Source organism: Aquarana catesbeiana, linkage group LG09 (genome assembly GCF_042186555.1).
Source record: "Aquarana catesbeiana isolate 2022-GZ linkage group LG09, ASM4218655v1, whole genome shotgun sequence".
Classification (NCBI taxonomy): domain Eukaryota; kingdom Metazoa; phylum Chordata; class Amphibia; order Anura; family Ranidae; genus Aquarana; species Aquarana catesbeiana.
In genome coordinates this window covers 33,774,631-33,844,109 of record NC_133332.1, presented here as the reverse complement: position 1 = coordinate 33,844,109, position 69,479 = coordinate 33,774,631, and the positions used below count along the sequence as shown (strand labels likewise).

The window sequence follows — 69,479 nt, the reverse complement described above, 5'->3', positions numbered from 1 at the left end:
TGGTATGGATTTTGGGGGGACCCCCACGCCGTTTTTTCGGCGTAGGGGTTCCCCTTAAAATCCATACCAGACCGAAGGGCTTGGTATTCCCCAGAGGGGAATTCCCTCTCGCGCTCGCCGCAGTAGGAAAATGTGTTTTTCCTATTGCAGCTAGCGCGAGATGTACAGTACCCTGCCGCCGAGAACCACGCGATTGGCACGCTGGAAACATTCTTGCGGCTGCGTACTGTATTTTGTACAAAAGTCCGATGACTTTGTGTACACACGATCGGACTTTGCTCCATTGGACTTTTGTTGCAGCAAAGTTTGTCCGTTCGCACAGCCAACAAAAGTCCGATGGAAACTGAAAAAGTTTGTCCGATGGAGCGTACACACGGTCGGATGTTGCTCCAAAACAGCTCATTTGCATGTTTGTTGTCAAAAAGTCCGATCGTGTGTACGGCCCTTTACAGTATAACAAAGGTTTAAAAGCAAATGGAAAAAATGACTGTGTGGCGTTCTCAGCGCCCTCTCACTTTTCCTCCTGATGTACGTCTTGCTCCGGCCACTCCCCTTCTTCCTCCATTTAAAAGTGTGTGAAACTGACATATGTAACTGAATGCAGAGAGAGACCAGCTGTCAAAATTCAGCGTTGATGTCTGGGGTGGCGGGACCTGGGGTGGGCAGGACCCAGCAGCTATCAAACACAAGACAATGGGATGGGATCTGGGCGGACCACTACGTGTATGTGGCCCCGCTTCTTTCTTAAGCAGCCCAATTGTTGGCTTGTGTTTGATAGCTGCTGGTTCCCACCCCCAGCACGGGCCCAGCCGACATCACCGCTGAATTTTGACAGCTGGCCTCTCTCTGCATTCAGTTACATATGTCAGTTTTACACAGTTACACTATATCGGCTTAGTGTGAAACCTGCCATTGCCAATCAGTGCCAACCAGTGCCACCTGCCTGTGCCAATCAGTGCCACCTGCCAGTGCCACCTGCCATTGCCATCTCTCAGAGCCAACCAGTGCCACTTGCCAGTGCCAATCAGTGCCAACCAGTGCCAATCTGTGCCACCTGCCAGTGCCAACCAGTGTGACCTGCCAGTGCCAGTGTCAACTGACAGTGACAATCAGTGCCAACTGCCATTAGCCTGTGCCAATCAGTGAGACCTGCCAGTGCCAACCAGTGCCACCTGCCACTGCCAATCAGTGCTGCCTGCCAGTGCCAATCAGTGCCACCTGCCAGTGCCAATCAGTGCCATCCAGTGCCACCTGCCAATCAGTGCCATCTGTCAGTGCCAACCAGTGACACCTGCCAGTGCCAATCAGTGCTACCTGCCAAAAAAAGAAAAAAATCGTCCCAAAATATCAGCCACAAAAATCGGCATCATATATCAGCCTCCGGCTGCCCCGATTTCTAAATATTGGCATCGGCCAGAGAAAAACCCATATCGGTCGACCTCTACATGAGATTATATAGTGAGTCAGGAATGGGTAGCAGGTGCAATGCTCCCCGGGGGTGAGCAGCCTTTTCAGGCCCAAATACCAGTGCAAGAACGTGGTGTCAAATCTGTGAATTTATTGGTGCAATACACATTGCATATTGACTCTGTTTTGATCAGCAGGGGACCTGCCCACTGTAAATTGACTCTGCTGTCTGTTTATACCCAACTGACATTTGATATGATCTGCCTAGCTGGACGACAAATCTCCTTCCTTTTTTAAAAGACCAGATCGGATCGGAGGTAGGGGGGTGTAAACAGACATAATTCCATTAACTGCCGCTCCACAGGGCTGAATAGAACATATGATCAGGTCTGATCAAACTGACAGGCATACATGATCAGAGCCTTCATGTGAAAGGGGCTTACATGTGATGTGCTTCAGAGGAAAATAAATGACAACACAAAACAAAACCTACCCATATCTCATCTCTGGCTATAGACAAGGTAATCATAACTATAAGGCAATCCAAGCCTACCACTTGTCAGCCTCTATATACACAGTTCCCCCCAACCTTTTTCTTTAGCTCTAACAGACATGACCTGTCTATTCCCCAGGCTGTAGAGCTCCAGGTGATCCAAAATGGGCTGCAAGGGAGAGGTAAAACCCTGAGAGGACAGATTATTAGAGGTCCCAAAAGGACAGAAGCCTGGGAGATGTATAAATCCCAAACAGGACCTTTCCAGACTCCCTGTGAGACATTCAGCCACTATATATACAGTGATGGGGGAAAGTATTTGATCCTCTGCTGAATTTGTACGTTTGCCCACTGATGAAGAAATGATCAGTCTATAATTTTAATGGTAGGTTTATTTTAACAGTGAGAGACAGAATAACAAAAATATCCAGAAAAACACATTTCACAAAAGTTATAAATTGATTTGCATATTACATATATATATATATATATATATGTAATATGAGTACATTATTATCGGACAAAATAACAAAGGAACATTTCCATTGCACAGTGAGGACAGACAAGTTTTACTTTCAGTAACATCCTCTCTGTTTCCTCTGATAGAAAAGATTATATTACCGGATATTTCACAATTCTACAACACATAACCCCCCATACTCACCACAATACCCTCCTGACAACCCCAGAATGATCAGGATGAGGGGTGTCATCTCCATCCTCTAGGTTGGTATATATATATATACAAAGACTGTCCAGAACACACCATCAACTTCAGATGATATTTGAGTAATAACATTGTGAGTCAGATCTGTGTACAGCAGTGGTTCTCAACCTTTCTAGTGCCGTGACCCCTTGATAAAATTTCCCAAGTTGTGGGGACCCCTAACAGTAAAATTATTTTCGTAGTGTGGGTTGTCAGCACCCAAGGCAAGACAAGTAATTTGCGCCTCTAACCCAAAGACATTTACCGATCCCTGAGTCCATTCTACTCGTACTGTATAAAAACCCCTTATGGTACATTTTGGGATGCACCACTCTATCTTTGTTCTTCTTTCTTTCCCTTTTATCTCTCTATATCATAATATCTTGTTTTTTTCCTCATCCCTCTATCTAGCCGTCTTTCTTGTTCTTTCTATTATTCTTTCTCTCCCTTTTTCTTTGTTCCTCCCCCTCTTTTCCTCTCCCTTCCACATATTCTCTATTTTTATTCCTTCTTTTACTCCTTGGTGGGGGGGGAATGGGATGAGTGACAGTGCTGGTGGGGGGAGTTCTGATCGGCCAACTTAGGTGCTCTTGATCAAGGTCATCTGCTGCTCTGAGAACTGTAGTGGGGGCTTTTAATGGCAACTATAATCACAGGTAGAGTTACTCACTGTGACTCTGGGTTCACTGTGTCTCCAGCATTGTGGTGTCTCGCAGCAGTGACACTTATGCCGAAATCAGGAGATAGGGTCTCCTCCAGCCCCTCCCACTTCACATTCCTCACCAGTCAGTCCTCTAGTCTCTTCCCCCACCCATGCCGTGAACTGAATGGGCGGCTGCAAAGAGGATGAGTGGGCAGCCGTTGGCTCCAGGAACAGCCCTGCTGGGCGGCCGCAAAAAAGGCTGGGAGAGCGGTGCAGGCTTCAGGAACAGCCCAGGATTCAGTGACCCCTGTCAAATTGCCATTCGACCCCCAGGTTGAGAACCACTGGTGTACAGGAAGTTCTGTGCTGATTGGATGAGGTTGGCTCTCTGTCCAATAGGAAAATGAATACACAGACTGTCACTAGTTGTTAGGTAGAGGGTGACTGAACTGAAAGTGAAAGTAAAATCTTGAGGCGTTCCTCACACAATATATATGGGGTGATTGTGGCTTGATCAATGCACTACAACAAAATAACTCAGCCCTGTCCATCCATCATACTGTATTTGCACTAAGGGCTCCTTCACACATGCAACTGGTGGACAGTAAAAATAGGCAGTTGAGATGCAGTTTTACCATCACCATTAACCTAACACAGTGGCTGGAGGGGGTTGTACACATGTCACAGCTAAAATAATACCCCATGTTGCGTTTGGCGGTCCATACTATCACCAAACATGACCCATTCAAGTGAATGGGGCCACCTCAACTGCCCTGCAACCGAATTAAGGTTTCAGTATGGTGGTGCAGGCTTTCTGGGTTAAAACAGACAGTGATAAAGTGACATTGTTTTTCATGGGGCAGTAAGGGCTCCCATCAGTGTAAACAAGCCTTAGCAGCCACATTTTTAGCTTGGACCAAAAAGAAGGGAATATACCCTAAAAGCTTGTCCTGAAAATGTACCTGTTAAGCTTCATTCACATGTGTGGCCGGGGGGAAATAAAACCAGGCAGTTGTACTGGCCCACCAAACGCCCACCTAAACACATACATACAGCCACTCATCTCTGTTGCACCAGTGACGACATCCATTAGGACGAAACACGTAGGGAGGAGTTTGTATCGGTGATGTCAGCATGCTCGCTGGGGTGCTGGACAATTTTATATGCACAATGCCTGTTTATTCTTTGTGCTTGTAAGTACATTACTGTTTTTAATAGTGTGAGTGAAGTTTGTATTCGCCAAGGCACAGTAAATCCTAGTAATGAGGTCTTAACATCTGGCAAGAGACAAGATTATTTTTTTCTGGTGGAGCACAATGGGTTGATCGCCTGAAGCCCAAAGATTCTAGGAAGCACACGAGTGGAGCACTTTGTTTTTCCAATATATACCATATTATCACTTATATTGCGACTGATTTTCATTCTTCTTTTGGCTTGACATTGGTATATGGACTTTACGAATTTTGGGACTATTGCTTTGCATTATATTTTGTATTCGATATTATAATTTATTTGATATTTTTTATTCACTTATAAATTATACGGCACTTTTATGAATTATGCGATTATTTTTATATGTTTATTTCACATTTCATTTATTGGATATTTTTTATTATATTCATCTATGAATTAGAAGGCACTTATATGCACTTTAAAAGATAGAGCAACACACCTCCCCCTCCTTTATACAGCCTCTCATCTCTGTACACACGCCACGGCAAAACTTAAACAGCATGTTGCTTTCTGTGGGAGGTGCCGCCAAAACACAACTAATGCAGTTCTATGGGGCAGTGCAGTAATAAGGCAATCTTAGAGTTACATCAGACAGTGAGGAGGTGACATATTGCCACCTCAATGCCTGTCAAACCCACAGATTGCTTTTCAGAGGAGCGGCAATCCCTGCCTCACATGTGAACAAACCCTCAGTGCAAATAAAAAAGTATCACAGACAGCAATCAATTGTTTTGTCACACAATACAGAAATCAGAGACTTACACACCTGGTCAGGCTGCAGCGCTGTGCTAATATTTTAGGGCAGATTCACATCTATCCATGTCTTCTTTTGTCCATGTAGCGGGGGTCTGCTCTGCCACCTGCGGCTCCCGCGCCTCCTGTTATTCCCGCCAAGCAGAGACTGACATAAGCATGGGTGTGCCTGTCAGCCCCTGTGCAGGCTTTCTCCTTTCACGCTCTTGCTTCCCTGTGTGCAGAATGACATTCACACACAAGGCATCCGACAACTCTGCTCTTTCCCCCTGCCTCCCTATTGGCAGAGGCGGATAACCAATCATCAGGTAGCAGCAGAATAAAATGGGGAATGTGAAGTCCTAGCACAGGACTGCAATTCAAAGGCTGCACTGCAGAGAGCTAAGAGAATTGTGGGAGAGACTATAAAAGTACAGGGCAGACTAGGCCCAGCTTCCTGGACCCCCTCATGTGGACACCATCCCATCATTGTGAGAGGGGGATTGCAGCCTACCATGCAGAATACCACATTCCAACCCGGATGAGATCGGTCTAGCTCCGTTTGCTGTTCGTCTGACATCCATCCAGCACCACTCCGGTCACCTGCCAGTCAGTGTGTGGCAAGTTTCACTTCAGAGGATTGAAGTGGCAGATCCGGTGCCTGAGTGCCGCTGTATGTGTTCCTGTCTGGAAGACATCCTATTGATTTGGTTGTTGGTGAGAGGGCAAATTGCTCAGCATTTTATCTATCCATTGCCACTTATACAGAACACTGTGCACAGACATCTTTACCCCAAGAACACTTTACTGCATTGCTTGAACACTGTGCTCAGACACCTTAAATCTTCACCCCTAGGAATCTATTGCTTTATCTACAACCATTACGACCACGGATTACAGTTAATGAGCTTCAACTAGCTAGCGAAGAACATCAGATCTGCAACGTGGAACTCTTTGTCAGTACTCTGAAGGAAGCCTATATATACATTACTTTCTGTAGACCTGCACTTTAATTAGAATAGCATAGGCTGACAAGATTACATCCTTGTGAGTGGCGATATCTACAGTCAACCGAAACATCCGCTGATCTAAATATACTGATCTAAATATACTGTACATATATGTATATAATATTGTTTGCTGCTGAACCCTTGTTTGTGTCATTAGGAGGAATTGGTTTGCTGAGTTGGCGCGGTTATCCTGGCTCCCCAAATTTATTACCTCCTTTGGAAAATAACCTTCCCTTTCTTTGGTTCAAGTAAAACATTTCAGAACCTAATATTATTGAGTTGTTTGAGTTTCTTGCTACTAAAGTAAATTGAAGAAAACATTAATACTTAAACTGTGTCAGTGTGTCATTACTGTGAGGCCATTCCTGGGGTTGAAAGGCAGAGTAACGGACTGAACAAACTTAAGCAGCTCCTTCGGGGGTATCGCTACATCCATTTTTGGGCCTTTTCACACAGGTGGACCTATCAGGTCCACCTGTCAGTCTTTCAGGTGGACCCTCCAGTCTTCGCTATGGAGCGGTGGGTGTAAATGGACATGTGTCAGTTTACACCCACCAACATCCGATCCTATCCACTAAAAATAGATCCGTTCCCTATCCATCTGGCAGATTGCATCAGATGGCAGTCTGGTGTAAATGGACAGATGGTTAATTTACATCCCACTGCCCATAGATTAGAGTGGGCCTTGCCTGTGCCTGCTGTGCATAAGCAGAGCGGACATGGACCAGCCATCTGTCTGCTCAGTGGGGATCAGCGTATAGATTCCCCACTGAGCAGGCAGACTCCACTGGTGCCCGCCCCGTGTGGAAGGGGCCTTAGTGTATTTTTAAAGTGGATATTCACCCTCCATGCCTTCATCCCTCCTCTCTACCCCACCTCCAGTCCTCTACACAATTAGGGATCTTTTTCTTTTTTCTTTATTTACTTTTTTCTTTAATGAAATCTTCCAGTTGGCTCTCTTGTAATAGCATCTGGAGCATCTGTAATAGCTCAGTTGCTATTACAAGCAGCGGGAGGGAACGTCCCCCCTCCTGTGTCTCTCTCTGGCTCTCCTGTCCCACTGGGAGACTACCAGCCGACACATCCACCGGCTGGCTGGAGACCCATCTGGCCATTCCCCAGTTAATGTCCGCTAGTAACAAAACACATAGGGAGGAGCCTACGATGGTGACGTCATCATGTTTTTCCTCTCAAGAGGTGGATGGGCGAATTATGCAGGAAGTGAACAGAAGTCTCTGGAGATGCAGCGGTTCAGTTTTTAACCAACAATGCTGTATCGTTTTCAAAAGGCTTCTATTTTGTAAGTGCAAATTTATTTGCTTCTTTAAATCCATTTTTATTTAGTATTACGCTATGGGAGCGTTTCTTTTTATGTTTTTTGAGTACCATTGGCACCAGATACAGTTTCATACATACTTTTAAAGGTCCTGGGGAGACCTAACCATTCCCTAAGCTTGGTGAGATCACTGATTAGTGGTCACGGTGATTTGGTAAGCAGATTACTTTCTCACCTGGGTGTGGCGTTGGATGCACTTTTATGAAGGATTTATTCACAGCTTTTTCCACTGAAAATTACCACTTTTATATGGATGGGTGTTCATTGTTTGATATATGGACTTTAATTTCAATGGGACTTTGCCTTAGTTTTCTTTTCACTTTTTCAAATTTTTCTTCATTGGAAATTCGGTTTAGTTTTTACATCACCTGTTTAGTTGATCACTAATTTTATCAGTGCTGCATTTACTTTGTATACCAATCTCCAATGGTGCCCACCCCATGTGGAAGGGGCCTTATAGGGTTGCCACCTGTCTGGGATTCACCCAGACAGTTCGGGTTTTGAATCATGTGTCCGGGTTTCAGTCCACCTGAAACCCGGACACATTATTCAGACCTAATCTCATCGGGATTCCCCCTATAACAGCTACCCCCTCTTCATCTTCTGCTGCTCACCACCACCAGCTTTCCCCCCTTCCTCTGCACTTTCAGCCTCTCACCGCCCCCAGCTGTCCCCCTCCATCGGCCGGCACTTTCAGTTTACACCCCATACCCCTCTGCACTGTTTCCATTCTCCCTTGGCTTCTCCCTGAGCCTCTTCTGCTCCTCATCCATCCATGCTTTGGTTCACCTTCACTGTAACACAACCTAACTGCCTTTCATTCACATTACATGCTGCTTGATCTCTCACTCCCACTAGCAATGCCACATCTCACTTCAGAACTGCCGCTCTCCCATTCATTCAGCCTCTTCCTTCCCCTCATTACCGACTGGTCCTCCCCTGATCATTGCCTCCTCGCTCACTTCCATCCGCATCTCTCACCTTAACCACTTGACGACTGCCTCGCGCAGATATACATCTGCAGAATGGCACGGGCAGGCAAAATCACGTACCTGGTACATGATTGCCTTCCCGCGGGCGGGGGGTCCGATCAGACCCCCCGGTGCCTGAGGCAGTCGCCGTTGGTCTGGGAGCATTCAGTGATGAGGGGGAGGCCATCCGATCGTGGCCCCCCCCTCGCGATCGCTCCCAGCCAATGAGAATCCTCCCCTGCCTGTGTGTAGTACACACAGGCAGAGGATGTGATGTCATCTCTCCTCGGCTCGGCAGTTTCCATTCCGGCGCCGAGGAGAGAAGACATCAATGTGAGTTGCACAACACATACACTTACAGTAGAACATGCCAGGCATACTGTACACCCCCGATCCCCCCCGATCACCCCCCAATCATCCCTCCCCCCCGGGTCACACTGACACCAAGCAGTTTTTTTTTTTCTGATTACTGCATGGTGTCAGTTGGTGACAGTTATGCCCCGTACATACGGTCGGATTTTCCGATGGACAATGTCCGATCGGAGCGTGTTGTCGGAAATTCCAACCGTGTGTGGGCTCCATCGGACATTTTCCATCGGATTTTCTGACACACAAAGTTGGAGAGCAGGAGATAAAATTTTCCGACAACAAAATCCGTTGTCGGAAATTCCGATCGTGTGTACACAAATCCGACGGACAAAGTGCCACGCATGCTCAGAATAAATAAAGAGATCAAAGCTATTGACCACTGCCCCGTTTATAGTCCCGACGTACATGCTTTACGTCACCGCGTTTAGAACGATCGGATTTTCTGACAACTTTGTGTGACCGTGTGTATGCAAGACAAGTTTGAGCCAACATCCGTCGGAAAAAATCCTAGGATTTTGTTGTCGGAATGTCCGAACAAAGTCCGACCGTGTGTACGCCCTATTACTGTGTTAGGTCAGTTAGTATTAGCCCCCTGTAGGTCTAGGGTACCCCCCTAACCCCCCTAATAAAGTTTTAACCCCTTGATCACCCCCTGTCGCCAGTGTCGCTAAGCGATCATTTTTCTGATCGCTGTATTAGTGTCGCTGGTGACGATAGTTAGGGACGTACCGTAAATATCTAGGTTCGCCATCAGCGTTTAATAGCGACAGGGACCCCCATATACTATCTAATAAATGTTTTAACCCCTTGATTGCCCCCTAGTTAACCCTTTCACCACTGATCACCGTATAACCGTTACGGGTGATGCTGGTTAGTTCGTTTATTTTTTATAGTGTCAGGGCACCCGCCGTTTATTACCGAATAAAGGTTTAGCCCCCTGATCGCCCAGCGGTGATATGCGTCACCCCAGGCAGCGTCAGATTAGCGCCAGTACCGCTAACACCCACGCACGCAGCATACGCCTCCCTTAGTGGTATAGTATCTGAACGGATCAATATCTGATCCGATCAGATCTATACTAGCATCCCCAGCAGTTTAGGGTTCCCAAAAACGCAGTGTTAGCGGGATCAGCCCAGATACCTGCTAGCACCTGCGTTTTGCCTCTCCGCCCGGCCCAGCCCACCCAAGTGCAGTATCGATCGATCACTGTCACTTACAAAACACTAAACGCATAACTGCAGTGTTCGCAGAGTCAGACCTGATCCCTGCGATCGCTAACAGTTTTTTTTGGTAGCGTTTTGGTGAACTGGCAAGCACCAGCGCCCTAGTACACCCCGGTCATAGTCAAACCAGCACTGCAGTAACACTTGGTGACGTGGCGAGTCCCATAAGTGCAGTTCAAGCTGGTGAGGTGGCAAGCACAAGTAGTGTCCCACTGCCACCAAGAAGAAGACAAACACAGGCCCGTCGTGCCCATCATGCCCTTCCTGCTGCATTCGCCAATCCTAATTGGGAACCCACCGCTTCTGCAGTGCCCGTACTTTCCCCATTCACATCCCCAACCAAATGCAGTCGGCTGCATGAGAGGCATTTTCTTTATGTCCTCCCGAGTACCCCTACCCAACGAACCCCCCCAAAAAAGATGTCGTGTCTGCAGCAAGCGCAGCGGATATAGGCGTGACACCCGCGATTATTGTCCCTCCTGTCCTGACAATCCTGGTCTTTGCATTGGTGAATGTTTTGAACGCTACCATTCACTAGTTGAGTATTAGCATAGGGTACAGCATTCCACAGACTAGGCACACTTTCACAGGGTCTCCCAAGATGCCATCGCATTTTGAGAGACCCGAACCTGGAACCGGTTACAGTTATAAAAGTTAGTTACAAAAAAAGTGTAAAAAGAAAAAATATATATATATAAAATTTTAAAAAATAGTTGTCGTTTTATTGTTCTCTCTCTCTCTATTCTCTCTCTATTGTTCTGCTCTTTTTTTTACTGTTTTCTATTCTGCAATGTTTTATTGTTATTATGTTTTATCATGTTTGCTTTTCAGGTATACAATTTTTTATACTTTACTGTGCTTTATTGTTAACCATTTTTTTGTCTTCAGGTACGCCATTCACGACTTTAAGTGGTTATACCAGAATGATGCCTGCAGGTTTAGGTATCATCTTGGTATCAATCTTTTCAGCCAGCAGTCGGCTTTCATGTAAAGGCAATCCTAGCAGCTAATTAGCCTCTAGACTGCTTTTACAAGCCGTGGGAGGGAATACCCCCCCCCCACCGTCTTCCGTGCTTTTCTCTGGCTCTCCTGTCTCAACAGGGAACCTGAGATTGCAGCCGGTGATTCAGCCAGCTGACCATAGAGCTGATCAGAGACCAGAGTGGCTCCAAACATCTCTATGGCCTAAGAAACCGGAAGCTACGAGAATTTCATGACTTAGATTTCGCCGGATGTAAACAGCGCCATTGGGAAATTGGGAAAGCATTTTATCACACCGATCTTGGTGTGGTCAGATGCTTTGAGGGCAGAGAAGAGATCTAGGGTCTAAAAGACCCCAATTTTTTCAAAAAAGAGTACATGTCACTACCTATTGCTATCATAGGGGATATTTACATTCCCTGAGATAACAATAAAAATGATTAAAAAAAAAAAAAAAAAAAATGAAAGGAACAGTTTAAAAATAAGATAAAAAAGCAAAAAAATAATAAAGAAAAAAAAAAAAAAAAAGCACCCCTGTCGCCCCCTTCTCTCGTGCTAAGGCGAACGCAAGCGTCAGTCTGGCGTCAAATGTAAACAGCAATTGCACCATGCATGTGAGGTGTCACCGCGAATGTCAGATCGAGGGCAGTAATTTTAGCTGTAGACCTCCTCTGTAAATCTAAAGTGGTAACCTGTAAAGGCTTTTAAAGGCTTTTAAAAATGTATTTATTTTGTTGCCACTGCACGTTTGTGCGCAATTGTAAAGTATGTCATGTTTGGTATCCATGTACTCGGCCTAAGATCATCTTTTTTATGTCATCAAACATTTGGGCAATATAGTGTGTTTTAGTGCATTAAAAATTAAAAAAGTGTATTTTTTCCCCAAAAAATGCGTTTGAAAAATCGCTGCGCAAATACTGTGTGAAAAAAAAAAATGAAACGCCCACCATTTTAATCTGTAGGGCATTTGCTTTAAAAAATATATAATGTTTGGGGGTTCAAAGTAATTTTCTTGCAAAAAAAAAAAAAAATTTTTTCACGTAAACAAAAAGTGTCAGAATGGGCTTTGTCTTCAAGTGGTTAGAAGAGTGGGTGATGTGTGACATAAGCTTCTAAATGTTGTGCATAAAATGCCAGGACAGTGCAAAACCCCCCCAAATGACCCCATTTTGGAAAGTAGATACCCCAAGCTATTTGCTGAGAGGCCTGTCGAGTCCATGGAATATTTTATATTGTGACATAAGTTGCGGGAAAGAGACAATTTTTTTTTTTTTTTTTGCACAAAGTTGTCACTAAATGATATATTGCTCAAACATGCCATGGGAATATGTGAAATTACACCCCAAAATACATTCTGCTGCTTCTCCTGAGTATGGGGATACCACATGTGTGGGACTTTTTGGGAGCCTAGCCGCGTACGGGACCCCGAAAACCAAGCACTGCCTTCAGGCTTTCTAAGGGCGTAAATTTTTGATTTCACTCTTCACTGCCTATCACAGTTTCGGAGGCCATGGAATGCCCAGGTGGAACCCCCCCAAATGACCCCATTTTGGAAAGTAGACACCCCAAGCTATTTGCTGAGAGGTATAGTGAGTATTTTGTAGATCTCACTTTTTGTCACAAAGTTTTGAAAATTGAAAAAAGAAAAAAAAAAGTTTTTTCTTGTCTTTCTTCATTTTCAAAAACAAATGAAAGCTGCAAAATACTCACCATGCCTCTCAGCAAATAGCTTGGGGTGTCTACTTTCCAAAATGGGGTCATTTGGGGGGGGGGGGTTTGTGCCACCTGGGCATTCCATGGCCTCCGAAACTGTGATAGGCAGTGAAGAGTGAAATCAAAAATTTACACCCTTAGAAATCCTGAAGGCGGTGATTGGTTTTCGGGGTCCCGTACGCGGCTAGGCTCCCAAAAAGTCCCACACATGTGGTATCCCAATACTCAGGAGAAGCAGCTGAATGTATTTTGGGGTGCAATTCCATATATGCCCATGGCCTGTGTGAGCAATATATCATTTAGTGACAACTTTTTGTAATTTTTTTTTTGTCATTATTCAATCACTTGGGACAAAAAAATTAATATTCAATGGGTTCAACATGCCTCTCAGCAATTTCCTTGGGGTGTCTACTTTCCAAAATCAGGTCATTTCGGGGGGTGTTTGTACTGCCCTGCCATTTTAGCACCTCAAGAAATGACATAGGCAGTCATAAACTAAAAGCTGTGTAAATTACAGAAAATGTACCCTAGTTTGTAGACGCTATAACTTTTGCGCAAACCAATAAATATACGCTTATTGACATTTTTTTTACCAAAGACATGTGGCCGAATACATTTTGGCCTAAATGTATGACTAAAATTGAGTTTATTGGATTTTTTTTATAACAAAAAGTAGAAAATATCATTTTTTTTCAAAAAAAAAGAAAGCTCTATTTGTGGGAAGAAAAGGATGCAAATTTCGTTTGGGTACAGCATTGCATGACCGCGCAATTAGCAGTTTAAGCGACGCAGTGCCAAATTGTAAAAAGTGCTCTGGTCAGGAAGGGGGTAAATCCTTCCGGGGCTGAAGTGGTTAAATAAATAATAAAACCATGGCCTTATTTTTTTCTCCTGTCTACATTCTAGCTGATATAATAAGCCATGTAAACAAAAACTAAATAATTTAAATAGAAAGACAAAGACATCAATCGCATATAAATCCTGTGTAAAGGATTCTCACTGTACAAGCCTGCAATGGTTCAGACTTGCCACAAGATGGCAGCACAGCATTTAGAATACAGTGGACTGAAGCTCAAACATACAGTGGACTGAAAGGTTAATACAAGTTTAAGTTTTATATTGATAAAACTAGTAAAATAAAAAAATTGCCTGCAAATGAAATCAACAATTCCAAGGTTTTTAGTGCAAGGCCCTAGAAAGAATGTGCTTAAAACCAAAGTGTAGCTACAATAAAAAAAACAGAAAAATCAGCACAAGGGACATAACTTTAACCGCTTTAGCCCCGGAAGGATTTATCCCCTTCCTGACCAGAGCACTTTTTGAGATTCGGCATTGCATTGCATTAACTGACAATTGAGTGGTCGTGCAGCATTGCACCCAAACAAAATTGATTTTCCCACAAATAGAGCTTTCTTTTGGTGGTATTTGATCACTTCTGCGGTTTTTATTTTTTGCGCTATAAACAAAAAAAGAGCGACAATTTTGAAAAAAAAAGCTATATTTTTTACTTTTTACTATATTAAATATCCCCCAAAAATATATAAAACATTTTTTTCCTCAGTTTAGACCTCCAGGGATGGAGGAGGATTTTTACTTACTGCTGAGGAATCAGCACAAGGGACACATCCCACTGACTGTAAGCTTCGGCCCTTGCGCTGATTTTTCTGTTTGTGATTTTAGCTACACAGGCTTAGCAGGCTTTAAAACAAAGTAAATGCAAGAACACTTGCTAAAACAATCAGAGCAAAATACAAGTACACTACGCTAATTGCTTAAACCTGTTGAACTACAAGATATACACCTTTGGAAGCCTCATCTAGCACCCCATAACCCCAGAGCACTCTCAGACCATTTCTTGGTAGTTTCAAGAGCCTGCTTCCTTTCATGTCTGACTTTGGCCATTCATTATGATTGGCAACCAAACTAGATAATATAAAACCTTCCAACTTTCCAAGATGGGAGGAGGGGCACCTACTTGCAAAAAGTATATAGACAAAGTACATTCCCTGCTACACCCTGTTATATGGAGACTTAATACACAAAAATAATTGGTTAAGACCACACATTTTTTTTTACCATTACTTTTCCTTTATTCCGGCTTTTGAAATTAAAAAATGCAGCGATTTTGAAATTTGGTGAAAGGTTTAGTCCAGTAAAACACTTTTGATAGTTAATTAGTGCATTTTTATTTAAAAAAAAAAGAGAAATAGTGCTGCGCTGTTCAGTGATACTAGGGATAATAACTAGTGTACAGTTATACTAGAGAGCATGTATGGTAGACACCCCTAGTAAATCTACATAAACAATGACAAATAAAGTGCAAATGAGCATAAATATCAAAGTACTGTGCATATCACATAAGGAATCTTGATATAAACGTAATAATCAACAAAATTAAAAATTCCTCTAAAAAGTGATAAATATCTGAAGAGTGATAAATGAAAAAAGTGAAACGTGCAATATACAAGAAATAAGGTGACTTTCTTTCTTCTGTGCAAAAAAGAAAAAAGTGCGGGATGATTTTTATTTTATTTTTTATTTGTCATTGTTTATGTAGATTTACTAGGTGTGTCTACCATACATGCTCTCTAGTTTAACTGTACACTAGTTATTATCCCTAGTATCACTGAACAGCGCAGCACTATTGTTTGTTTTTTCTTGTGGTTATGGAATAACCTTCCAGTGCTTTGCAGCAGTTATTACCTATTCCTTTATTTATTGTAGCGCGGGAATACCTACCATATATTTCAGTGCATTTTTACAGATGTCTATAAAATTAGACCAAAAAGAGGGACACCTGAGGACGAATGAAGGACAGAGAGACTTTGTTCCAAAAGATGGACAGTAATTCCAAATCAGGTACATTTGGGAGCTATTATCAAAGTCTGGGATGTTGGGGGGAGGGTAAGTCAGATTTCAACATAACCAGGAAATGTTGAAATTTGTGTAATATTCGGGGGTCCCATGGTGCGATAAGAGGCACCTGAAGGTTTCTATGGTGCTTCCACTTGGTGCGCAGTCCATTTATGAGGTTTCTACAGGTGACAAGTATACTCTAAAGTGGTTATAAAGGCAGAAGGTTTTTTACCTTAATGCATTCTATTACGGTAAAACTCAAGTGATTCTCTTTGCTCTCTCCCAACTCATTGGCCTTGAGAAAGCAGTAGAAGCCATTGGCTCCTGATGCTGTCAATCACAGCCAGTGATGAGGGAGTGGGGGGCTGAGTCCCACTGTTTGTGTCAATAGAAGCAGACAGAGACGCTCGGAGTGAGCCCACACAAGTGCCCTCATAGCAAGTGGCTTGCTATGAGGGCAATCAGGGGGACTGGCAAGAAGTGCCAGAGGGGGACCAGAGAAGAGGAGGATCGGGGCTGCTCTGTGCAAAACCATTACACAGAGCAGGTAAGTGTAACATGTTTGTTATTTTAAAGAAAAAAATACATTTAGAATCCCGTTAAAGTTACAATACACTGTGCACATGACAGCTTAATATTTCCCGATGTGTTTATGACTGTCTTACCGCTTCTCTTGGCATTCCTCCAACAAGCTATTTCTGTAATAAGGAAGACGAGTCCCAACACAAAGACAACTGAAGCGACACTGATCTTAATGATCTGTATGTTGGTCAAGCCGTGTTCTGTCCAAACAAGAGGATGATGAACAGAAATTAAGGAATTGTTGCTGGAATATGTTCATGAGAATCTCAAACTAAGAAACTGTAAAGTGACTTACAATGACCTTCAAATATCTCAAGAAAGAAAGTTCTCTTTGCCCTCAGGAACCAATCAGGATCTCCATTTTCTCTTTTAGCACAGTATACTGTACTTGATTAAAAGGAGAATCAGGCTCATAGGAGGGAACAAGACTTGTCCTTCCTAAGAAGGACCCTTGTTTATAGCACAGAAATGTGTTGCAACATACCGAAAAAACATGCTTAAAGGAGCTGTGAGCCCCATCTGCTGGCTGCACATGAAATTTCAGATGCTTCATATGGAATATTCTATATTTTAAGAGTTATCCAATCACTGTTCATCCATCCTCATACAACTTTATGATCTTAGAGAAAAAGAGGTCGGACACTTGGTCCCCAACCAAGCCTCCTTAGAGAACAGGGGCAATTGGACTATCTCGGTACAATATAAACTAGGATAAATTCAAATATTTAAACAGAAATATAGAAAATGTATTGATATAAAAATGTATTAATACAAAATTAATAACACATGATGAATGATCAAAAACAGGTTAAAAGCATGGTAACAATCCACGTGTATCACCGAGATAATGATCCATAAACGGGGAAGATCACAGTGGGAAGGTTGATCACGGATAGCATCTCAACTAGTTTTGCGGTCTAATGCAGCTTCGTCAGGAGGAAATCTGTAATTTGATTAACAAGTAATTAATAACAGTAAACTTGACCAAAGTGATAACAACACTTAGTACAATAATATCACTAACAATATGTGTATGGGGGGGAAGAGCAGAGCTGCTTACTCAGAACCCTGGCATGCACAGGACACAGGATGTCACCAGAAGAGTCCCTAGAATTTCCTTCCTCTTAACTGTCTCCAGTCTGTTTTATTAATCAAATTACAGATTACTCCTGAAGAAGCTGCATTAGACCACAAAACTAGTTGAGATGCTATCCGTGTTCAACTATCCCACTGTGATCTTCCCCATTTGGGGATCATTACCTTTGTGATACACGTGGATTGTTACCATGCTTTTAACCTGTTTTTGATTATTCATCATGTGTTATTAATTTTGTATTAATACATTTTTATATCAATTAATTTTCTATATTTCTGTTTACATATTTGAATTTATCCTAGTTTATATTGTACCGAGATAGTCCAATTGCCCCTGTTCTCTAAGGAGGCTTGGTTGGGAACCAAGCGTCCGAACTCTTTATCTCTAAGTTTCTGGATGATGCTACAATGTATTACTTTTGCCCTATTATTACTACTGCCATAGAGGCTACTCCTATCTTTCTATACATTGGATCTTAGTACAGCCCACTCATGTTTGGATTTCTGTACTATTTTAATTAAACTTTGCTGACTGTACAATCAGATGTACCAATGGTGGCCACTGGACAACATAAAGGCCTGGATTGATAGCATCAGTTTGAAATGCTTCTACGATCATTCAGAATTTATTAATAGGTGTATTTGACCTGCATTTGACTTCCTTCTGACCTGCATTTAGACTTCCTCGAGTGAGTTTTGCATTTCTATAGACTTAAAGAATGTTAAACCCACCTGACCTAAACAAAAGCCCATTAACACAAGACTTAAATCTTACATTTTGACCCTAACAGGGAATTCAAGCTGGCCTCTCCATTGGATTGAATGGGAATATTGAAAAAGGCTGTCTGGAAGAGTATGCAGAAATGGCTGTGAAGCTCCTAATGGACTGCACAGTATATATCTGTACAGGTAAGTATAGAAATTTGGAGGGATGTTGGAAGGAAAGGGAAGTAAATTAAAGGACATGTTGTGGGTGCAGTGGAGGAACCCCATTCCCGTTGTCACACTCACTCCAGTTCTTCACTATTGGGATGTCCAGGCTTCGGTGATTGACCAGGCAGGTGTAGTTGTCTTCAGAGAGTGAATCCTCTAAATCCAGGGCCACCACAATACGGTAGGTCCAGTCTCCAGTCCGTACAGCTTCTGTGCATTTCTTGACCAATTTGCCATTTTTAAACCAGGCTACAGTGATATCTGGGGGGTAAAATCTCCACACATGGCAGATCAGAACCGGGAGACTGTCAGGATGGACTTGAACTGGTAAAAAAACCTTCACCGATGGTTTCACTGGATGGGGATACAATCAGATACATGAAATATAAAAAAAAGAATGCTTTAAAAACAATAAAGACATATAGGTGTAATTCAATGCATAGTCTTGGACAGAGTGAAGTAAGGCTGGCCATACATTATACAATATTCTTGTCCAATTTTCCTTTAGTGGTAAGTAATTTTTCGCGGGCAAAGGAAGGCCGTTGTTGGTGTTTCAATCATCATGGCACCATGGTTGATATGGTGTCAGGTTGATCAAAGCGTATTGTTTCTATTGTTACATTCTAATATATAATGAAGTGGTTCAACTCACCATAATGCAGAATCAGTGGAAGCCCTGGGCATGTCACTTGCCATATCTCCTGCCACCAGATGCATCATCTCACTTGCCACTGTCACATGCCACTAGATGTGGATTGTCACTTGCCACATCACCTGCCACCATTTGCAGATTGTCACTTGCCACGTCACCTGCCACTAGATGTGGGTTGTCACTTGCCATGCCAGCCAGTGCCACCAAATAAGCATTGTCACTGCATTGGTGGCAGGCTGGCAGCACTGGTCCATTTTGTGAGGGCAGAAGAGCGGAGATGCGGGGTGGGCAGTCAGAGATGATGTCATCTCTCTGCTCCCCACCGTACATCACTCCCACATTGAAGTGGCCTGGCTGTGAGGATGGAAGAGTGGTGACGTACAGGCAAGAGAGATGTTATCTCTGCTAATCTCTCTCCTCCACCTCTAATGCCACCCGCCGCATCTGCGACCCGCTGGTTAGGCAGGGACGCCAGAGACTCGGGGCTATAGGCTCCAGATTTGGGGCCCAAGCCTCGATAGCCACCCCCTGGCAATGTCTTTGGTTGAAGGTAAATCTAAAGGAAATTGAATCTAATTTTTTTGCATTGTGTGGCCAGACTCAGGTTAGGGCCTTGTCATCTTTTTCTACATTAAGGAGATTCACCCTCATTATCTTTCCTGATTTCCTTTGTCACCAGTCAGAAAGTGTCAAAAAGGATTACATACACTATATTACCAAAAGCATTAGGACACACATGAAGTTTAATGGCATCCCAGTCTTAGTCTGTAGGGTTCAATATTGATTTGGCCCACCCTTTGCAGTTATAGCAGAAGTTTCCAGAAGCGCAATTGTGAGGGCAGGCACTGATGTGGATGAGAAGGCCTGGCTAGCAGTCTCCGCTCTAATTCATCTCAAAGGTGTTCTATCGGGTTGAGGTCAGGACTCTGTGCAGACCAGTCAAGTTCCTCCACCCCAAACTCGTTCATTCATGTCTTTATGGACCTTGCTTTATGCACTGGTATGCAGTCATGTTGGTATAGGAAGGAGCCATCCCCAAACTGTTCCCACAAAGTTGGGAGCATGAAATTGTCCAAAATGTCTTGGTATGCTGATGTCTTATCAATTCCCTTCACTGGAACTAAGGGGCCAAGCCCAACCCCTGAAAAACAACCCCCCCTCCACCAAATGATTTGGACCAGTGCACAAAGCAAGGAGGAGTGGGCTCCAGGCAAACCCACCCTTAATTTATTCACTGCTATATATGCTCCAAATTATGAAATCTAAAAAATATAGAGTTAGGACTGCAGTATACAGAAGTACATTGACGTGGGCACTACGGCTTATTTATTTTATTACATGTACGTATATAGCGCCATCAATTTACACAGCACTTTACATATACAGTATATTGTACATTCACATTGGTCTCTGCCTTCATGAAGCTTGCACTCTAATCCCTAATTCACATTGCAATTAAGGTGCAATTAGGGCGGCTAAGATAGAACACGAAAGACACATTTCTGACCTGCTGGGCTGCATGCTCGGATAAGGGTCTGGTATGGATAGTGGGGGGTCCATGCCATTCTAAAAAAAAGCTAATTTCTGTGGGGTTCTGCACAAAATCCATACCAAACCCGAAGAGCCTGGTATGGATTGGGGGGAAACCCATGTGTTTTGTTTACTGATTTTTTTTTATTAGCAGCAATTCTTTACTTTCAGCTGTCAGCGGGGAACCCTGCTGACAGCTGATGGCTCATCAGTTAAGGATGTGGCAGCCGGCTTCCCAGCCTGCTCCTTAACAACCAGCCATACAGAGTTTGTAATGGGGAAAAGACACAAAACGCGTGTAAAAACGCAGCACTTGCATTTTTTGTGCGGGTCCATTAAAGTCTGTTACACGCAAAACGCGATCTGCTGCGGGAAAAAAAGACCCTCACCCTTTCCAAAAACACGCTGGCTGAAAAACGCATAGATGTGAACGTGTACCATAGGAAACCATGTTAAATGGACTGTAGTGCGTTTCTGCAAACTGCAAAATGCACAAAAAAAACCACATGGGTGTTAACCTAGGGTTCACCAGTGAGGATGTTACTGTGGAAGCTCAGTACTAAGCTCAGTACTAGGCCAGCTGCAATGTGCAGGTTCTGTGATCAGACATTTGGCTACAGTACATATCTGTTCAATGCTCTGGCCAGTGAGTGACCCAACCTAGTTGACCATAGAAAGGACTTACCTACAGTACCCTTCATCACTTACCTTTCCTCTCCACCGTCTTGTCCCAGAATGTCTTAACTTCCTCCTTGCATCGTTCTTCCTCCTTTTTAACCAGAGTCACTGTGTCTGGATTGGTATTGAGGAGGGCGGCAATTTTTTCTGCAACAGTCTCCATCTCTTCAATACAACTGAATGGACATGGTACAAACGTTTCATTCTCATTATCATAATTCAGGATAACTTGTCGGTTCAAACTAAACTCTACCAAATGTAATATTTCCTTGCTTGTGATCACTGAACGTGCACTGGGAAACTTTTTGCATCAAGTAACCTGCAGAAAAAATGCAAAATATGATGGAGTTATAACAATAAGACCTTAATGGACAGGCAGAAAATATACCTAGTTTTCCCAAAAGCCCGAGATGCAGCAGGTGAGCATACAGCCAGCCATAGAAATGAATGGCTATAAAGTACAGCTGCATGATTAATTGTTAAAAAATTGCAATCTCGATTCAACCTCCCTAACGATCTTAATACAGCATTTCCTCGATTCAGTGCAGAGAGTTCTCTGCTCACAGCTGACAGAAAAAAAAACAGCAGCCTGCCAAGTTTATCACAACATTATCAGCCTGGGAGAGAACTATAAACATTGTATCATTTAGTTCTTTTAGATCAAAAGGGATGAACTTCGATCTGTAAATTAGGTCAGTTTAAGCACTTAAAGCGGTAGTCCAGAGACCTATCGTTTTTTTTTTTCTGGTCATTGATAAACTTTAATTATCAAAATATCATACTCACTGATTGTGTTTAATATTGCCGCCTCTCTCAGATTTCGTCCGCCAGAATAACTTATATAATTCGATCCTGGCGGTTTTCATCTTGCTTGTGGGCAATTGAAGCCCACAAGCATTTATTTCCGAGACGCAGAGAATGCTGTGCTCCCAGCATTCACCGCTCGTTCCCGCGCATGCTCATTGGTAACAGTGAGCAGCGTCGTCAAATTCTGGGTTCCCATCACAACAGGCGGCGTTGTCAGAAGTTCCCGCCCCGTTGTGATGGCAACCAAACATATGACGTGGCATGACGGCGTTCCGCACTGCATCTTGGGAAGCCTGAGACTAGCTCCCAGGAGACTGTGCGGAGCCGGGCAAAGGCAAGAAACACGTCTACTCCCACGGGAGGAGAAACAGGAAGTGGAACTATGAATTAAAAAATAAAAGGTAATTACGGCGATATAATTTTTTTGGACAGGCATTTGAGCATCTAGGCAATTAACTGAATGGGGTAAGATAAAGTTGGAAATTTGGGTGGAACCCCACTTTAAAGACTAAACCTTTTTCTGACATTTGTTGCTTACAAGTTAAAATCAGTATTTTCTGCTAGAAAATTACTTAGAACCCCCAAACAGTATATATACCATGGGTGCGTGTTATACGCTGATCCCTGCTGTCTGGAGGAGTGAGCGCCGCCGATATACACATAGCCGAGTGTACTGTATACTCGGCTAGGCTCGGCTCCGCTCGCAGTCATGCCCAGTCCCGCCATTGGACCTGTGTTATGTCCATCATAGGAGCCGGCCCAAAGGGCGGGACTGCAAGAGGAGCCGAGAGGAGCCGAGAGGAGCCGAGTACACAGGACATCCAGCTCTGTGTATCTCGGTGGCGCTAATTTTAAACGATAAGGCTACAAAGACACTGGGTAAGGCTGCAGATGGACACTGATAAGGCTGCATTGATGGGCATTTAAATGTTTTTTTCCTTAAACTTCCCTCCTAAAAGTTTTTTCCTTAAAATTCCCTCCTAAACTTGGGGTGCGTGTTATACACTGGCGTGTTTATACTTTATACCAGAGAATAAAATGGCGGTTGTTGCAATATTTTATGTCACACTGTATTTGTGCAGCAGTCTTTCAAACGCATTTTTTTGGGGAAAAATACAGTTTAATGAATTTAAAAAGACTAAACAATAAAGTTAGCTCAATTTTTTTGTATAATGTGAAAGATAATGTTACGCCGCGAGAATCATGATCTTTATTCTAATCAAAAAAAACTTGTCTCATTTTAGCTAGAATCTTGCAGCTCTACTATATAATCGTGTTCAAAATAAGAGCAGTGTGTTTAAAAAAGTGAGTTTAGCTCCAAATCCTTCTAATAACTTTTGTTTTCATACACACAAATACATTGGGAACACTGCACAGTCTATTCCAAATCAAAACATGAAGAAAAATGTTTCAAATTTGTTATTACTTTACAGAAAGTGAAGAAAAGGGAATATTAGGCTTTTCCAAAAAATAGCTGTGTCTGTATTTTTATTTACAAATTCAAATATTTACTGTATAAACTGAAAAATGCTTGAAGATTTAGCTTTCCCGTGAATCACTGAACTAATATTAACCGCTTGCCCACCGCCCGCCATCTATTGACGGCGGCAGATCGGCACTCCTGCGTGAATCGCCATAGCTGTACGGTGGGTGCTTTAAGAAATATAGGGTGTGCGTGAGCGCCAAAGCATGACATAGGAGCCCGTGCGGGTGGTCGGCAGCCGCAATGGCCGTCGGCTACCCGCGATTTCTCCAGAGAAGGACAAAACGGAGATCTGTTAGTGTAAGCAGACAGATCTCCATTCTGTCAGGGGTGAGGAGAGCAATCTCATGTTCCTACTGCTTAGGAACAACAATCAGTCTACTCCCCCAGGCAGTCCCATCCCCCCACAGTTAGAATCACTCCCTAGGACACGCTTTTAACCCCTTGATCACCCTCTAGTGTTAACCCCTTCCCTGCCAATGACATTTATACAGTAATCAGTGGCCATTTATAGCACTGATCGCTGTATAATTGTCACTGGTCCCAAAAGTGTCTGATTTGTCCACCACAATGTCGCAGTCCCGATAAAAATCGTAGATCACCGCCATTACTAGTAAAAAAAATTAAAAATAATAAAAATGCCATAAATCTATCCCCTATTTTGTAGATGCTATAACTTTTGTGCAAACCAATCAATATATGCGTATTGCGATTTTTTTTTTAACCAAAAATATGTAAAAGAATACATATCGGCCTAAACTGAGGAAGAAATTAATTTTTTTATATATTTTTTGGGGATATTTATTATAGCAGAAAATAAAAAATGTTGCTTTTCTTTTCAAAATAGTCGGTCTTTTTTTGTTTATAGCGCAAAAAATAAAAACCGCCGAGGTGATCAAATACCATCAAAAGAAATCTATTTGTGGGAAAAAAAGGACGTCAATTTTAAAGTGGTGCACAACCGCGCAATTGTCAGTTAAAGCGACGCAGCGCCGTATTGCAAAAAATTCTTCTGGGGCTGAATTGGTTAAGTTGTATAAGAACTGTTTCTGAGATCTGCTTCACATCTGTGCTGTATGGAGTCGACCAACTTCTGGCATCTGTGAACAGGTATTCCAGCTCAGGACGATTCCCTACATTCCACAATTCCTCTGCATTTCTTGGTTTTATCTCAGAAACAGCATTTTTGATGTCACTCCACAAATTTTCTATTGGATTAGGGTCCGGGGATTGGGCTGTCCTCTCCATAATGTTAGTCTTGTTGGTCTGGAACCAAGATGCTGCTCGCTGACTGGTGTGTTTGGGGTCATTGTCTTGTTGAAACACCCATTTCAAGGGTATTTCCTCTTTGGCACAAGGCAACATGACCTCTTCAAGTATTTTTATGTATTCAACCTGATCCATGATCCCTGGTATGCAATAAATAGGCCCAACACCATAGTATGAGAAACATCTCCATATCATGATGCTTGCACCACCATGCTTCACTGGTTTCACAGTGTACTGTGGCTTGAATTCAGTGTTTGGGGGTCGTCTGACAAACTGTCTGCAGCCCCCAGACCCCAAAAAGAACAATCTTGCTTTCATCAGTCCACAAAATGCTGCGCTATTTCTCTTCAGGCCAGTCATTGAGTTCTTTGGCAAATTGTAACCTCTTCAGCACATTTTTTTCAACAATGGGACTTTGCCGGGACTTCTTGCTGATATCTTGGCTTCACATAGGTGTCTAATTGTGATAGGGCGTACACACGGTCGGACTTTGTTCGGACATTCCGACAACAAAATCCTAGGATTTTTTCCGATGGATGTTGGCTCAAACTTGTCTTGCATACACACGGTCACACAAAGTTGTCGGAAAATTCGATCATTCTGAACGCGGTGATGTAAAACACGTACGTCGGGACTATAAACGGGGCAGTAGCCAATAGCTTTCATCTCTTTATTTATTCTGAGCATGCGTGGCACTTTGTGCGTCGAATTTGTCTACACACTATCGGAAAATCCGACAACGGATTTTGTTGTCGGAAAATTTTATATCCTGCTCTCAAACTTTGTGTGTCGGAAAATCCGATGGAAAATGTGTGATGGAGCCCACACACGGTCGGAATTTTCGACAACAAGGTCCTATCACACATTTTCCATCGGAAAATCCGACCGTGTGTACGGGGCATTACAGTACTCACAGGTAACTTTACACCTTCTTTCACCACCTTGGAGACGATCATTGGCTGAGTCTTTGGCTATTCTTCGATCCATTCAAATGGCAGTTTTCTGTTTTCTTCCACCTCTTTCTGGTTTTGGTTGCCTTTTTAAAGCATTTGAGATCATTTTAGCTGAGCTGCCTATCAATTTCCACACTTCTTTATATGTTTTCCCTTCTCCAATCAACTTTTTAATCAAAGTACGCTGTTCTTCTGAACAATGTCAGGAATGACCCATTTTACACAGATATTCAGAGAGAAACGCACTATACCCTGCATGTATATCATTTGCTGGCAGTGGTATATATTCTTGGGGGGGGTGGCAAACAGTGCACAGCCAGCCACCCCCCCCCACCCCCAGTCAGTCACCCACCATAACACTTACCCCGGGGGCAGCGCTTCCTTCCTTCCCTCTTGGCAATGGGCGGCCAAATTACCCTGTGTGTCATCCTTGACATCACAGCGGTGTCCTCGCTGTGCGTCACCTGCCTCCTCCTCCCTTGGCCAATAGGGTAGCATCTCCTTTTGGCTAATCGGGAAACGGGTCTCAGATTTGACCCGCTTCCTGATTGGCTAATAGGCTGAATCAGTGTAACAATAGCAAATATTCATTTTCTAATATCACACAACTGGGTGGACTTGGGGCGCAGTGCTCTGTGCCCCAAGCCAACCATTTTCTGAAGCCTATTAGAGCCTCTGGCTCTAATTACATACTTCAAAAAAAAAAAATTCCTATTGGATTCCATGCGTCCCACACCCTGCATGTAGATTAGGGGGCCGGATGCATGGACAGGGGGGCAGCGCCATGCACCCCTTATGGATGAGCCACTACTGTTAGCTGCCTTCGTCCTTAAATAAGGACCACCTGTGTGACACCTGTTTATCCACAGACTGAATGACCTCACTAATTGAACTCCACACTGCTATTATTTTGAACACGCCCCTTTCAATTAATGATTCAATCACACCAAATAAGAAGCATGCATGTCATGACTGTTGGGTCTGTTGGTTTCCTATTACTCAACTACATCTACTAGCAGTGGCGGTTGGTGTTTTTTTGGGGGGGGCGCAAAAACCCCCCGGGCCGCCAGTGGAGCGGCACTAGCACAACCGCCACCTACGCCCCCCGGCATGGCACGACACAGCACTAACACCCCCCCACCACCAACGCCCGCTGTCCTTACCCTGGATACGGCAGTCGGAGCTGATGTGGCCATCTTCCAGTGTGGCGGGCTCAGTGTAAGCTGCTCCGGTATCCCCTCTTGGAGAAGCTTCTGCGGTGCATCACCTCTCTGCTCCTCCCAGCACTAGGCGTCCAACGGGATCGCCTGCCTTTTTGTTAATCGCATAATGGGTTTCATACCTCCTTCCCGATTGGCCGGGAGGAGGATCAGTGTTGCAACAGCGAATATTCATTCGCTGTTGCAACACACCTGAGTGGGCTCCGGGCGCATCCTCTGTGACCCGAGCCCACCCTATTCTGAAGCCTATTAGAGCCTCTGGCTCTAATCAGGTGCTTAAAAAACACCTGGCCTCTGTAATTTAGGTGCCCTGAAAGGGGTCGGACACAAGAATAGGGGGCAGCCGTGGATAGATTCATGCTATGCATGAATCTATCCAATGCATATAGGGGGTTGGCGAGGAGATAGGGGGCGGCGCCCAGGCACCCCTAATGAACCACTGCCTACAAGTAAATTATTTACCATGTGGAAATATCATTTATAACAAAAACAGTGATTGACCTGGGTAGTGATGTTGGCCTGCTATTATTTTGAACACAACGGTATATCCCTATAATCATATAAATGTTGATGATTCTCTGCATTGGCATTTACCCTCGTATGCATGCGCAACCAATTTTTTAAATTAGAAAACTTCATGTTTGGGAAATAAATACACTTCTGCAGGAGAAAATGTCAGGGCACAGAAATGTCTGCATTTACATTGGCACCAGGATGTCCAGTCATTCACTTCTATGGCCGGCTGTCCACCTCAAGTACCAGAAAATGAAGGGAATTTTACACTTTGCTTGTTTGTTTTTTAAACTTTTACCCGTTTCAGAATCGCCGGCTGAAATAACTGATACCGCCAGCTGCAGCAATGACCAAGATAAATCACCCTTCCTATGTCACTGGGAGGAGGTTAGAGTGGTATTAACTACTTCAATACCGGGCACTTATACCCCCTTCCTGCCCAGGCCAATTTTCAGCTTTCAGCGCTGTCGCTGTTTAAATGACCCAAACTAAATTTTTATCATTTTGTTCCCACAAATAGAGCTTTCTTTTGGTGGTATTTGATCACCTCTGCTGTTTTTATTTTTTGCTAAACAAATTTAAAAAAACTAAAATTTAAAAAAAAAAAACATTTTTCTTTTGTTTCTGTTATAAAATGTTGTAAATAGGTTTTCTCCTTCACTGATGGGCACTGATAAGGCGGCACTGATGAGAAGGCACTGATGGGCACTTGTCGGTGGCACTGATAGGCAGCACTGATGGGCACTGAGAGGCTGCACTGAAGGGTACTTATGGGTGGCATTGATAGGCAGCACTGCTGGGCACTGATAGGTGGCACTGCTGGGCACTGATACATGGCACTCATATGTGGCATGGATAGATGGCATTGTTGGGCATCACTGATGGCACTGGCAGGCATTGGGGATGGGCACTGATTGGCAGCTGCCTGGGCACTGATTGGCATTTCCCTGGTGGTCTAGGGTGGCATACCTGGTGGTCCTGTGTGGTGGCCATCCCTGGTGGTCCTGGCAGCATCCTGGTGGTCCTAGGTGGGCATCCGAGGGGGGCTGTGCTGATAAACAATCAGCACAGACCCCCCTGTCAGGAGAGCAGCCGATCGGCTCTCCTCTACTCATGCCTGTCCGACGCGAGTGAGGAAAAGCGGATCAACGGCTCTTCCTGTTTACATCGTGATCAGCTGTGATTGGACACGGCTGATCACATGGTAAAGAGTCTCCATCAGAGGTTCTTTACCGAGATTAGTGGAGCGTTGTGTCAGACTGACACCCCGCACCACCGATCACCATGATGCGCACCCCCACGGGCACGCGAGAGCGGTCATTCTGGAGGGCCGTCATATGACGGTGGGCGGGCGGCAAGTGGTTAAACCCAAATTGAATATATTGCAGTTTACAAATCTTTAACCACTTGCCGACCGCCTCTCGCCTATATACGTGAGCAGAGCGGCACGGGCAGGCAAAATCACGTACCTAGTACGTGATTGCCTTCCCGCGGGCGGGGGGTCCGATCGGACCCCCCCCGGTGCCATCGGCGTTTGGCTTTTGGTTGGGAGCGATGAAAGACGAGGGGGAGACCATCCGATCGTGGCCCCCCCTCGCGATCGCTCCCAGCCAATGAGAAACATCCCCTGCCTCTGTATAGTACACAGAGGCAGAGGATGTGATGTCATCTCTCCTCGGCTGGCCAGTTTCCGTTCCAGCGCCGAGGAGAGACGACATGTAAGTGCACCAAACACACACACAAGACAGTAGAACATGCCAGGCATACCTTACACCCCCGATCCCCCCCCGATCGCCCCCTGATCCCCCCCCAATCACCCCCCCCCTGTTACAAACTGACAGCAAGCAGGTTTTTTTTTTTTTTTTTTCCTGATTACTGCATAGTGTCAGTTTGTGACAGTTAGCAGTGTTGGGACAGTGAGTGTTAGCCCCCTGTAGGTCTAGGGTACCCCCCTAACCCCCCTAATAAAGTTTTAACCCCTTGATCACCCCCTGTCACCAGTGTCGCTAAGCGATCATTTTTCTGATCGCTGTATTAGTGTCGCTGGTGACGCTAGTTAGGAACGTAAATATTTAGGTTCGCCGTCAGCGTTTTATAGCGACAGGGACCCCCATATACTACCTAATAAATGTTTTAACCCCTTGATTGCCCCCTAGTTAACCCTTTCACCACTGATCACCGTATAACTGTTCCGGGTGACGCTGGTTAGTTAGTTTATTTTTTATAGTGTCAGGGCACCCGCCGTTTATTACCGAATAAAGGTTTAGCCCCCTGATCGCCCGGCGGTGATATGCGTCGCCCCAGGCAGCGTCAGATTAGCGCCAGTACTGCTAACACCCACGCACGCACCGTACACCTCCCTTAGTGGTATAGTATCTGAACGCATCAATATCTGATCCGATCAGATCTATACTAGCGTCCCCAGCAGTTTAGGGTTCCCAAAAACGCAGTGTTAGCGGGATCAGCCCAGATACCTGCTAGCACCTGCGTTTTTCCCCTCCGCCCGGCCCAGCCCACCCAAGTGCAGTATCGATCGATCACTGTCACTTACAAAACACTAAACGCATAACTGCAGCGTTCGCAGAGTCAGGCCTGATCCCTGCGATCGCTAACAGTTTTTTTGGTAGCATTTTGGTGAACTGGTAAGCACCAGCCCCAGGCAGCGTCAGATTAGCGCCAGTACCGCTAACACCGACACACACGCAGCATACGCCTCCCTTAGTGGTATAGTATCTGATCGGATCAATATCTGATCTGATCAGATCTATACTAGCGTTCCCAGCAGTTTAGGGTTCCCAAAAACGCAGTGTTAGCGGGATCAGCCCAGATACCTGCTAGCACCTGCGTTTTGCCCCTCCACCCGGCCCAGCCCAGCCCACCCAAGTGCAGTATCGATCGATCACTGTCACTTTTTTTTGTAGCGTTTTGGTGAACTGGCAAGCACCAGCGGCCTAGTACACCCCGGTCGTAGTCAAACCAGCACTGCAGTAACACGTGGTGACGTGGCGAGTCCCATAAGTGCAGTTCAAGCTGGTGAGGTGGCAAGCACAAGTAGTGTCCCGCTGCCACCAAAAAGGCAAACACAGGCCCGTCGTGCCCATAGTGCCCTTCCTGCTGCATTCACCAATCCTAATTGGGAGCCCACCGCTTCTGCAGCGCCCATACTTCCCCCATTCACATCCCCAACCAAATGCAGTCAGGTGCATGAGAGGCATTTATATGTCCTCCCGAGTACCCCTACCCAACGAACCTCCCCAAAAAAGATGTTGTGTCTGCAGCAAGCGCGGATATAGACGTGACACCCGCTATTATTGTCCCTCCTGTCCTGACAATCCTGGTCTTTGCATTGGTGAATGTTTTGAACGCTACCATTCACTAGTTGAGTATTAGCGTAGGGTACAGCATTGCACAGACTAGGCACACTTTCACAGGGTCTCCCAAGATGCCATCGCATTTTGAGAGACCCGAACCTGGAACCGGTTACAGTTATAAAAGTTACAGTTACAAAAAAAAAGTGTAAAAAAAAAATAACACAAACAAAAATAAAAAAAAATAGTTGTCGTTTCATTGTTCTCTCTCTCTCTATTCTCTCTCTCTTGTTCTGCTCTTTTTTACTGTATTATATTCTGCAAAGTTTTATTGTTATTATGTTTTATCATGTTTGCTTTTCAGGTATGCAATTTTTTATACTTTACCGTTTACTGTGCTTTATTGTTAACCATTTTTTTGTTTTCAGGTACGCCATTCACGACTTTGAGTGGTTATACCAGAATGATGCCTGCAGGTTTAGGTATCATCTTGGTATCATTCTTTTTAGCCAGCGGTCGGCTTTCATGTAAAAGCAATCCTAGCGGCTAATTAGCCTCTAGACTGCTTTTACAAGCAGTGGGAGGGAATGCCCCCCCCCCCACCGTCTTCCGTGTTTTTCTCTGGCTCTCCTGTCTCAACAGGGAACCTGAGAATGCAGCCGGTGATTCAGCCAGCTGACCATAGAGCTGATCAGAGACCAGAGTGGCTCCAAACATCTCTATGGCCTAAGAAACCGGAAGCTACGAGCATTTTATGACTTAGATTTCGCCGGATGTAAACAGCGCCATTGGGAAATTGGGGAAGCATTTTATCACACCGATCTTGGTGTGGTCAGATGCTTTGAGGGCAGAGGAGAGATCTAGGGTCTAATAGACCCCAATTTTTTCAAAAAAGAGTACCTGTCACTACCTATTGCTATCATAAGGGATATTTACATTCCCTGAGATAACAATAAAAATGATTTAAAAAAAAAAATGAAAGGAACAGTTTAAAAATAAGATAAAAAAGCAAAAAAATAATAAATAAAAAAAAAAAAAAAAAAAAAAAAAGCACCCCTGCCCCCCCTGCTCTCACGCTAAGGCGAACGCAAGCGTCGGTCTGGCGTCAAATGTAAACAGCAATTGCACCATGCATGTGAGGTATCACCGCGAAGGTCAGATCGAGGGCAGTAATTTTAGCAGTAGACCTCCTCTGTAAATCTAAAGTGGTAACCTGTAAAGGCTTTTAAAGGCTTTTAAAAATGTATTAATTTTGTTGCCACTGCACGTTTGTGCGCAATTTTAAAGCATGTCATGTTTGGTATCCATGTACTCGGCCTAAGATCATCTTTTTTATTTCATCAAACATTTGGGCAATATAGTGTGTTTTAGTGCATTAAAATTTAAAAAAGTGTGTTTTTTCCACAAAAAATGCGTTTGAAAAATCGCTGTGCAATTACTGTGAGAAAAAAAAAAATGAAACACCCACCATTTTAATCTGTAGGGCATTTGCTTTAAAATAATATATAATGTTTGGGGGTTCAAAGTAATTTTCTTGCAAAAAAAAATAATTTTTTCATGTAATCAAAAAGTGTCAGAAAGGGCTTTGTCTTCAAGTGGTTAGAAGAGTGGGTGATGTGTGACATAAGCTTCTAAATGTTGTGCATAAAATGCCAGGACAGTTCAAACCCCCCCCAAATGACCCCATTTTGGAAAGTAGACACCCCAAGCTATTTGCTGAGAGGCATGTCGAGTCCATGGAATATTTTATATTGTGACACAAGTTGCGGGAAAGAGACAAATTTTTTTTTTTTTTTTTTTTGCACAAAGTTGTCACTAAATGTTATATTGCTCAAACATGCCATAGGGATTTGTGAAATTACACCCCAAAATAAATTCTGTTGCTTCTCCTGAGTACGGGGATACCACATGTGTGAGACTTTTTGGGAGCCTAGCCGCGTACGGGACCCCAAAAACCAAGCACCGCCTTCAGGCTTTCTAAGGCCGTAAATTTTTGATTTCACTCTTCACTGCCTATCACAGTTTCGGAGGCCATGGAATGCCCAGGTGGCACAAAACCCCCCCAAATGACCCAATTTTGGAAAGTAGACACCCCAAGCTATTTGCTGAGAGGCATGGTGAGTATTTTGCAGACCTCACTTTTTGTCACAAGGTTTTGAAAATTGAAAAAAGAAAAAAAAAAATTTTTTTCTGGTCTTTCTTCATTTTCAAAAACAAATGAGAGCTGCAAAATACTCACCATGCCTCTCAGCAAATATCTTGGGGTGTCTACTTTCCAAAATGGGGTCATTTGGGGGGGGTTTGTGCCATCTGGGCATTTTATGGCCTTCAAAACTGTGATAGGTAGTGAGGAGTGAAATCAAAAATTTACGCCCTTAGAAATCCTGAAGGCGGTGATTGGTTTTCGGGGCCCCGTACGCGGCTAGGCTCCCAAAAAGTCCCACACATGTGGTATCCCCGTACTCAGGAGAAGCAGCTGAATGTATTTTGGGGTGCAATTCCACATATGCCCATGGCCTATGTGAGCAATATATCATTTAGTGACAACTTTTTGTAATTTTTTTTTTTTTTTGTCATTATTCAATCACTTGGGACAAAAAAAATAAATATTCAATGGGCTCAACATGCCTCTCAGCAATTTCCTTGGGGTGTCTACTTTCCAAAATGGGGTCATTTGGGGGGGGTTTGTACTGCCCTGCCATTTTAGCACCTCAAGAAATGACATAGGCAGTCATAAACTAAAAGCTGTGTAAATTCCAGAAAATGTACCCTAGTTTGTAGACGCTATAACTTTTGCGCAAACCAATAAATATACGCTTATTGACATTTTTTTTACCAAAGACATGTGGCCGAATACATTTTGGCCTAAATGTATGACTAAAATTTAGTTTATTGGATTTTTTTTATAACAAAAAGTAGAAAATATCATTTTTTTTCAAAATTTTCAGTCTTTTTCCGTTTATAGCGCAAAAAATAAAAACGGCAGAGGTGATCAAATACCATCAAAAGAAAGCTCTATTTGTGGGAAGAAAAGGACGCAAATTTCGTTTGGGTACAGCATTGCATGACCGCGCAATTAGCAGTTAAAGCGACGCAGTGCCGAATTGGAAAAAGTGCTCTGGTCAGGAAGGGGGTAAATCCTTCCGGGGCTGAAGTGGTTAAATGTGGTGGCAGAATTAGTTTTCTTTTATTAGACTTTTTTCCTTTATTTTCCCCCAGTGGTCTGGCCAGTAATATCTCCTGTATTAGGATGTCTGCACTCTGGATGGAGGAGCAATGGAGACTCTTCAACAGCAGCATTGTCAGTCTGGGGGGAGGGGGGAAGTGTTGGATGTACTAGCAGACCTAGATGGACTTGACTAACAAATTATTGTCGAACTCCAGATAACACACTTAATAAGCAGTTACAGCAGATGTTTTTTTTGTTCCTTTTGGGATAAAGATTTTACATGAATTATTATAAGCTGAACATTGTAAGCACCCCCATCAGTGATAAATGGTTTGTCTCAACCCTATAACTGCCACTTTGTCTGGACTGTTTGTTCATTTAAAAGGAGATTGAAAAATAACAGACTTAATGGCCGGATCACTTGGAGAGAGAGAAATAGTCTTATAAAACAAATGCAGTTATCACATCAAAGAATTGTTCAGCTGCTATATAATATGTTTTTGGTTTTGGCCTTAATACTGCTTTAAGTCCAGAAAGATAAGTAAGTATATATTCTTCTTTGGATAGAATAGGAAATGGTTCCAATTCTTTGAGTTTTCTTGTATGTGTCCTTTTCTGTCACACAGACACAACAGGAAGTTCGAGGAAATCTCTCCAAAGTGAAATCCATAATGAGTGTCTCCATTAAAAGATTCCCCCACCTTGTGTTTTCCTGACAACTGTAAAATTTTGTATTTTTCATCATTTTCTGTCCAGGGAAAATGGTCACCAGAACAAATAGAGGGGCAAATCTCCCCAGCAAAGACACAGTGAGCAATAAAAATCAGACAGAGGGTAAAACCCTTCCACATTTGTAATGTAAAATAATTTTGGCTTTATACATATATGCTTTAACCGCTTCAGCCCCGGAAGATTTTACCCCCTTCCTGACCAGAGCACTTTTTGGGATTTGGCACTGCATCGCTTTAACTGACAATTGCGCGGTCGTGCGACGTTACACCCAAACAAAATTGACGTCCTTTTCTTTCCCACAAATAAAGATTTCTTTTGGTGGTATTTGATCACCTCTGTGGTTTTTATTTTTTTTTTCGCTATAAACAAAAAAAGAGCGTCAATTTTGAAGAAAAACGCATTATTTTTTTTACTTTTTGCTATAATAAATATCCCCCAAAAATATATAAAAAAATATTTTTTTTCCTTAGTTTAGGCCAATACGTATTCTACATATTTTTGGTAAAAAAAAAATCACAATAAGTGTTTATTGATTGGTTTGCGTAAAAGTTATAGCGTCTACAAATAGGGGATAGATTTATGGAATTTTTTTTATTAGTAATGGCGGCGATCTGCGATTTTTATCGGGACTACGACATTGTGGCGTAAACATCGGACAATTTTGACACTATTTTGGGACCATTGTCATTTATACAGCGATCAGTGCTATAAAAATGCATTGATTACTGTGTAAATGACACTGGCAGGGAAGTGGTTAAGTGTGTCCTAGGGAGTGGTTCTACCTGTGGGGGGATGGGCTTCAAGTCACATGACAGCAATCACCGTTCCCAATGACAGGCAGCAGTGATCTCTGTCATGGAACAACCCAGAACAGGGAAATGCCTTGTTTACATAGACACTTCACCGGTCTGAGGCTCTATGACATGATCACCGGGGAGACCAGCGGACATCGATTCCACCGGTCACACGGGCACGGTCACGCTGTACGCGCCTGCTATCCTGCTATCCCCGACTCTTAAAGGGGACGTACAGGTACGCCCTTTTGCCCACCGCTGCCATTGTGCTGACGTATATCGGTGTGCAGCGGTCGGCAAGTGGTTAAAGATTAACTCCAGACAACTATTTAAAAAAATGAAAGCAAGCATTAATGCATCTTTAAATGTATTTTTAAAATGTAAGCAGTGTAATAACCTCTAGCAATCCCTGAGCAGCAGAACTCAGAGAGGAGGGAGGGGAAAGCAGCACAAGGAGTCAATCAGTTGTGCTGTAGTGCAAGGAACATGCTGATAGGAGGAGAGAACAGAGTGACACAGAGATAAGCTTTGCAATCTGCTGCTTCTCCTTTCACTGTCCAGTCACAGGCTGAGGGAAGCACCAGATCTGTAAGTGTTACTTTACTGCTGCAGTAAAATACTGGGTTTATTCTCCTGCCAGAAAGGGCTGTGCTGTGAGGCAGAGCTGTGTACATTTCAGAACTGGATGAACAGAAATACGACAGCTCCAATATATGTATTTAACCGGTTCCTGACCGGCTCCTTTAGATATACGTCGGCAGAATGGCACGGCTGCGCAAAGTAAGGTACCCGTACGTTTCTTTGAATTTGCCGCGATCTCCGTGAGTCGGGTCGCGGGTCCCACAGACTTGATCGCCGCAGGTATACCCGCGATTGCCTCACAGAGAGGGTGAACAGGGAGATGCCGTTGTAAACAGCATCTCCCCGTTCTGCCTAGTGACAGTGTCACTGATCTCTGCTCCCTGTCATCGGAGCAGAGATCAGTGACATCACATACACAGCCCCTCCCCCCTACAGTTAGAATCACTCCCCTAGGACATACTTAACCCCTCCCCGCCCCCTAGTGGTTAACCCCTTCACTGCCAGTGTCATTTACACACGAATCAATGCATTTTTATAGCACTGATTGCTGTATAAATGACAATGGTCCCAAAAATGTGTCAAAAATGTCTGATGTGTCCGCCATAATGTCGCAGTCACAATAAAAATCGCTGATCGCCGCCATTACTAGTTTAAAAAAAATTATTAATAAAAATGCCATAAAACTATCCCCTATTTTGTAAATGCTATAACTTTTGCGCAAACCAATCAATAAATGCTTATTGCGATTTTTTTTCCAAAAATATGTAGAAGAATACGTATCGGCCTACACTGAGGGAAAAAATGTTTTTTTATAAATTTTTTGGGGATATTTATTATAGCAAAAAGTAAAAAATAATGCGTTTTTTTCAAAATTGTCGCTCTTATTTTGTTTAAAGCGCAAAAAATAAAAATTGCAGAGATGATCAAATACCACCAAAAGAAAGCTCTATTTGTGGGAAAAAAAGGACGTCAATTCAGTTTCGGAGCCACGTCGCACGACCGCGCAATTGTCAGTTAAAGCGACGCAGTGCCGAATCGCAAAAAGTGCTCTGGTCAGGAAGGGGGTAAATCCTTCCGGGGCTGAAGTGGTTAATCTGTGTATTTAGCAGTTTGCCTGGAGTTAAGCTTTAAACAAGAAAAAATCTCAAGTGATAAATTATTACAAACACTATATTCAGTAACAGCTATTATTCTGGTGGATGGAATTGTTACATTAACTTGTAAATAATATGTTTTTGTGCAAAGAAAGCAAAAAGAAATAAGTACACTACCTGTGGTTGATGTCCAGAACGAGCCGAATATCAGGAGCAATGCAGGAAAAGCTGAGCTCATCTCTGCAGAGACATCCGATTCTGAACTGAAACCCAAAGTTTGTTAGTCAGTCCTGAAATCTGCAGCCAATGAAAAATCAGGAGGAGGTGACTTAGCCTGTTACTAGGTAAATAATTTGCTCCAAATTTTAAGGAACTTTTTGCTTTAAAGGGTAACTCCACTTTCATGTAAAAATAACAAATAAAAAAATATAGCATATGTATAGCGCTACCCCCACAGGAGCTGCTGGAAATTACCCAGGTTCTTTTTCCCTGTAGTTGACCCACAGCCAGGCACACGATCACAGTCACTCTTTGGCTCAATAACAAGTCCAGGGGTGTTTATTTTGGTGTTTTTATTTTTGGGGTAACTTGAATAGGGTTGGAGAATTTGAGTGGGATACTCCAAAAAAAAAACACTATGTACAAGATGAGGACAGTAAAGTTCCTTCTGTAAAACGAAAGCAAACGTCCTTGAAAAAGCAAACCGTGGACTTGGATTTGTAATAGAAGCAGTTAAAGCACAGAAGCTTCTTTCTTTGAACAATCGATGTCCCTTCATAGAGAACTCGATAGACTGAACTCTTCAGGACACCAGCTGATGTCCCCTTTACACAAACACACAGCTGACTCTCTAGCACCAGAGGGGTGGCAGCGGGGCAAAAGTCTCTAAGATCTCTCACAGCAGTCTGTACTCACAAATGTCCTAGGAAAGTTGGTTGCCTCCTTCCAACTTCCATGCAACACCTTTCTCCTGTGACACCAGATTAGATCTTCTTAGGCTGGATTCACACCTATGCAGTTTTAGTGCTTTTTGCATTTTGCAGATTTGCACTACAGAACGTGTTCCATAGGAAATCATGTTAAATGGACTGTAGTGCAAATCTGCAAAATGCAAAAAGCACTAAAACTGCATAGGTGTGAATCCAGCCTTACTCAGTAAGTCCAGCTGAGGCCTCAAGAACAGCAAACCCTCCAGGCAGAACTCATCCTCTGCAGGATAAGACCCAACAGCTCTGTGTCTCAGAGTATTTATACAGACTCCCAGCAGCCTTCAGGGCCATCCTCCCTGGGATTGGTCAGGGCTGTATAAATATTCATGCTGCTGTTTGCATTGCTCCACACTCATGTTCCAGAGAGTTCTACAGTTCTCTGGAAAGTAGAGGGAACAATCAAACCAGCAGCAGCTGGAACACTGAGCAGACTGATTACAGTGAGCATAACTAAATTTACCTAACACTGCAAATGGAGCCACACTGATTACAGTGATTTCCTTAATTATGGGTAGTGACTAGGGTTGCCACCTGTCCAGGATTCAGCCGGACAGTTCAGGTTTTGAATCATGTGTCTGGGTCCCGGACACATTATTCAGACCTAATCTCATCTGAATTCCCCCTATAACAGCTTCCCCCTCTGCATCTTCTGCTGCTCACCACCCCCAGCTCTCCCCCCTTCCTCTGCACTTTCGGCCTCTCACCGTCCCCAGCTGTCCCCCTCCATCGGCACTTCCAGTTTACACTCCATACCCCCCCTGTACTGTTTCCATTCTCCCTGAGCCTCTTCTGCTCCTCATCCATCCATGCTTTAGTTCACCTTCACTGTATCACAACCTAACTGCCTCTCATTCACATTACATGCTGCTTGATCTCTCACTCCCACTAGCAATGCCGCATCTCACTTCAGAACTGCCGCTCTCCCATTCATTCAGCCTCTTCCTTCCCCTCACCACCGACTCTGCTCCTCCCCTGATCATTGCCTCCTCACTCACCTCCATCTGCATCTCTCACCTTAACCACTTCAGTACCGGGCATTTTCACCCCCTTGCTGCCCAGGCCAATTTTCAGTTTTCAGTGCTGTAACAATTTGAATGACAATTGTGCGGTCATACAACACTGTACCCAAATTAATTTTTATAATTTTTTCCCCACAAATAGAGCTTTCTTTTGGTGGTATTTCATCACCTCTGCTGTTTTTATTTCTTGCGCTATTAACAAAAGAAGAGTGACAAGTATGAAAAAAAAGCACAATATTTTTTACTTTTTGCTATAATAAATATCCCAATTTAAAAAAAAAAACACATTTTTTCCTCAGTTTAGGCTGATATGTAATCTTTTACATATATTTGGTAAAAAAAATCACAAGAAGCGTATATTGATTGGTTTGAGCAAAAGTTATAGTGTCTACAAAATAGGGGATAGATTTATGATATTTTTATTATTATTATTTTTTTACTAGTAATGGCGGCGATCTGCGATTTTTATCGGGACTGCGACATTATGGCGAACACGTTTGACACATTTTTAGGACCATTGGCATTTATACAGCAATCAGTGCTATAAAAATGCACTGATTACTGTATAAATGTCACTGGCAGGGAAGGGGTTAAAGCTAGGAGTCGAGGAAGGGGTTAAATGTGTTACCTAGGGAGTGATTCTAACTGTAGGGGGAGGGGACTCACAAGGGGAGGAGACCAATCGGTGTTCCTCTGTACTGGGAACACACCATCGTTTCCTCTGATCTGACAGGACGTGGATTTGTGTGTTTACACACACAGATCCATGGTCCTGCTCTGTTATCGGGCAATCACGGGTGCACGGTGGACATCGCGGCCGCCAGGCCCCCGCATCGGCTCCCGAGTGATGCAGCGGGCACGCACCCCCTATGTGGCCGGGAAGCAGAGGATGTCATATGACGCCCGCCCAGGATGGGAGATCCCTCTTGCTGACGTCATTTGATGATGGCTGGGATGGAAGGGGTTAGAGAGCAAGCTCCCTTCTCTCTGCAAGTCTCATTCCATTCCTTTCCCCCCTTCCCACCCTTGGCTGAATTTCACCCAACTCCACCAACCTACCACCTATATTTGCTGCATCCCCTCTTTCTATCCCCAGTCATCCCCCTCACTCACCCCCCCACCACCACCTTCATGTCCTAGGTCACCCCCCCATCCTGCCACATTATTACTATCCATGGCACACCCAAAGGTGTCCCAGGTCTTTTACCAATCCTACAGGGTATACTACAAAAAAATTGCCGTGTGCCACTAAGGTGTTTGGCTTGAAGAAAAGGTGGCAACCCTAGTAGTGACACACATGCAAGGGAAACCATGTCAGAAAATATATTACCCCTACATGCATCAGTCAAATATTCAAAGGTTCACAGAGATGTTATGTAGTAGCACAACACAAACTAAAGTATAGGCACCTACCTACAAGAATGTACCTTCTATGTCTCTCTTCCATGTCACCTCTCAAATACAAGCTTTTTCTACTATTCTTGAAATTCCTGTTCTAGGGGGGCCACATTCATTCTCCATGCCCCCTTGTGTTTGTAAACATGGCCACCGCTTGCCCTCAAGATGGACTACACATCTATGTGTGGATGCATTCTACACCAGCACGTAACATCCAAAAGGTCCTCTCCCTGTCTGTATGACCACCCAAATATCTCCGCCCTAGACTCCTAATTGACGGCTATTACACAAAAACAGAACACACCTGTTCCCAGTGGTGTATTTAGGTTTTGTGCTGCCCCAGGCCTGACTAAAGTCGTGCACCCCCTAATTTAAATATGACCCGCCCCTTCCTGTCAAGGCCACACCCCTTGCTGTTTAAGACCCGCCCTGAAATTTTCAAGTGGGGACACTAGTTCTGAGGCCCGGGGGGGGGGGGGGGTCAATGGATTCCCTTAATTTGCATAGATTTCCTCTCACTTCCTGTCTGGCTATGGGGCAGGAAGTGAAGGGAAATCTCTGCAATGGGGTAGGAAGGGTAAAAAATAAACTGACAGGGGCTATAACCCTCCCATACTCTATCCAAAATGAAAAACAAAAGTGTTGCATATAATTCTACTTTAAGCACAAATTTCTGATAATTTTATGGAGAGGACTAAGAAGATATAACCATGCCAATGGTGCAGCAGAAAACACATAGCACAGTGAGGAAGGTCAAAATTAGAAGGGGCGCCCCCCCAGTTGTGCAATGCCGGCCCCCCCCTACCAGAAGCAGTGTTCCCACTTTATGGGAACGCTAGACTAATTAGTCTCTCAGCCCAGTCCACCTCATAAGACTGGCGCTACACTAACAGCGCAAGCCGGCGGGGACTCTTTCCGTGCTGCCCTAGGCCTGGGCCTTGTTGGCCTAGGCCAGGATACAGCGTTGCCTGTTCCACCACAAACCTGCCCATATCTCTCCACCCTCTGATATTTCTCAGCTTTATTTAGGCACATGTGAAGGTTCTCTGAACTATGGGAATTGTAGTATGCATAAAGCAGAGCATGTGCCATCATCCAATCATGTGTAAGCAAAAATGCTATTTTCTTTATTTTCCTTGCATGTGATTGGGTATTTTTTGCAAAGTGAATCTTTACCTCATTTACTAAGCTGTGGAGCAACTGCACTTGCAAAGTACACAGTCTATTTGACTTTAGTATATAAACACCAAAGTGAGCTGCATGTCCGGCAAATCTTTCTCAGTATTGGATAATATTGATTAGTTTTGCTGATATTCAGGAGCCCATCAGAAACATTTCTGTGAAGGCAGTTTTGTCAGACAGAAATTTCACACCTGTAAATAAAATATTTTTTTAAAGAAAAGTAGGGAAAGGATAGAACCCCTACTACAGCAGCTGCCTATTTAAAACATTTACACTTAAAATATGATTACTGCATCAATTAACCCAAGACTACTTTCCATCAGCAAACTGAAATATATTAGGCCTCTTTTCCGCAAATACACTGATCGAGTCCGCCTGTCCATTTTCAGGCAGATCCTCCATTCTCCTCTATGGAGTGGCAGATGTAAATGGACGTGTCCATTTACACCCACCAACATCCAATCCGATCTGATAAAAACAAAGGGATGGGGATTCGTTCCCCTCTGTGTGGGGAGATCGGATGACAGTTGGGTGTAAATGGACAGGCGGTCCGTATACATATGACCACCCATATAGGAGAGCGGGCTGTGTTCATGCACATCTGACTGCCCAAATAGGAGAGCGGGCTGTCTGTGTCCGCTCTGCGTAAGAGCAGACATGGACCTGTCATCTGCCTGCTCAGTGGGGATCAGTGGACAGATCCCCTGCTGAGCAAGCAGATTGCAGGCTAAGTCCACCATGTGTGGCTTTAATGAGTACAAGTTGCACCACACTTTAGGCAGACCAAATCGGACCATCCATTGCTCTCTATGGAGCGGCGGATGTAAATGGACATGTCTGTTGACCCCCTCTGATATCTGTTCCGTTAAAAACAGATGGCAGCCAATTTACATCCGACCGCCCATAGAGGAGAGCAGGCTGTGTCCTTGTCCCCTCTGCATAAGATGAGCAGACATGGACCTGTCATCTGCCTGCCCAGCAGGGATCAGCGGAGAGATCAGCTGGAGGAGAGTGCCAATGTGAAAGGGGCCTGTGGTGACTGTGTCTTGTAAACTACTCTATGAGCCTGGTGGTGGGCCTTGGGCTGTAGGCAGCCATCTAGTACAGCCCTTTCCTCGCATACTCCGTTCACATATTGTGGAGAATAAGACCTCTCGGTCCTCTGCAATAAATATCATTTACCAGCTCATTTTTTTTTCCAGTACTCGCAGGTTTCACATGACTTTGGTTGACAGTTTCCTTCTAGACAACTAGATATGGAATGTTCTGAACTAGAATTGTTGCTTAAGTCAGATGATCTGGAAAAACCCACATCTGTCATTTATGAGTCTCTTTAAAAGATCCCTCCCAGACTTGTTTTACTTCAGACAGAAATGGCTGAGGGATATCTCGGATTTTGACGACAAAGATTGGACATATATATGGGAGTCACCTTTTAAATATCTGGTTTTCATATAGACAGGTTGGTGCAATTCAAAATTCTGCACAGGGTCTATTATAACTGCATCACCTCCACAGGCTAAACCCAGCATCCTATCAAACCTATTGGAGATGTTCTCATTAGCTTAGATATTTTATACCAATTTTTTGGGACTGTCCGGTTGTCTCACAGTATTGGGAAGCAGTTATCAACATAATTAATGCAGTGGCTGGTACCTCCTTTGCTTCCTCCCCTAGAATTTGTTTACTGGGCCTAGTAGATAACCTTGTCCCCATCACAGCGGAAAGGACCCTACTAGGTGTTACTCCTGTTTTACGCCAGGAAGGCCATTACCTTGTCTTGGAAGAAATCATCTCCCCCTTCAACACAGTTCTGGCAACAACTAGTGAACTCCACTCTACTGTACAAAGACACATATGCTAACAAAGGCTGTCCTAAAAAAATTGAGAGTGTGGGCAAGGTGTACAGAATATGTTACCATGCCTGACTCACTTTAATCCTGTCTTTTTGGTTTTATATTTTACTGTTATGCCGCGTACACATGATCGGATTATCCGACAACAAAACCGTGGATTTTTTTCCGAAGGATGTTGACTCAAACTTGTCTTGCATACACATGGTCACACAAATGTTGTCGGAAATTCCGAACATCAAGAACTCTGTGACATATAACACGTACAACAGGTTTATAAAAAGGAAGTTCAATAGCCAGTGCGCCACTCGTACTTGATTGCGAGCATGCGTGGAATTTTGTGCATCGGAATTATGTACACATGCTTGGAATTTCCAACAACAATTTTTGTTGTCGGAAAATTTGAGAACCTTTTTTCAAACATTTGTGTGCGGAAATTCCGACAGCAAATGTTCGATAGAGCATACACATGGTCGGACTTTCCGACAACAAGCTCACATCGAACATTTCCCATCAGAAATTCCGATCGTGTGTACGCAGCATTAGCCTCACAATTGGAGTAGTATTCCTACTTTTTTTTTAAGGTCCTTTGATTATTTGGGATTATGCTCTGATGTAAAGTTTTGGTATAATATGCATCCTTTATTCTTGGTGAGAGTCACACACCTACACAAGCAAGCTCTATTTCTGGAAATAGAGAAAGATGTATACCGCTCCAGGTACAAATACCAAGATCTCACCTCCCCTGCACAGCCTGGGTGCTGGCTCTGTGTACAGAGCACATGCAATAGAGGAAATCTGGACAGCCGCACTCCAGTGAAAAATGTCTTTATTGAAAAAAATCAGTCTATACAGCAATCAAGGACAGTGGATGAATAAACTGACGCGTTTCACACACCTTACTGGTGCTAAGTCATAGCTAACAAAAAGAGAAGAACTGAAGGTATCTGACATTCATCTTTTGCTTTTTGTAATTTTTCAGGGGTTAATTGTTATAGGAGAAAAAGTTAGTGTAGATGCAAGTCCAATTTAAAAGCAGACTCTCACTTTTAAGAAGCGGTAGTAGCTTTTCCAGCTAATTCCCATGGCACTGCAGGAAAGGATAGTAGTAACAAGGGGGTCAGCAGGAATAACAATTAAATGCTGCAGGGGACCAGGAGATCAACACTCCCTGAAGAGTCATTTTTTTGAAGAACCTTCAGCCATAGATTTCATTTCAGTGTAGTGCCATTTGCCATGTTTTATATATTTTTATGCTTAGGCTTCTCAGCAGCCATGTGAACTGATAGGTTACAAATAAAAGATAAAGTTTGTCTCAGTTGCCAATCTGTTAGCTACAGAAAACGTAAAAAAAATCTGCATATTGGCAGGTGTCACAGAGTTTACCTTTCCTATAAAATCTATCTCCTCTCTGTGCCCTCTCATCCTGCTTCCACTTAAGGGTTTGACTTTCCTTTATTACAGGGATGCCAGGGTCACTTGAAGTGTTGTACTATACATTGTACAGATCAGTCCTTCCACTGCTCCACTACAGGACCCTTCTCATCAGAGACTGAATACACAGTGATGTGACTATGGGGTGCTGAACTCTCCACAACATCCCTCCACAAATCCTTCCTCTCTAGATGTTTTCACCATGGATAAGTCACAATGTCACAAAAATGAGCCCAAGACATTAATTTATAAAAGTTTAATTGACAATATAACAATTTTTAATCAGAAAATTGCATGTTTTGACACATAAACAATCTATTTAATCTTTTTCATACATTCCAAAATTCAGGATAAATAGCCAGATTTCCAAAAATGTTAGGTTTTTGCTGAAAATAAACCCCTTTAGGCCAGGAGTTTTAAAACCCAAGGCTGGAAGGAAAAGTTCCTAATTGTATGGCACGGTGATTGGCTGCCTGATGCTTCTATCATCAGCAGCAGCCTGTCTTACCAGCTCCTAATCGCCAGTAGTTGATCATAAGTTGTCCATGACAGCTCAGTCACAATTCTGGGGTGCAGATGCCATGCATCCCAGAATAAGACAGCAATGTATATATATATATATATATATATATATATATATATATATATATATATATATATATATATATATATATATATATATTACACAGTGGCTGGATGCTAAGGCCCACCTGACCTGCCACAGTATATATGTGCATTAACGTCATAAATAGGTAATTATGTTAATATATGAAAACAGTTGATCAAAGCATGTATTTATGAGATTTTGACATGAATTTTGACATGAACAAGATAATGCGAAAAATAACAGGTCTGCATGCATACATTTTGGGTCTGATTTAATAAAGGTAACTCACAAGATTGGGGAGAATCACTCTGCATGCTTGCAATGCATAAAGTTGTGCACACATCTAGTGATCTTGGTTCCCTTACTGATCTTTTGGAGTGTACATTCACATTCAATGCACACGTTGGAGTCCCAGTTTGCAGTGTGCATAGAATATTTAAATGATGCTGCTTTGGTGCGTCATATTATAATAAGGTGCACTAAGGAATGGATGTAACCTTAAAATAAAAAACAAAAAATAAAGATAAACTGTTGGTAGTGTGCCATTAAAATAGCACAGGTTACATTTTGTGCTAGTGGACCAAATAAACAATTAAAAAATGGGGTATGTAACCACAGTAATACATTGGTAATTATACAATAAACAGTCTTTCATCACTAAAATAACGGCCCCCTTACTAAGTTTTTTTACACTTTGTTGCACTTTTTCACGTATTTATTTAATTAAGGACATGAGGGATGTACAGTATTGGGACATATCCAAATACCATAGGCACCTATGCAGACTATAATTCTATCCCTCACCCCCTGGATGTCACATAACAGGTGGTGACATAGGGGGTGATGGCAGGTCTGGTCGGTGTAAGGACGCATGTATGTAGGTTGTACATTCCCTCTAATTGATTAAGATTTGAGGGTAAATGTATTGTGGAGTGTATACACATAATTCCACCTTCTGTTCATATTTTATTAATTTATGTTCATATTTTATTAATATTTACCATTTTGTACTAGATAGTTCCTGGATATAAATTATGGGGGTACACCTGGCAAAAATTGGGGAATATATGGGTAATGATGAGATTACAATACTAATAACCTTGTACCATATCCTCTAATAATATGGTGGCTTTTAAAAAAACTATGTTTAAAAAAATTATGCTTTAGCTCGTATGTGATATTAAGTATACTGTTTTGTTTTTAGATATCAAGTTAATTTTATCTTGGATTTCTACTTATAATTTTTATTTTAATTTTTCACTTTTTATCTTTAAATGTACTGCCTATTATGATACAAATTGGTCGTATACTGTATCTACTGTAAACTAAGATTTGTGAGATCTAATATGGCTCTTGATCTTAGACATACCACTCACTGGCCACTGGGGGAGTTCACCCAATTATACACAGTATACGTATATATATAAAAAATCTCCTTGCCATGGAAACACTGAGAAGAGCGCTCGTAGGGAGGCCGGGATGGTTTACCCAAATAATAATAATTTTAACCAGACCTAAGTGGAGAAATCCTGATCCCCATAGGCTGATTAAGTAATTAAGTAATTAAGTAAGTTCTCCGCCCCCTGGCATTTATAGTGGGGCATAGCGGGGATTGGTGTCCGCATGTAGAGGGGTGGGACAGATCCGAAGGCTCCTCTCATAAAAATCCTCAGAGCGCAGTAGCGTAGTACCGTCGCTGAGGACGTCAGGTGACGAAGCGCGCATGACGGAACTACGCTCATTACGTCACTTCCCTGCAGACGAGTGGGTGGAACGTAGGAACACCGCTCTGATCGTCACTTCCCCCACTTTGGTACATGCATTGGCTACAGTGACTCTGCTGATATCCAAGCCTGCTTGTGATTGCCATCCTACCCCAGTGGCCACTGGGTGGGTGGACACATTACTCTTGGACGTTTTTTGATTTTTGTTTTTTGTTTTTAATAAAATCAGTACTTTATCACACTATGGAAGCCTTTTTTATATTTTGATGCACGAGGGTAATTCCGCATCCTGACCCACTTGAATACAACTGAGACACTTATGAAAACGCAGCGGGGAGCAGCGAAGCCCACTGACAGCACTACAGGCCTGATACCCCTGCAGGGGTTCCGACAGTCGGTGAGAAGGCAATTGGAGGGGGGAGCACAGAAGTCACCCATCAACTTTGGTCACACGAAAGTCACTGTTAGGAACATTTTGATCTGTTGCCGTGGAAAGCGTTGCTGTGAAAAGTGCTTGGACTAGTATACTGCATTATGCCTCAGTCGCTGCAATATATGAACTGTGGAAATACTGATACATGCATATATATGGTGGAAATAGCTTTTCTCTCTCTTGGAATTAACAAACATCACTAAGTACTTGCTCCCTGTAATATATTATTTTGTTTTCAGTTAATTTGTGATATTGGTGGATATGGCTATTAATTTAGAGACCGGGTATTGAATCGCAGTATATCCATACTAGGTTGTCTTTTATATGTCATACATATCATCCTCCTTACAGTCTATATGCATTTAAAGTTAGGACATATATACACACACGTTCTGATCCATCTACAATGGTATTAGTACTCCCTCCCATATATTACTGAGGGGTTAAGAATCTTGACGTATGAGACAATAAAAAAACGTTATGCTAATGTTTCCTGTATATGCTTAGCTGACAGGTTTTCAGGTAGCGCCGTCTTGTCCCTATTTATGTTATAATATAAACAATGAGGGTTATTTACCAAAATTGGAGTGCCAAATCTGGTGCAATTCTGCATAGAAGCCAAGCAGCCTCCAGGTTTTATTGCCAAAGCTTAATTGAACAAGCTGATGTTAGCACAGCTGGATTCTGAGTGCTCCAGTTGTAGTAAATCTATCCCAATGGATTGATTTACTAAAACTAGAGAGTGCAAAATCTGGTGCAGCTGTGCATGGTAGCCAATCAGCTTCTAACTTCTGCTTGTTCAATCAAGCTTAGACAAAAAAACTGGAAGTGGATTTGTTTCTATGCATAAGATTTTGCACTCTCCAATTTTAGTAAATCAACCCCAATGAGTCATGCATATGTTCCCGTGGAATGTGATTTACATAGGGTTGCCACCTGTCCAGAATTCACCCGGACAGTTTAGGTTTGGAATCATGCTTCCAGGTTTCAGACTGCCTGAAACCCAGACACATTATTCAGATCGGACTATGGCTTCCAGATACATCTGGATTAGAGGTGCTGACTGCCAAGGGGTGAGTGAGCTCACCATCCATTCCTGTCTGTGACCGAAGTCTCCCTCCTTCTCTCTCCTGCCTCTGAGTGAGTAAACTAAGGTAATTCAGGTTTGTCAGAGCACCCTTTACATCAGAGTTCCCCTTTACACCAGAGGCTGCAGTGTTCCCCCTTACATCAGAATCCTCTCCGTACATCAGAGTACTCAGTGTTCCCTCTTAAATCAGGGTTCCCAGAGCATCCCTCCCTTATGTTAGAGTCCCCAGAGTTCTCCCTTACATCAGAGTCTGCAGAGTCTCCCCTTACAGTGAAAGGGAACTTTGCGAATTCAGATGTAAAAGGGGAACTCTGTGGATTCAGATGTATAAGGGGAACTCTGTGGACTCTGATGCAAAGGGGTACTCTTGTTATTCATTTCATATGATTGAGAAAATGTTAAAAGAAATGTTATTTAATAGCAAAATATATGTATAGTTTATACTATAAAAAAAAATTGCTGTGTGCTCCTAAAGTGTTCAGGTTTGACTTGAAGAAAAGGTGGCAACCCTAGATGTACATCAGAAATAAGAAAATTCCTCTTTGTGACATTTTGCACAAACTGTGCAATTTGTGAGACATAAAATTTAAAAACCTTTGTATATTTTACAAAGCTCAGCAGTGTGCCACGCAGTAGGTGGTGCCTGAACTCCTTATAAATGATGATCACTGTGACATATTTGACAATTTTAACAATATGGTTGCTCACAGATGGATGTTATGCAAATGCACCAAAAGTCTCCATGCACTTTACTACTGAAGCATGTTCAGGTATTTTTTAAGGGAACCCTTATTCACCAGTAGGGATGAGCTTCGAGTTCGAGTCTGGGGTGTTCGCTGCAAATTCGAAAGCCGCGGAACACCCTTTAACCTCCCTGGCGGTATGATTATTTCGGATTTTAGGTGCTGAAAGCGGTACAATTATTTTGCATGGAAATTTGGCGTTTTATATTGTAGGTCTGTAAATCTTAACAATAACGCACTTAAATCTGTCCAAACCAGAGTCTAGTAGACATCCTGGGTATGATAAAGTTTGAAACACAAAAACATAAATTATAATATAATAAATAAAAATAAATAATTTAAAAAATTTAAAAAAATAGTAATAAAATAAATTTCCCCACAATTCATTATCGCTCAATTATGCAAGTGTTCTAATTTACTATCGCTGTTTTCTAGCTGGTCTAAAGCCACTTTTGACGTAAAGGGACACTTTTTGGTTGCTATGGACAATCTCCAGTTTCCAGGCAGAAAGAACAGTGTATATCATGTAAAACTGCAGGCAGGGCATGGGCCAAAGCACTGGGGACAAAAGGGATGTGAAATCATTTCATACAGTACTGTAATCTGTAAGATTACAGTACTGTATGTGTTATGATTTTTACTTTTTTTGAATTTGCCGCCAGGCTCCGCCTCAGTGCGTCGCGACGCTCGCAGGGAACGGAGCCTGGCACAGAGAGGCTTCAGAGGAGGACACAGCCCACGGACACTGCGGGGGACATCGCAGGATCCCGGGGACAAGATAAGTAAGGAGGCACCAGGATCCTGCAATGTAATCCTGAGTGTGGCTCGGGGTTACCGCTAATGGTGCTGAATTTTAACCCCGAGCCACACTCGGGAAAACCGCCAGGGAGGTTAAAAGTCTATGGGAGAAATCAAAAGTGCTCATTTTAAAGGCTTACATGCAAGTTATTGTCATAAAAAGTGTTTGGGGACCTGGGTCCTGCCCCAGGGGACATGGATCAATGCAAAAACATCGGGAGCAGTGATTTTAATAATGCTTAAAGTCAAATAAAAGTGTAATATTCCTTTAAATTTCGTACCTGGGAGTTGTCTATAGTATGCCTGTAAAGGGGCGCATGTTTCCCGTGTTTAGAACAGTCTGACAGCAAAATGACATTTCAAAGGAAAAAAAGTCATTTAAAACTACTCGCAGCTATTAAATGAATTGCCGGTCCGATGATACACATAAAAGTTCATTGATAAAAACGGCATGGGAATTCCCCACAGGGGAACCCCGAACCAAAATTAAAAAAAAAATGAGGTGGGGGTCCCCCTAAATTTCATACCAGGCCCTTCAGGTCTGGTACGGATATAAAGGGGAAGCCTGGCCAAAATTTAAAAAAAAATGGCATGGGGTCCCCCTCAAAATCTATACCAGACCCTTCAGGTCTGGTATGGATTTTAAGGGGAGCCCCGCTCCAAAAAAAAAAAAAAAAGGCAAATCCCCACCAGACCCTTATCCAAGCACCCAACCTGGCAGGCCGCAGGAAAAGAGGGGGGACGAGAGAGTGCCCCCCCTGAACCGTACCAGGCCACATGGCCTCATCATTGGGAGGGTGCTTTGGGGTAGCCCCCCAAAACACCTTGTCCCCATGTTGATGGGGACAAGGGCCTCATCCCCACAACCCTTGCCCGTTGGTTGTGGGGGTCTGCGGACGGGGGGCTTATCAGAATCTGGAAGCCCCTTTAACAAGGGGACCCCCAGATCCCGGCCCTCCCCCCTGTGTGAAATGGTAAGGGGGTACCCCTACCATTTCACAAAAAAAGTGTCAAAAATGTTAAAAATGACAAGAGACAGTTTTTGACAATTCCTTTATTTAAATGCTTCTTCTTTCTTCTATCTTCCTTCGGTTTCTTGCTCCATCTTTTTCTTCTGGTTCTTCCTCCAGTATTCTCGTCCGGCATCTTCCACCGCGGCGCATTCTTCTCTTCATCTTCTTCTCTTCTTCTCAAGCCGCTCCGCATCCATGATTGGATGGGAGGCTCCCGCTGTGTGACGCTTCTCGTCTTCTGACGGTTCTTAAATAACGGAGGGCAGGGCCACCCAGTGACCCCGCCCCCGTGACGCACAGGGACTTGACGGGGACTTCCCTGTGGCATTCCCCGTGATGTCATAGGGGGTCACCCGTTACATCACAGGGAATGCCACAGGGAAGTCCCCGTCGAATCTCTATGCGTCAGAGGGGACGGGGTCACCGGGTGTCCCCGCCCTCCGTTATTTAAGAACCATCAGAAGACGAGAAGCGTCACACAGCGGGAGCCTCCCATCCAATCATGGATGCGGAGCGGCCCGAGAAGAAGATGAAGAGAAGATGCCGCGGAGGAAGATGCCGGACGAGAACACCGGAGGAAGAACCAGAAGAAGAAGATGAAGGAAGAAACCGAAGGAAGATAGAAGATAGAAGCATTTAAAGGAATTGTCAAAAACTGTCTCTTGCATTTTTTACACTTTTTTTGTGAAATGGTAGGGGTACTTTTGTACCCCCTTAACATTTCACACAGGGGGGAAGGCTGGGATCTGGGGGTCCCCTTGTTAAAAAGTGGGGAAACATTTTGAAGAACCCTCATAATGATATATTCAAGCCAGTCATAGATGGTGCAAATTTCAGCTGGTTCAGCAGGAACTGGTCAGAGATTCAAACCATGTATGGGCGGCTGAATGTACCCAAGTTGATCAATTGATCAACTTAGGTACAACCAGCCTGCTGGATTTTACATGCAATTACACTGTCTGTGTTGACAGGGGGGAATCAAGCAAATATCTTTCCTGCAATCCATGGATACAGGAAAGAAATTTGCTCCGTCTATAGCCGGCCTTAAGCCTGGTATACACTATGAGCTTTTTTCCGTTCAACCCAGCGGGTTGAATGAAAAAAAAACTGTCAGCTCCAGTTGGAGCAGCTGTACTAACGATCTGATGTTAGTACAGTGATCTCCCCCGCTGAGCTATTGTGTTCTGACAGGGGGGACGAGCCCCCCCCAGAACACTTCAATCAGCGCTCTTAGCCATTGGCTAAGAGCGCTGATCAGAAGCAGGTTGGCTGCTTGTTTTCCAGCATGCTTGTCCAAATGGCCAGCTTCTGCCGGACCAGCTGCCATACACAGAAATGTCAGACAGTTTTTATTGAACCGGCTGATGTCACCCAGCATTTGGCCTGTGGGTATGGGGCTTAACAGACAGATTTCTGGACAGGAACAATTCTATTGTATAGATAGCTATGTAGATCCACCAAAGAGGGGGCTGGGTGGCCATTCCCAAACTCAATATATAAAGGAGCAAATATCCCCCAGGTAAATGATAAGGACCTTGAAGGCAACAAGGAAAAAAGGGGGGGGGTCTAAACAAAAGTTATATTAATAATAATTTATTTATTGATATATTGAAAAAAATATATATACAATTATTCGGGTGCAAACATCACCAGAAATGGAGTACATTAAAAACAACAAGTTTACAAAAACTGAATTGTTAGTGCATGGCAATTGTAGACATTCAGCCCGACACATTTCAGGACACTTGTGGGGTCTCTTCATCGGGGGGGGGGTAAAATTACCATAGCATATTCTAAAAATGCAAAACAGAAAAATAATACTAATATTGAAACATAAAAAAACCACTATAACACAATATGTACATCATGGACAAAGGGCAAGAGGCAGGAGCATAGTTGAGACCAAGATTGGGAGATCACCAACCGATTAGATGAACTTGACAATATATACACCTCCAGAGAATGTGCCGGCTAATGCAGTACGGCCGTGAGGTCACAACAGATGACGTGAAGCAAAGTGAGGTAGAGAACACTATATATATTTGCTATATAGAACCAAGCGATCTGCGTAGGTTAAGTGCAGGTTGGTTTGAAATAGGTAATGACACTATTATCAAGAAAATGTCTGCAAGGAAAAAAGTATAAAATATCTCAGAAATGTATAGGGCTCATAAAAGAAACAGCTTTTATCACTTCGGCATCATTCATTAGTATTAATTTATGCTAAATAGAATTTTTTTACATATTTTTTTACATATTGGCCTAAACTGATGAAGAAATTAGTTTTTTATTTTGGATATTTATTTAAATTAATTTATTTTATTTTTAATTGTTGCTCTTTTTTGTTTATAGCACAAAAAATAAAAAAACGCAGAGGTGATCAAATACCACCAAAAGAAAGCTCTATTTGTGGGAAAAAAGAGAACGTCAATTTTGTTTGGGTACAATGTCACACGACCGCGCAATTGTCAGTTAAAGCGACGCAGTGCTGTATCACAAAAAATGGCCTGGTCATTAAGGGGGAAAATGTTCCGCTCTGTAAGTGATTAAGACAGGTGCACTTTAAATGATTCACTCAATAGACAATAAAATATAAAACAAGTCAGCAAGTTGAAAGCAGAGCAGAACGGGCTTTGGAGTTTGTTCAGTTTCCTTGTAGAAGATCTTCAGACAGTTGTCACCCTGTAAATATTGATAGAAATGTTAAAATGCATTTCCTGTATTGTATTACATAGATACAGACTGCAGATATTCCCTCTAGTAGTGATCTGTATGAACTTAATTTACCTGAAAGTGAAACTTCAGTCAAGATTAAAGAGCCTAATATTCCTCCTTCTCACGCCTGTCCCTAACAGCGAAAAAGGAAGGGACTTTTGGCCAATAGATAGGCCAGGGACTTTAACGGTGCTTAATACACAGAATAGAAATTTATTAAAAAATATATATTTTATTCATAAATCTTGTTTAAAAAAACAGACAGAAAAACCAAAGCATTTCCATTTACAAAACAGTTAGAATAAAAGTATGATACAATGCTTGATACCACTTTCTCAACATGTTTTGCTTTCTTAAGCTTCTTCAGGAGATATACTGTTGCATCACAAATAACTATGAAATGAATGAAAAAAAGATTTTTTTTATATTTATATAAACGTATAGATAATCAAATTAATATATAATACAATCATATAGTATTAAACTAATCTACAAAAATAAGACAAAAAACATTTTTAGGGGGATCTGAAATCATATACAAGGTATACATATCAATGTTTAGGAAAAAAAAATATATATAGAAAATGACATAATGAACAATATATCTCCATCTTACCTACTATTTAAAAAGCTATAGATGTATATTTCAATTCCATGGTGCACCCATATACATATGCCCTTTCAGCCCAGACTTCACACAAAAGGCATGTAGAGGGGGATGAATTGTTAGTAGTGTAAGATAATTGAAAATTCTCTTTCTTTCTCTCTTTTTCTCTTTCATTTCATAGTTATTTGTGATGCCACAGTATATCTCCTGAAGAAGCTTAAGAAAGCAAAACATGTTGAGAAAGTGGTATCAAGCATTGTATCATACTTTTATTCTAACTGTTTTGTAAATGGAAATGCTTTGGTTTTTCTGTCTGTTTATTTAAACAAGATTTATGAATAAAATATATATTTTTTAATAAATTTCTATTCTGTGTATTAAGCACCGTTAAAGTCCCTGGCCAAAAGTCCCTTCCTTTTTCGCTGTTAGGGACAGGCGTGAGAAGGAGGAATATTAGGCTCTTTAATCTTGACTGAAGTATCTGAACGGATCAATATCTGAACCGATCAGATCTATACTAGCGTCCCCAGCAGTTTAGGGTTCCCAAAAACGCAGTGTTAGCGGGATCAGCCCAGATACCTGCTAGTACCTGCGTTTTGCCCCTCCGCCCGGCCCAGCCCAGCCCACCCAAGTGCAGTATCGATCGATCACTGTCACTTACAAAAGACTCACTAACAGTTTTTTTGGTAGCGTTTTGGTGAACTGGCAAGCACCAGCGGCATAGTACACCCCGGTCGTAGTCAAACCAGCACTGCAGTAACACTTGGTGACGTGGCGAGTCCCATAAGTGCAGTTCAAGCTGGTGAGGTGGCAAGCACAAGTAGTGTCCCGCTGCCACCAAAAAGACAAACATAGGCCTGTCGTGCCCATAGTGCCCTTCCTGCTGCATTCGCCAATCCTAATTCGGAACCCACCGCTTCTGCAGCGCCCGTACTTCCCCATTCACATCCCCAACCAAATGCAGTCGGCTGCATGAGAGGCATTTATATGTCCTCCCGAGTACCCCTACCCAATGAACCCCCCCAAAAAAGATGTTGTGTCTGCAGCAAGCGCGGATATAGACGTGACACCCGCTATTATTGTCCCTCCTGTCCCGACAATCCTGGTCTTTGCATTGGTGAATGTTTTGAACGCTACCATACACTAGTTGAGTATTAGCGTAGGGTACAGCATTGCACAGACTAGGCACACTTTCACAGGGTCTCCCAAGATGCCATCGCATTTTGAGAGACCCGAACCTGGAACTGGTTACAGTTATAAAAGTTACAGTTACAAAAAAAAGTGTAAAAAAATAAAAAAAAAAAAAACACAAACAAAAATAAAAAAAAATAGTTGTCATTTCATTGTTCTCTCTCTCTCTATTCTCTCTCTATTGTTCTGCTCTTTTTTACTGTATTCTATTCTGCAATGTTTTATTGTTATTATGTTTTATCATGTTTGTTTTTCAGGTATGCAATTTTTTATACTTTACCGTTTACTGTGCTTTATTGTTAAGCATTTTTTTGTCTTCAGGTACGCCATGACGGCTCGGTGAATTCCGGCAGCGCTCGTCTTCCCTTCCCCTCCGAGGTAACATATCGGTGTATAGAATGCACCCGTGATACGCACCTGTGATTTTCCCCCTATTTTCAGGGGGGAGAAGTGCATGTTATACACCGATAAATACGGTATTTGTTTGTTTATGAAACTTGGCTTGGTCTTATAAAGACGTTATATGTCACAACGGCTAAATCTGTGTCTGTAGTGCATGTTCAAACCTTAATGCCATAACTAATAACATGTGATTAGATTTTTACTCCAGGAGTATATAATGAGTTTGGCAATTCTAAAGAAATGCTTAAATGATGCATTCAAATTTAATAAACCCATTAGATTTTAGTCGGCTAAAATGTCCTGGAGATTTTAACTAAAATACGACTAAAACAATTCAGAACACTAAAATATGACTAAAACTAAATCGAAGTTTCATGTCAAAATGAACACTACTCTGAGCTCCGGGTGATCCTACATGGCCTGCAAGGGAGAGAGAAAACCCGGAGAGGGCAGATTATCAGAGGTCCCGGAAGGTGTAGGACAGAAACCTGGGAGATGTATAAATCCCAAACAGGACCTTTCCAGGCTCCCTGTGAGACATTCAGCCACTATATATATATATATATATATATATATATATATATATATATATATATATATATATATATATATATATATATACAGCGCTGTATTCTGGCCTAGGCCAACAAGGCCCAAGCCTAGGGCGGCACTTTGTGGGGGGGGGCAAGCCGTCCCCCCCGCATGAAAAAAGCCCCCCCCCGAGCCCCTACTGCGCTGCCGAATTATAGTGTCATCGGGGCAGGCAGAAGGAGCCGCTCCGCCAGTGAGCGGAGTTCTGCACCAATCCAGAGGCAACATAAGGACACTTACAGCAGCGGAGGAGAGGTCTGTATGAGCGGGAAGCCCGGGCACTGGAAGCAGATGAGGATACTGTGTGAGTCAGCGGGCGGCGGGAGGCGGAGTTTCTGGCTGTGCGGTGGCCGGGGGAGATCTACTGAAGAAGAGGAAGATGCTGAGAGGAGTGATCAGGAAGATGTCAGCACGAAAACATATGGCACCAGGTGAGGCTGACAAGACTGCACAGCACAGAGGTGACAGGCTACCATTGCAGGCTACCATTGCTTGATAATAAATAGATGTCTATGGGTCTAACAGGTGAGATAGTGGTGCTCAGGTGTTGCTGGCGACATGGTGGTGCCGGGTATTGCTGGCGACATGGTGGTGACGGGTATTGCTGGCGACATGGTGGTGACGGGTATTGCTGGCGACATGGTGGTGACGGGTATTGCTGGCGACATAGCAGAGCCCAGGTGTTGCTGGCAACAAGGCGGTACCCAGGTGTTGCTGGCAGCATGGCGGTACCCAGGTGTTGCTGGCGACATGGCAGTACCCAGGTGTTGCTGGCGACATGGCGGTACCCAGGTGTTGCTGGCGACATAGCAGAGCCTGGGTGTTGCTGGCAACATGGCGGTACCCAGGTGTTGCTGGCGCCATGGCGGTACCCAGGTGTTGCTGGCACCATGGCGGTACCCAGGTGTTGCTGGCACCATGGCGGTACCCAGGTGTTGCTGGCGACATAGCGGAGCCCAGGTGTTGCTGGCGACATAGCGGAGCCCGGGTGTTGCTGGGGACATAGCGGAGCCCAGGTGTTGCTGGCGACATGGCGGTACCCAGGTGTTGCTGGCGACATGGCGGTACCCAGGTGTTGCTGGCGACATAGTGGAGCCCGGGTGGTGCTGGTGACATGTGTGTGTATATACATTACTCTTGCCCCTAATCCTGTACAATCACAACTGCTTTTTTTTTTATAGAGTAAGTAAAACAAAAACTGCGCTTTAGGATGCGTATATAGGGTCAGAAATTAAGGTTGCTGCCTCCCTTACACAAAGTACTTGGTGAGGTACTCTGTAGAAATATGAGAATAAAGGGTTGGGTATATTGGCGCTACCTAAAAAGATATGATATAATACTCAATATGTTTAAATACTGGGATAGCCTATAATTTGGCACCCCCTACTGGTAGTTGTAGATCTAAGAGGTGTGCAGCATATACAAGCCCCCCTTATTTACAGTATGGGTGGTATCACAACTGCTAGGTAGGTTCGTTTCCACTGATCATATGCTAAAAAGATTATGATAGGCAACAGGTGTCGCACAGCTTACTGGATCCTACACCATCTGGAAAAAGGGGCCAGAAGCTGTATTCCATATAGTGCATTTACTAAGAACCATATACCAATACGATGATGTGTGTATATATAGTGCTATCCTAATCTGATACCATATACATAATCGGCATAGATTACAATTGCATAGACCAAAAACAGCTCAATAGCCCAGGAAACGACAGCAATTGAATTTCCAACAAATATTGTAACAGTCCCATATATTGATGTTAAATGACTCATGCAGATTCCCACAGGTGACTTGGTGCTGCAATAATTTGTCAGGTGACTCTCGTGCTCCCCCTTTGGTTGCTTACTCACCAGCTCCCAGAACCCCAACAGGGGTATAACGCTTATGGTGTGGTACGCTGGGTTACTTCCATCTGATAGATCCTTGTGTTGTAATCAGCTCCCCAAGCCCCGTAACGGGGTAATCCACCTGTGTTGGGAGATGGATCGCCTTGCTGCTAAGTATTGTGCTGGATGTCTCCTATGCTTTTCAATCCTTGGAGATGTTGCTTCCACTCATATATTTAGGAAAAAAAGAGAGCTTCCATAGCGTAATAACGTATGGCCACTTTATTTAAAAAACACATCTGAATCAGCAACGCTGATTAATAAAGGCAAAATAAATAAATAAAGTCATGTGACGAAGCGCGCACAACGGCATCACGCTCTGTCAGTCTGCTCCACGGCATAGGAGAGAGGAGGACGCTGCTCAGCAGCTGGTGGACTTACACCTCCACTGCGCTCCTTATGCCTGCTTGGAGGGACTTTTCTTATACATTTAATTGTAATTTGTACTCTACCTGGCAACCATTGCTGTCCTGATTTACCTGGACAGAACTACATAATCAGTGCCTGGACTTGGTAGATTCATCTATTTTTTATTTTTTGTCTTATTGGTATTTTTCACTTTTTTATTTTTTTATTTTTATTTTTACTTTTTGTCATTTTTAATTTTGGAATTTTGCCTTTATTAATCAGCGTTGCTGATTCAGATGTGTTTTTTAAATAAAGCGGCCATACGTTATTACGTTATGGAAGCTCTCTTTTTTTCCTAAATATATGAGTGGAAGCAACATCTCCAAGGATTGAAAAGCATAGGAGACATCCAGCACAATACTTAGCAGCAAGGCGATCCATCTCCCAACACAGGTGGATTACCCCGTTACGGGGCTTGGGGAGCTGATTACAACACAAGGATCTATCAGATGGAAGTAACCCAGCGTACCACACCATAAGCGTTATACCCCTGTTGGGGTTCTGGGAGCTGGTGAGTAAGCAACCAAAGGGGGAGCACGAGAGTCACCTGACAAATTATTGCAGCACCAAGTCACCTGTGGGAATCTGCATGAGTCATTTAACATCAATATATGGGACTGTTACAATATTTGTTGGAAATTCAATTGCTGTCGTTTCCTGGGCTATTGAGCTGTTTTTGGTCTATGCAATTGTAATCTATGCCGATTATGTATATGGTATCAGATTAGGATAGCACTATATATACACACATCATCGTATTGGTATATGGTTCTTAGTAAATGCACTATATGGAATACAGCTTCTGGCCCCTTTTTCCAGATGGTGTAGGACCCAGTAAGCTGTGCGACACCTGTTGCCTATCATAATCTTTTTAGCATATGATCAGTGAAAACGAACCTACCTAGCAGTTGTGGTACCACCCATACTGTAAATAAGGGGGGCTTGTATATGCTGCACACCTCTTAGATCTACAACTACCAGTAGGGGGTGCCAAATTATAGGCTATCCCAGTATTTAAACATATTGAGTATTATATCATATCTTTTTAGGTAGCGCCAATATACCCAACCCTTTATTCTCATGCTTTTTTTTTTATGCTCGTTCACAATGTCAGTAAGGACTGATACACCTCTGAAAAGCAATTCATGCTCGGATCTCTTTTCAGAGGAATTTGACATGCAGTGAAGAGGCAATAAGTTGCCTCTGCAATGTCTGTTTTAACCCCTTAAATGCAGTATCACAGTGCTGCACATGGTTGCAGGTTGGTTGGCTCCATTCACACTTTATTGCGTGCCATGCTCGCAGTTTCTGACCATTCCTTGTGCCATGCCCGCAGTCTCTGACTGTTCCTTGTGCCATGCCCGCAGTCTCTGACCAGCCCTTGTGCCATGCCTGCAGTCTCTGACCGTCCCTTGTGCCATGCCCGCAGTCTCTGCCGTCCCTTGTGCCATGCCCGCAGTCTCTGACCGTCCATTGTGCCATGCCTGCAGTCTCTGACTGTTCCTTGTGTCATGCCCGCAGTCTCTGACCGTCCCTTGTGCCATGCCCGGAGTCTCTGACCGTCCCTTGTGCCATGCCCTCAGTTTCTGACCGTCGCTTGTGCCATGTTCGCAGTCTCTGACCGTCCCTTGTGCCATCCCCGCAGTCTCTGACCGTTCCTTGTGCCATGCCCACAGTCTCTGACTGCGGGCATGGCACAAGGGGATGCACGAGTTTAGTCAGGCCTAGGGCAGCACAAAACCTAAATACACCACTGTATATATATATATATATATATATATATATATATATATATATATATATATATATATATATATATATATATATATATATATGTATATATATATATATATATATATATATATATATATATATATATATATATATATATATAAAATATACATTATATGTGTAATATGAGTACATTATCCGTCAAAATGATGAAGGAACATTTACATTGCACAGCGAGAACAGAATAGTTTCACTTTCAGTAACGTCCTCTCTGTTTCCTCCGATATAAAGAAATATATTACAGGATATTTTACAATTCTACAACACATAACCCCCCTCCCCATACTCACCACAATACCCTCCGGACACCCCCAGAATGATCAGGATGAGGGGTGTCATCTCCATCTTCTGGGGATGATCTATATGGAGAATATCCAGAACACAACACCATCAACTTCAGAGCAGCTATGAAGTCACACTGTGAGTTAGATCTGTGTACAGGAAGCTCTGTGCTGATTGGATGAGGTTGGCTGTCTGTCCAATAGGAAAATGAATACACAGAGTGTCACTAGTTGTCGGGCAGAGGGAGACTGAACAGGTTGGGAGCGCTGGGTAATAGATGAAACCCTGAGTCGTTCATCACATAATATACAGTTGTGCTCATAAGTTTATATACCCCGAAAGAATTTACGATTTCTTGGCCATTTTTCAGAGAATATGAATAAAACTTTTCTTTCACTCATGGTTAGTGTTTGGCTGAAGCCATTTATTATCAATCAACTGTTTACTCTTTTTAAATCATGATGACAACAGAAACTACGCAAATTACCTTGATCAAAAAAGTTTATATACCCTGGTGATTTTGGCCCGATAACATGCACACAAGCTGACACAAAGGGGTTTGAATAGCTATTAACTTGTTCAGATCTGCGCTATAGCCGAATGACGGCTACAGCATGGACCTACTTTGACATCTATTGACGTCCTCCCATGCCCGAGCGGCCTGTGCGCCCCCCTGCGGCGCCCACAGTGCCACCCATCAGTGCCCATAGTGCCACCCATCAGTGCCCACAGTGCCACCTATCAGTGCCCACAATCAGTGCCTCATCAACAGTGCTGCCCATCAGTGTCACCTACCAGTGCCCATCAGTGTCACCTACCAGTGCTCATCAGTGCCGCCCATCAGTGGTACCTATCAGTGTCCATCAGTGCCATACATCAGTGCCACCCACCAGGGCCCATCAGTGCCATCTTATCAGTGGTCATCAGTGCCGCCTTATCTGTGCCCATCAGTACTGCCTTATCTGTCCCCATCAGTGCTGCCTTATCAGTGCCTATCAGTGCAGCCTATCAGTGCCCACCAGTGCCGCCTCATCAGCGCATATCAATGAAGGAGAAAAATTACCTGTTTGCAAAATTTTATAACAAACTATGAAACATATTTTTTTTTCCAAAATTTTTCGATCTTTTTTGATTGGCAAAAAATAAAAACCCTAGCTGTGATTAAATACCACCAAAAAAGCTCTAATTGTGTAAACAAAATGATAAAAAACTACTTTGGGTACAGTGTTCTATGACAGCGCAATTGTCATTCAAAGTGTGTCAACGCTGAAAGCTGAAAATTGGTCTGGGCAGGAGGGGGGGTTTAAGTGCCCAGTAAGCAAGTGGTTAAAGGTAATCATCCTCACCTGTGAACTGTTTGCTTGTAATTAGTGTGTTTGTATAAAAGGTCAATGAGTTTCTGGACTCCTGACAGACCCTTGCATCTTCCATCCAGTGCTGCACTGACATTTCTGGATTCTGAGTCATGGGGAAAGCAAAAGAATTGTCAAAGGATCTGCAGGAAAAGGTAGTTGAACTGTATTAAACAAGAAAGGGATATAAAAAGATATCCAAGGAATTGAGAATGCCAATCAGCAGTGTTCAAACTCTAATCAAGAAGTGGAAAATGAGGGGTTCTGTTGAAACCAAACCATGGTCAGGTAGACCAACAAAAATTTTAGCCACAACTACCAGGAAAATTGTTCGGGATGCAAAGAAAAACCCACAAATAACTTCAGGTGAAATACAGGACTCTCTGAAAACATGTGGTGTGGCTGTTTCAAGATGCACAATATGGAAGCACTTGAAGAAAGATGGGCTGTCTGGTCAAGTCGCCAGAAGAAAGCCATTACTACACAAATGCCACAAAGTATTCCGCTTACAATGCGCCAAACAGCACAGAGACAAGCCTCAAACCTTCTGGCACAAAGTCATTTGGAATGATGAGACCAAAATTTAGCTTTTTGGCCACAACCATAAACACTACATTTGGAGAGGAGTCAACAAGGCCTATGATGAAAGGTACACCATTCCTACTGTGAAACACAGAGTTGGATTGCTGATGTTTTGGGGGATGTGTGAGCTACAAAGGCACAGGAAATTTGGTCAAAATTGATGGCAAGATGAATGCAGTATGGTATCAAAAAATACTGGAGGAACATTTGCATTCATCAGCCAGGAAGCTGCACATGGAACGTACTTGGATATTCCAACATGACAATGATCCAAAACACAAGGCCAAGTCGACCTGTCATTGGCCACAGCAGAATAAAGTGAAGATTCTGGAGTGGCCATCTCAGTCTCCTGACCTCAATATCATTGATCCACTCTGGGGAGATCTCAAACGTGCAGTTCATGCAAGACAGCCCAAGAATTTACAGGAACTGGAGGCTTTTTGCCAAGAGGAATGGGCAGCTTTACCATCTAAGAAGATAAAGAGCCTCATCCACAAATACCACAAAAGACTTCAAGCTGTCATTGATGTTAAAGGGTGCAATACATGGTATTAAGAACTGGGGTATGTAAACTTCCTTGAATCCTTGAATTGTCTTGATAGGCGATCTGCTTCCAAGTTCTGACAGCCTGGAAGATATATGGAACTCAAATCTGGGAGATATTGTTGTTCCACCTCTCTCAAGAGGGATTGGCTGTGCGTCCCGCCTTGTCGCTGTATGTAGGACACTGCTGCCATGTTGTCCAGATGGAGCAGGACTGGGCGACCCTGTATGTGAGGCAGCAAGGTGGCTAACGCCATGAATGCTGCTCGAAGTTCCAGAATAGTGGAAACTAGGCCCTAAGTGAAAAATTCCCATCTGCCCTGGATCTTGAGTTGTTCGCAGGTGGTGCCCCACCCTGCTGCTCTGGTATCTGTGGTAACAATGGTCCATGGGTGCGGCCCTAATGGACAATGCTGTACTGGCATTTCTTGTCTCGCCCACCACCAGAGACTTTGGCACATCCGGCTGGTGATCACGATTGGCTGGGCTAGACAAACCCTCTTCCATTGTATCAGGAAGCCCTGTTGGAAAACTCTGAGTTTCAAGTGACCCCAGGGGATCATCAGGATACATGAAGCCATCGTCCCGAGAAGACTCATGCACTGGGATGCTGACAGCACTGGTGCAGCCAATGCCTGTTGGAACTTTTCTCTGATTTTGAGGAGTTTCTGAAGAGGCAAAGAAACTGTGGCCGCCTGAATAGTGAACTATGCCCCTAAGTAGACCATATTCTATGTAGGTTCCAGCTGGCTTTTTTGATAGTTGACTATCCAGCCAAATGACCATAAGGTGGACAGCAGGAGCTCCTTCTGCATCCGCAAAAGGTCTTGGTCCTGGGCCAGGAGGATGATATCATCCAAGAAATGATGGACTCTGAGCCCTTTCTCCCTCAGTGGGGCCAAGGCTGCAATCACAACCTTGGTGAAGGTTTGAGGAGTATTGGATAGGCTGAAAGGAAGGCAGACAAATTGGTAATGCCTGTCTCCCATGGAGAACCTGAGGAACTGTTGGTATGACTGAAGAATTGGGTTATGCAGGTAGGCATCCTGTAAATCCACCGAAATCATCCAGTCTTTTGGTTGAATTATCTAGATTATGGTGTGGAGATACTCCATCATGAAATCGCTCTACCCAGATAAATTGGTTCAGCTTCTTAAGGTCGATCACTGGTCTGAAGCCCCCCGTTTTTTTCTGGATCAGGAAGAGTGGCGAGTAAAAGCCTGTAAATCTTTCACAGACCGGAACTGATATGATTGCCCCTTGAAGCAACAAGATGTTGATGTACTCATGAAGAGCAGCTAACTTCGGGGGTGACTGGGTTGTCTTGGTGGGGGGTGAAGGAGTATTCTGGAGGCTGCCGTTTGAACCGCCAATATTGGCCTTGCGCCACTGTGGACTGCACCCACCGATCTTGACAGTGGTCTTGCCAGACCTAGGTGTCAGAAACCATGAACCAGACCAAGACAGAAGTACAGTAAAATCACACTTGTTTAATAATAAAAATAAAAAGGTAAATAGAGTAAGCGTAGTCAAAGCATAGCAAGAGTCCAGTTACCGGATCGGGTAGTCAGCCAAGCCAGAGTTCAGTAACCAGATCGGGTAATCAGCCAAGCCAGAGTTCAGTAACCAGATCGGGTAATCAGCCAGTTCAGTCAGGGATCCAAGTAGAGGAACAGCAAGCAGGATAAGGAGCCAGAAGGGATGTCAGCAAACCCAGTCTTTAAACAGGAACGCAGGAGATGGTTTCTTGTGATGTGACCAAGGCGAAGGCAGGAATGAAGTGAGCTGGAGATCTTTAAGTAGGCGGTACTTACGAGCAGATCCACAACAGCTGGTTAACTGTGGAGAGAGATGAAAGCTGGTAATTAGCTGACAGCTGAACGGCCAGCTCACAGAAGGAAGGCCTGAGCCAGCCCTGACAGTACCCCCCTCCTCAATGACCCCTCCCCCTTCGGGGACCACCGGGCTTGAGGGGAAAACATCTATGGAAATCACGGAGGAAGGCAGGAGCATGTACGTCCGAGCATGAAACCCAGGAGTGTTCCTTCGGACCGTACCCCTTCCAATGCACCAGGTACTGTTTGCGCCCACGGAACCTACGGGAGTCAACAATGGATTGTACCTCATACTCCTCATGGTTCTCAACCTGTATAGGGTGAGGACGTGGCACCGAGATGGTAAAGCGGTTGCACACCAATGATTTCAATGAGGAGACATGAAACTCATTTGTGATGCGCATACTAAGATGAAGGTCCAACGCGTAAGCCACTGGGTTAATCCAGCAAAGAAAGGCCCAATAAACCAAGGTGCGAACTTCAGTGAGGGAACACGAAGTCAGAGATTGCGAGATGACAGCCAGATCCTGTCCCCAACCTGGTAGGAAGGCGCAGGCAGGCGCCTGCGGTCAGCATGGAGTCTGTACCTATCATTGGCATGACGTAAAGCCTCCTGGACTTGTGCCCAACTGGAACGAAGACCACGGAGATGCTCGTCTAGCGCAGGAATACTCTACGGAACAAACGAGTCAGGCAACATGGAAGGTTGGAAACCATAATTCGCCATAAACGGAGATAAATCAGGAAGCAGAATTCAAGGCACTGTTGTGAGCAAACTCTGCCCATGGTAATAGGTCTGACCAGTTGTTGTGATGGTCAGAAATATAGCAACGTAGGAATTGCTCCAAGGACTGATTGGCTCATTCAGCGGCCCCATTAGACTGCGGGTGATACACAGAGGAGAAAGCAAGCTGAATTCCCAGCTGTGCACAAAAGGCTCGCCTGAACCAGGACACAAACTGACTACCCCTGTCCGAGACAATCTCCTTGGGTAGCCCATGTAAGCGAAAGATCTCCCGAGCAAAAATGGAAGCCAGTTCCTTAGAAGTGGGCAAATTCTTAAATGGAATACAATGACACATCTTTGAGAACCGGTCAACCACCATAAGGATAACTGTGTTGCCTTGAGAGTTGGGCAACTCCACAATGAAATTCATAGACAGGTGGATCCAGGGCCTCTCTCCATTGGGTATGGGTTGTAGGAGGCCCACTGGAAGGTGTTGTGGAGTCTTACTCTGAACACACACGGAACAGGCAGCTACGAAGGCAGTTACATCAGCACGTAGACTAGGCCACCAGAATTGTTGGGAAATGGCCCAAACGAGTTGATTCTTCCCAGGGTGGCCAGCTACCTTGGGAAGTCTGGAGCACGGCAGTACGGAGACACTCTGGGACAAAGCAGCGGTCACAAGGTTTCTCAGGAGGAGCATCGACCTGAGCAGCAAGAATTTTGTCACCCAAAGGAGAAGTAAGACTGGTGCAAACCGTAGCCAGAATACGATCAGGAGGACTCATAGGAACCGGAACCGACTCCAACTTGGAAGTGGAGGAAAATTGTCGTGACAAGGCGTCAGCCCTTACATTCTTAGTAACGGGTAAGAATGAGACAATGTAATTGAAACTTGACAAGAAGAAAGCCCATTGCGCCCTTCTGGGAGAGAGGCATTAAGCCTCAGACAAGAATGTGAGATTCTTATGGTCAGTGAGAATGAGAACCTTCACAGTGTTGCCTTCGAGGAGATGTCTCCATTCTTTCAGAGCTAAAATGATTGCCAACAGCTCTCTGTCACCAATCTCGTAATTGCACTCGGCAGGTGACAATTTCTTGGAAAAGTAGCCACAAGGATGCATAGCACTCTCAGAGGTAGGACGTTGAGACAGAAGGGCGCCAACACCAGTCTCAGAAGCATCAACCTCAGGGATAAAAGGTAACGTAGGATCAGGATGTGCCAACACAGGAGCAGAAACAAAGGCAGCCTTGAGACTTTCAAAGGCCTTAACGGACTCCGGAGACCAACTCTGTGGGTTACCTTCTTTCTGGTCATATCGGTCAGGGGCTTGACCAGAGACGAGAAGTTACGAATAAACTTCTGATAATAGTTGGCAAAACCCAGGAAACACTTCAGAGGATGTAACCCCACGGGTTGAGGCCACTGTAGGACTGCCGAAAGTTTCTCTGGGTCCATCGAAAAACCAGCAGTGGAAATGACAGCCCAGGAATTTAACCTGTTCCCGATGGAACTCACACTTCTCCAGTTTACAATAGAGATTGTTCTCTCTTAATTTCTGAAGCACACAACAGACATCTGTGTGGTGGCTCTCCGGGGACTTGGAAAATATGAGGATATCATCGAGATAAACCACCACACATAACTGCAACAAATCTCGGAGGACATCGTTAATAAATTCCTGGAAAACTGCCGGGGCATTACAAAGGCTAAAAGGCATTATGAGATACTCATAATGGCCTGTTCTGGTATTAAAACGCAGTTTTCCACTCGTTGCCCTCCTTAATCCTCACGAGATTGTAAGCCCCTCTCAGATCAAGCTTAGTGAAAACCGTTGCTCTCTTGATGGGGTCAAATAACTCTGTAATCATGAAATCGTGAAATGATTGAGACCCCTATAATGAATACATGGTCTCAGTTCACCGCTCCTCTTCTTCACAAAGAAGAAACCAGCACCAGCAGGAGATGAGGATTTGCGGATGAAACCCAGAGAAAGTGCGTCTGCAACATACTCCTCCATGGCTTTATCCTCCAAGACCGACAAAGGGTAAACCTGGCCACCAGGGGGAGTGGCACCAGGTTGAAGGTCAATTGTGCAATCATACGGCCGGTGTGGAGGCAAACTACCGGCTTGACCTTTGTCAAAGACATCGCTAAAATCACAGTACTCCTCTGGCAGGGAGGAGAGTGAAGAGGTACACAGGACCTTGGCTACCTTCCGGAAGCATGTTTCACTGCATTGTGGTGACCAGGAGAGAACCTCAGCACTGAGCCAATCAAAAGAGGGGTTGTGCCTCTGTAACCAAGGATAACCAATAACCAGCGGAAAGTTAGGAGACAAAATCACTCAGAATTGGATTATTTCATGGTGAAGAGCCCCTACGGCCATGGACAACGGAACCGTCTCATGAGTCACATAGGCAGTCTGTAGAGGTCTCCTGTCGAGACCCTCAATGGCAAGTGGAGTGTCACGCAGCTGCAGTGAAATCGAGTGCTTTGATACAAAGGCAGCATCAATAAACAGGCCTGCAGCCCCAGAGTGGATTAGAGCCTGTATCTCAATAGACGACTTAGCTCAAGAAAGGGTGACCAAAACCAGGGGCTTATCCTTCTGGATAACTGGGGACGACACAACACCACCATGACAGGACCTCAAGGTTCGGGTGTTCCCAGGACGGATAGGACAAGACTTCAAATAGTGACTTGCCTGGCCACAATAAAGGCACAATCTCTCCCTCCTCCTAAAGGCTCTCTCATCCGCAGAGAGAAGCGTGACGCCCAAGTGCATGGGTTCATCTTCACTGACCGACTCGGTACCAGGAGGCATGGGAGGTTAGGGAGGCACGGGTGGGACTGCAAAGCTCGGAGGCAAACGTACAGAAGGCCTCCACAAACGCTCCTTAAAAGAAAGTCTTTTTCTGAATCTGGAGTCAATGAGGATGGCAAACGAGATCAAGCTTTCCAGCTCAGTGGGTATATCTCGGGCTGCTATCTCATCCTTGATGGAATCCGAGAGACCATGAGAAAAAGCAGCCATGAGGGCCTCATTGTTCCAAGCAACCTCTGCTGCCAGAGTACGGAACTCAATGGCGTACTCGGCAACAGTTCTCATACTCTGTTTGATGGACATGAAGCACTTGGCAGCAGAAGCGGAGGGTCAAATACCCTTTTAAAGAAGGCCACAAACTCAGGGTAACTCAAGACAACAGT

General features: G+C 43.6%; 1 protein-coding gene and 1 long non-coding RNA gene across 3 annotated transcripts; both read right to left on the bottom strand.

The window, feature by feature from the left end:
* Positions 1-16,174: 16,174 nt before the first annotated feature.
* On the bottom strand, positions 16,175-22,292 carry LOC141107149 (HLA class II histocompatibility antigen, DM beta chain-like). The gene is given in 4 exon segments (XM_073597896.1): positions 16,175-16,455; positions 18,362-18,637; positions 21,174-21,397; positions 21,399-22,292. Coding segments are annotated over 4 exon segments (909 nt in total). The 5' UTR covers positions 21,614-22,292; the 3' UTR covers positions 16,175-16,261.
* Positions 22,293-52,927: 30,635 nt separating this feature from the next.
* On the bottom strand, positions 52,928-64,851 carry LOC141107489 (uncharacterized). 2 transcript variants are annotated; one of them, XR_012235916.1, is made up of 3 exons: positions 61,238-62,337; positions 56,144-56,294; positions 52,928-54,032 (listed from the first exon to the last, which is right to left on the bottom strand). It is a non-coding gene; the product is annotated as an uncharacterized lncRNA (long non-coding RNA). The 2 variants fall into 2 exon arrangements; XR_012235917.1 differs by lacking the exon at positions 56,144-56,294 and having other exon boundaries at positions 61,238-64,851.
* Between the last annotated feature and the right edge of the window lie 4,628 nt (positions 64,852-69,479).